Source organism: Rutidosis leptorrhynchoides, chromosome 4 (assembly GCF_046630445.1).
Source record: "Rutidosis leptorrhynchoides isolate AG116_Rl617_1_P2 chromosome 4, CSIRO_AGI_Rlap_v1, whole genome shotgun sequence".
NCBI lineage: Eukaryota > Viridiplantae > Streptophyta > Magnoliopsida > Asterales > Asteraceae > Rutidosis > Rutidosis leptorrhynchoides.
This window is the reverse complement of record NC_092336.1, coordinates 14,743,495-14,808,981: the sequence shown is the minus strand read 5'-3', so window position 1 is coordinate 14,808,981 and position 65,487 is coordinate 14,743,495. Positions and strand designations below refer to the sequence as shown.

Sequence of the window (65,487 nt, the reverse complement as noted above, 5' to 3'; positions counted from 1 at the left end):
AGAACATGCATATTTTTAGAACAATGTTCGACATCTTTTATGGAGTTATATATTTAATTGTTAAAATACATGTTTATCTCATTAATTTATAGAGTAATTATAATTTTATATAGTGATTTATATAAATGAATACAATCGTTTAAACTATCGATCCGTTAATTCGTTACATCGCTGGCTCCCAAAATTGTGTAAACTAAATTCCATGTTATTGGAGACTCGTCAACTAGAGGTTTTACTCGCTAGTTGGAGTCTAATGCGGCTATCGTCACGGAGGTAGGGGTGTTCATCGGTTTGGTTTTCGATTTTTCGGATTATTCGGTTTGGTTTTTTCGGTTTTCAAACTGTTAAAATCAAAACCGAAAACCAAACCAAATCCGAATTCAAATATCAAAACCGAAACCAAAACCAAACCGAATTCAAATTCGGTTTTAGGTTTGGTTTCGGTTAAAACCAAAGTCAACTTTCAATATCAATTTTTTAATTTTTCCCTGCGAGATGAACAAAAATATATCATAATAAACTAATATATATAATCGAACGTATATATACAAATTTACAATATACAATAAGTTTATATTAACTTATAAAATATCATAATACAATGAATCGATGATCATGGATAGTAAATAGGACTGAATTTAATTTCGTTTATTTATAGATATATTCGTTATAATCCTGTTGTAACTTCATGTAGCATCCCCTTTTTCTTAAAGGAAGATGCAGAGGTGATCTTTTGGTTTTAATGAAAATGATTTATTTTCAAAAAAAAAAAAAAAAAAAAAAAACTAGAAACAAACTCAATAACCTAGAGAAAATCAATTTGAATTACTTACATGTATAAGAATGTTGTGATGACCCGGAAAATTTCGACTAATTTAAACCAATTCTCTATATGATTTAATATTATGCAAATATATATATATATATATATATATATATATATATATATATATATATATATATATATATATATATATATATATATTATAAGATGTACAAGTAAAACACTAATTGCTACTGTAAAAATGAATTTGCTACAGTAAACACTATTTACTACAGTAAACACTATTTGATGTCGACGAACTAGCAAACAAAAACGGAAAAGGCGGCCATGCGATCGCATGGAAAAAACACTGAAAACTCATGCGATCGCATGAGCTACAGTAAATGGAAAAGTATTATAAATACACCAGTTTGCTCGACGAATTTTTTCACAACACCTTATTCTGTAATTTATTTATATTATAATTATAATTTTAAATTTAAGTTTAACAATAATAAGGTATATACGAGGGTGTTTTTAATTCGGGTTTCAAACCGCTTTAAGCTAAGGAAATATTGGGTATTGTTCGGGGTATTGTTCTTGAATCCAAGGCCAACCATACAGTCGTCTACCATCATTACGTCTACGCAATTTGCCTACAATATTGAGTCTCAATATTGAAATGTGAGTTTATAGATCCCTTTTTAAATGCTTTAAATATTTTGGGCTGAGAATACATGCAAGTTATTTTAAACGCAATGGATACAAGTACATGCTTAATTCTACACTGAGTTAAACTGAAAATCCCTTAACTTTGGTAACTAGTAGCTGCCAGTACATAGGATGTGGACTGGTGGGCGCGAATAATAGTATATGGATCCATAGGGCTTGACATCCTCGTCCGAGCTAGAGCGCTAGCCTTTTAACGGACGTATGTTATTTGAGTTTAAGACACGTTGGTTTGCGTGTATTAAAACGAATGGAGTAATTATCACTATAGCGTTAAGTTTAGTTACCAGGGTGCTCTGTTACGTAGAATCTATTGATAAACTTTTGATGAAATCTTGTGGTCTATCTTTAAATATGTTTATGACTCGAGTAATTAAACATATAACTCACCAACATTCGTGTTGACTTTTTAGCATGTTTTATTCTAAGGTCCTTAGACTGCTTCCGCTGTGATGTGCTTGTTGCCTGCATGGAGTCTCTCATGCTTTGTACAAAGTTTATTGCATTCAAAATAAAATTGCGTTGTGTAATAGATAATTGGACTGTGATGTCAACCTGTAAATTAAAGACTTGTGTATTTTGGGGGTTTTGCTTATACCTAAGCACTCGCCCACATATTTATAACTTTCTATGTTTAGAAAGTCACTTATTTTAATGAATGCAATATTTTATCAAAACGTATCATATAGAGGTCAAAACCTCACTGTAGAATCAATAATTAACGTGCCGCGTCAATAGCGATTTTGACGGGTCGTTACAGTTACACTATTTGCTACAGTAAACACTATTTGATATCGACGAACTAGCAAACAAAAACGGAAAAGGCGGCCATGCAATCGCATGGCAAAAACACTGAAAACTCATGCGATCGCATGAGCTACAGTAAATGGAAAAGTATTATAAATACACCAGTTTGCTCGATGAATTTTTTCACAACACCTTATTCTGTAATTTATTTATATTTATATTATAATTATAATTTTAAATTTAAGTTTAATAATAATAAGGTATATACGAGGGTGTTTTTAATTCGGGTTTCAAACCGCTTTAAGCTAAGAAAATATTGGGTATTGTTCGGGGTATTGTTCTTGAATCCATGGCCAACTATACAGTCGTCTACCATCATTACGTCTACGCAATTTGCCTACAATATTGAGTCTCAATATTGAACTGTGAGTTTATAGATCTCTTTTTAAATGCTTTAAATATTTTGGGCTGAGAATACATGCAATTTATTTTAAACGCAATGGATACAAGTACATGCTTAATTCTACACCGAGTTAAACCGAAAATCCATTAACTTTGGTAACTAGTAGCTGCCGGTACATAGGATGTGGACTGGTGGGCACGAATAATAGTATATGGATCCATAGGGCTTGACATCCCCGTCCGAGCTAGAGCGCTAGCCTTTTAACGGACGTATGTTATTTGAGTTTAAGACACGTTGGTTTGCGTGTATTAAAACGAATGGGGTAATTATCACTATATCGTTAAGTTTAGTTACCAGGGTGCTCTGTTATGTAGAATCTATTGATAAACTTTTGATGAAATCTTGTGGTCTATCTTTAAATATGTTTATGACTCGAGCAATTAAACCTATAACTCACCAACATTCGTGTTGACTTTTTAGCATGTTTTATTCTCAGGTCCTTAGACTGCTTCCGCTGTGATGTGCTTGTTGCCTGTATGGAGTCTCTCATGCTTTGTACAAAGTTTATTGCATTCAAAATAAAACTGCGTTTTGTGTAATAAATAATTGGACTGTGATGTCAACCTGTAAATTAAAGACTTATGTATTTTGGGGGTTTTGCTTATACCTAAGCACTCGCCCACATATTTATAACTTTCTATGTTTAGAAAGTCACTTATTTTAATGAATGCAATATTTTATCAAAACGTATCATATAGAGGTCAAAACCTCACTGTGGAATCAATGATTAACGTGTCGCGTCAATAGCGATTTTGACGGGTCGTTACAGTTGGTATCCGAGCTTGAGGTCACAGGGAACCAGAAATTACATTAGTGTGTTTAACTGGTAATTGTTAGGATGCATTAGTGAGTCTGGACTATGAACATATCTGTTTTTACTGATTTTTGCTTATCATTTGGTCAAAAACATTATATGTGATATATTTATATGCTAACGTAATTGTTGTTTCAATTATGTGATAGATGACTTCTTCTAATCCTATCATTTTGTACGACTCGGAATCGGACACTGAATCTATTATATCCACAACTGAAAAGGGCGTTACAATACCTATTAAAGAAGAAATTGTGTTAGCCGGGGAATCTCAACTCCCGGTAAACCCAGAGGAGGTTCCAGCTCCACCCAGCTCTAGTTTTCCGGAGCCACAGTATCGTTGGCATGGACCCATGATCCCTGGAGTAAACGAGGATCGTCCATTTCTAAACGAACATGGACATTGGGCCAGATACACCGCCGACGGGCGGGTTGTGAATATTACGCCTGGCAGATTTCGGTTCATGACCACCGGTACATATTCTCGTACACATGATGCAGATAGTTCGTCATCATATTCTCCTACACATGACTCAGACAGTTCGTCATCAGACGAGATCAGTGAGGAAGAGGATTTCGCTAATAAAATAAAAGAAGTCACTAAGGAGAAATTCCAACTTGCTATAGATAATAAAGACAACCACAATAATAAAATGTCCTTAATTATTAAAAAGGAACAGGACCATTCGATCCGTAACCACCCTTATTGTATTAAACCCACTGAGGCAACGGGTACCTCAAAACTCCAACCAAAAATTAAATACACTGCCAGAATGTCTGTCGGACCATGTGCACACAAACAATTGGCAGAGAGAACTAAATGGGAAGAAGTTTCTGATAAGTCTGAATAAACGACCTCGCAACCATAAATCTTCCATGCGCTATTCTATTGCTTATGTGTGCTACTCTATCTTGTTATGTATAATAAGCATATGTAAAATATCGGTATTGTATGGTATTGTATTATTTTGGTTTATTAAAATAAATGCATGGAATGATTATTTGTATTATTACTACTTCTTATTATTATTATTACATGATAACGTAGTAACTAGCTATAATTTTTCATAGTGGAATATTATTAGGATTTTAGTAGTTAATTCCTTGTACTAGCTATTATGTATGAACTTAACGGGTTGGTAATACCCTAGAAATAATTAAAAAATGCTAATAAGAAGAAAAAGCTTTTATAATAATTGGTTCATATTATTAATATGCTACGATTAACTATTGACAACTCATTTTACCTATAATATTCTATATGATTAAATTATCTCTGTTGTGTTTATTGAAGAAACATGTCTCAAATATCGGATGCTGAGTTTGAGGAACTACTCGAGAAACGTGTGAATGAAAGAATTGATGCAGGTGAGGCAGCAAAAGCAACAGCCGAAGCAGCAGCCAAAGCAGCAGCCGTAAACACAAACTCATGAAACGGATGCTCATACAAAACTTTTCAAGGATGCAAACCACAGACGTTTAGTGGAACCGAGGGACCAGTAGGTCTAACCCGATGGTTTGAAAAGATGGAGTCCGTTTTCAAAATCAGTAATTGTACGAACGGAGACAAGTCAAAGTATGCTTCGTGCACGTTGCAAGACGGTGCACTTACTTGGTGGAACAATTATGCTAAAGCAGAAGGAGTAGATACGGCATATGATATCTCTTGGGAAGAACTGAAAAAGATGCTAATCGAGGAGTACTGTCCTCGAAACGAGATCAGAAAAATGGAATATGAGTTATGTAATCTGAAGGTTTTCGGCGCGAATCTCAATAACTATGAAAAGCGTTTCATGGAACTAGCCTTGTTGTGTCCCGAATTGGTGCCAAACGAGAAACGGAAGATAGAAATGTATATTGACGATTTATCGATCAATATCAAAGGAAATGTTACATCGTCCAAACCGAATACGATGCAGGAAGCCATGAAAATTTCACACTGACTCATGGACCAGATCACAGAGAGTTCGATTAAAGCACCAATTACCGAAGTCAAAACAACTGAAGGAAAGAGGAAATGGGAAGACTATAAGGGCAAAAGTACTCACCTGAAGAAACATGAAACTTTTAAAGGTAAACAAGATGGGGCAACTGCAAGTCCAAACTATAAGGGACCCCATCCGTTCTGTAAAAGATGTTACACACATCATGCAGGTTATTGCCAAGTGGTCTGTGATAAGTGCAACAAGAAAGGACATGTGGCGAAAGATTGTTATGCCACCGTTTCTGAAGTAAAGACAAAACCGACCGATGTCAAGAAATGTTTTGGATGCGGGAAGTCTGGTCACTTTATAAATCAATGTGTAACATCCCGTTTTTCCCGTACATATTGAAAGGTACATACTTAATCATTGTACGTTTGTAACTTGCTAGACTATGCGTAAATGTCTAGATATTTATATATATATACTTGATAATGTGTGCGAATACAAGTTTATACATGGGCTTTGTTAGCGTTAAGTCTTATGAGACTATTGTTGAAGGTTAGGCGAATATAGGAAGCGAGATTTAAGTGTACGAATTAAATAAAATCAAATTTTGTTTAAGGTTGTCGAAGTGTCCAGGTGACGGCCAATGTCGCGGCGTATATCCAGATCAGCAATTGGATTAAGAAGGGTCGATTTTCCCCTTATGTGTCGCGCCGTGACAAAGGGGTCCGCGCCGCGGCATTTCAAGCGAACCAGGTTCAGAAATTGGGTTAAGAGAGGTTGTTTTTCCTTCGTAATGTCGTGCCGCGACATATATCGCCGCGCCGCGACAACTCTGCAGTTCTGACTCCGATTTTAGCTCAAATTGAATGACTTCAAGGGGCAAATTGGTAATTTCGCGTATAAATCAGATGGGAGCATTAAATCCCAACCACTCATCCATTTCATTTATTTCTTTTCCCTTTTCTTTCCAATTTCTCTCTCAAAACTTAAAACCCAATTGAATTAAAAGCAAGATTTGAGAGTGAAGGATAGAGGGTTGATCTTTGGAGCAAGAATTAAAGTTGTTCCTTGTGTCTCTAGCTACGCGTTGATAGTCTCGGTAAGTTCTAACTCTAAGTTTTGAGTTTTAATTAGTTTATGCTAGGGTTTTGTTCATTTGGAACTTATGTGACCCATTTGGGGTTAAAATGGGCGAACTTGGGTTGTGTTGAGGAAAGAAAACCCAAATGGCCATAACCTAGGGTTTGGTCTTATGATTCGGGGTTATAAATGTTAAATGGCGTTTTTAGTCACTAACACGCTTGTTAAAGTTGAAAGAGATGTTATTTGGGTCATGTTTGACAAGTTTGGTAGTGAAAGTGTTAAATGGATCCAAAATGGACTAGTTGACCTAGTTTGGGTGAAATGGGTATGAATTAACCTAAGTTTGTGTTAGTTGATGTTAGTAGACTTAATTTACTAGCTTTAGTGATTAAAGTCGGGTCTTGGCCATTTAAGGGCGGTTTTGGTATGGTTGAGTCATTTAATGCGAATTGGGTCATTAAATGCTCAAGTAAGTGTAATGTGGTTAATTCCACTAGTTGTGTAATCGAATGTGTACTTATGTAATTAGGTACTTTGCTTTGAAGCCTTCGGAAGCATTTAAATCACCACCGAAGTGTTAAGGTGAGTGGAATAATTATATGCGTAGATATATAATATATTTATTTGTGGTAGCGTGAGATGTGAAGTGTCGAGGTGTTAAGACACCACATTTCACGTGACGAGTGAAGCATCGAGGTGTTAAGATGCCACTCGAGGTGAAGCACCGAGGTGTTAAGATGCCACCTAGGAGTGAAGTGTCGAGGTGTTAAGACGCCACTCCATGTTAAAGGGTGAAGTGTCGAGGTGTTAAGATGCCACCCGGGGGTTAGTGATACGAGGTGCTAAGTACACTAATGGATGTTATGAACACCAATGGGAAATTCGAGTACCATCCCTTGTACGATTGGTTAACCATGGTTATTGTGTTGTAGTGTAAGCATATTATATTGTACGGTTTGTATATATGCTATTGCATTGCTAGCTTGTGATATTGGAAGTTTATAGTTTATAATTGAGATGATAAGCTAATTGTGTTGTTAGCATGTATGCGGTATGTGTTTAAGTGTTTGCAAGTAAGTATATTATATATGTACGTGTATAATTATTGCATTCACTAAGCGTTAGCTTACCCCTCTCGTTGTTTATCTTTTTAGTCGCAGGTACGGATAAGGGCAAGGGGGTTATCGGGCATTAAGTGGCCCTTGATGATGTTTTGTTGAAGCTTGGAAGTTGGCCTAATGTTTTGGGTAGTTTAGTCCCAAACCATGCTCGAGTGTCGTTTGGATTATAAACTATCAATTGTAGTGGGTCAAACTTGTATTGAATTTGATTAATGGCCTTCGTGCCTTTTGTAAACATTTAAATTGTTGTACATTTAAGTGGATCTTGTGGAATGGTTTACATATTTAATTGGCGCGTAAATGTGTTGTATAAAAAAAAAAAAAATTATCGTATGGAATACGGGTTGGGTTGTTTCAAGTGGTATCAGAGCATGGTCTAAGGGATTTAGGCGACTTGAGATAGGCGCCTAGACTTAGACTTTATTGTGTATGCGCGTTATGCGGGACTTGTAGGAGACGGGTCGGACCGGGAGTTGATTAGTGCTTAGGTTTATGTGAATTAACCTTGTGCTAATTGTTTTGTGTTGTGTTTAGCAATCATCAAGCAAGACGGATGTTGTACTAGCAAGTGAATGCGACGTGCTCGCGTAACAACGAGTAGCTACCGTTGTTACGGGTGCAAATCGTGTTAAACAAGCAATGTACGACGATTGTTGAGCGAGATGGAGTAGTGTGGCGTATATGTATATACATATGTAATTTGTCCTTTCGTTTTTGTGGTTTAATCTATTCCGTCTTATAGAATGAAGATGAGAAACGGGCATGATATCAACGGCGGAGGTACTAGTGAAGAAGTCGAGTTTACGGCCAAGGTTGAGGCCATTTTGAAAGGCATCATGAGGCTTTTCTCGAGGACGTTAAGAAGATGTTCCTAGATACGATTGACGAGCAATTAGTCAATGTGGTAAAGGAGCAAGTTAAGGCCGTTCTTCGCGAAGATAATGTGGGAAGACGGGACTTTTTCTATAAGAATTTCAAGGACTCTCAACCTCCCTCTTTTGATGGTGAAAGAGATCCTCTTAAGAGCGCCCGTTGGATCTCCAATATGGAGGGGGCCTTCCGTACTTGTGAATGTCCTCTCGATAAGAGGACAAGGTACGGGTGTAGTATGTTGAGGGGCGATGCCAAGTTGTGGTGGGACGCAAAGCTCCAAGTTTATGGTGAAGACCCCAAGTGGGGGAGAATTAATTATTCATGGCGATAAGCGAAGGAGACTTGTACCGATATGCACTTTTGCATGGGCACGTCGTTTCCTTGTTAGTGGTGGCATGGCTTTTCTTGCTCATGTTGTTGATACTCGCAATGAGCCACCACCTAGTCGTGAAATTCCGGTTGTTAGTGAATTCGAAGACGTTTTTCCGGATGAATTACCGGGTGTTCCGGCGGAAAGACAAGTTGAGTTTCGTATTGAGTTGGTTCCGGGAGCTACTCCCATTGCTAAAACTCCTTATCGTTTAGCACCAACGGAAATGCAAGAGTTGTTAAATCAAACCCAAGAGTTGCTCGAGAAGGGTTTTATTCGACCGAGTGCTTCGCCATGGGGCGCTCCGGTGTTATTTGTGAAGAAGAAAGATGGTAGTATGCGTATGTGCATTGATTACCGTGAGTTGAATAAAGTGACGATCAAGAATCGTTATCCATTACCTAGGATTGACGATTTATTTGATCAACTTCAAGGTGCAACGTATTTCTCTAAGATCGACCTACGGTCCGGCTATCACCAAATACGGGTCCGTGAGGAAGACATAGAGAAAACGGCTTTTCGAACGCGTTACGGGCATTATGAGTTTGTGGTTATGCCTTTTGGTCTCACGAATGCACCGGCGGCATTCATGGATCTAATGAACCGAGTGTGCCAACCTATGTTGGACAAGTCGGTAATTGTGTTCATTGACGACATACTCGTTTATTCCAAGAGTATGAAGGAACATGAACACCATCTACGTGAAGTGTTGAAGACGTTGCGAAGGGAGAAATTGTATGCTAAGTTCTCCAAATGTGAATTTTGGCTAAGGGAAGTTCAATTCCTTGGTCATATTATGAATCAAGAAGGTATTATGGTAGACCCGGGGAAGATCGAAACGGTGAAAAGTTGGAGTCGACCGACTACGCCTACGGAAATCCGAAGTTTTCTCGGATTGGCCGGGTATTATCGTCGGTTTATCCAAGACTTTTCTAAGATTGCTTCTCCATTGACGAAGTTGACGAGAAAGAACACGAGATTTAATTGGGAGAACGAGCAAGAAATTGCTTTTCAATTGTTAAAAGAGAAGTTGTGTCAAGCTCCGGTGTTAGTGTTGCCGGAAGGTGTAGAAGACATGACGGTCTATTGTGATGCGTCTTTAAAAGGACTCGGGTGTGTTCTAATGCAAAGAGGTAAAGTCATCGCTTATGCCTCTCGACAATTAAAGGAACATGAAACGAGGTATCCGACTCATGATCTTGAGTTGGCGGCGGTAGTACATGCATTGAAAATTTGGCGCCATTACTTGTATGGCGTCAAGTGTACGATTTATTCGGATCATAAGAGTTTGAAACATCTCTTTAATCAACGAGATTTTAATTATCGCCAACGTAGGTGGATGGATGTGGTGAAAGACTACGATTGTGAAATACTTTATCATCCGGGTAAGGCGAATGTGGTCGCGGATGCGTTGAGTCGAAAAAGTCAACATCCGGCGATAAAAGTGGGGTCGTTACGTTTGATTATTACCAACGACTTTCTTGAAAAGCTTGGTGAGATTCAAATAGAGGCTTATGTCCACAACAAGCATACGGAGCGAATCGTGGGCCAATCGGAGTTTATTACTATGGGTCCGCGTGGTTTGTTGTCCTTCTAAGGAAGGGTGTGGGTGCCTAAGATGGGTGATTACCGACGAGTGCTACTTGATGAAGCACATAAGTCAAAATACTCCATTCATCCGGGCGCGACGAAAATGTATCTTGACTTGAAGAAAGATTATTGGTGGCCGGGCATGAAACTTGATGTTGTGAAGTATGTTGAGCAATGTGTCACGTGTTTACAAGTAAAAGCCGAACACCAAAATCCGTATGGTAAGTTGCAACCGTTAGAAATCCCGAAATGGAAATGGGAGCACATTACCATGGATTTCATAACAAAGTTACCTAAGACGGCGAGAACCCAATTTGATACGATTTGGGTGATAGTTGACCGGTTGACGAAAAGTGCTTTGTTTCTTCCCATTAAAGAAGCGATATCGTCGGAGACCTTGGCTAAGTTGTTTATCAAGGAAGTGGTCGCTCGACATGGGGTTCCTATATCTATTATATCGGATCGAGATACCCGTTTTACATCTCGGTTTTGGGAAAAGTTTCATGAAGATATGGGTACACAATTGAAATTGAGCACGGCGTACCATCCTCAAACGGACGGTCAAACCGAACGTACGAATCAAACATTGGAGGATATGTTACGTGCGTGTATTATTGATTTTGGTGGTAGTTGGGACGAGCACTTACCTTTGGTGGAATTCTCGTACAATAATAGTTATCATACTAGTATCGGGATGCCACCGTATGAGATGCTTTATGGGCGAAGGTGTCGAACCCCGATTTGTTGGGGTGAAGTGGGTCAAAGGGAAATCGGGAGTACCGATTTGGTCTTAGAAACGAATAGCAAGATTGATATGATTCGAGAGCATTTGAAAAAGGCTCAAGATAGACAAAAGTCGTATGCCGACAAATGTAGATGAATGATCGAATTTCAAGAAGGTGACATGGTGATGCTTAAGGTTTCGCCATGGAAAGGTGTTATTCGGTTTCGAAAACGAGGAAAGTTAGCTCCTCGGTTTATCGGTCCGTTTAAGATTTTAGCTCGTGTTGGCGAAGTTGCATATCGTTTGGAATTACCCGAAGAGCTTGCGGGGATCCATAATACATTTCATGTTTCCCATCTCCGTAAGTGTCTTGCGGATGACTCTTCATGGGTGCCTTTAGACGAGATCGAGCTAAACAATAAGTTAGAGTATATTGAGAAGCCGATTGCTATACTCGATGAGAAGGTCAAAAGGTGGAGAAATAAAGAGGTTAGGACTTTTAAAGTTCAATGGCGTCGTAGTAAAGGTTCTGAGTTTACTTGGGAGCCCGAAGAATTTGTGTTGGTTTATCTTCCCTCTTGTCATGCGGCTTGGATCGCGAGGACGCGCTCCGATTCAAGTGGGGGAGAGTTGTAACATCCCGTTTTTCCCGTACATATTGAAAGGTACATACTTAATCATTGTACGTTTGTAACTTGCTAGACTATGCGTAAATGTCTAGATATTTATATATATATACTTGATAATGTGTGCGAATACAAGTTTATACATGGGCTTTGTTAGCGTTAAGTCTTATGAGACTATTGTTGAAGGTTAGGCGAATATAGGAAGCGAGATTTAAGTGTACGAATTAAATAAAATCAAATTTTGTTTAAGGTTGTCGAAGTGTCCAGGTGACGGCCAATGCCGCGCCGCGACACATTGGGCCGCGCCGCGGCATATAAAGCAAATCCAGATCAGCAATTGGATTAAGAAGGGTCGATTTTCCCCTTATGTGTCGCGCCGCGACAAAGGGGTCCGCGCCGCGGCATTTCAAGCGAACCAGGTTCAGAAAGTGGGTTAAGAGAGGTTGTTTTTCCTTCGTAATGTCGCGCTGCGACATATATCGCCGCGCCGCGACAACTCTGCAGTTCTGACTCCGATTTTAGCTCAAATTGAATGACTTCAAGGGGCAAATTGGTAATTTCGCGTATAAATCAGATGGGAGCATTAAATCCCAACTACTCATCCATTTCATTTATTTCTTTTCCCTTTTCTTTCCAATTTCTCTCTCAAAACTTAAAACCCAATTGAATTAAAAGCAAGATTTGAGAGTGAAGGATAGAGGGTTGATCTTTGGAGCAAGAATTAAAGTTGTTCCTTGTGTCTCTAGCTACGCGTTGATAGTCTCGGTAAGTTCTAACTCTAAGTTTTGAGTTTTAATTAGTTTATGCTAGGGTTTTGTTCATTTGGAACTTATGTGACCCATTTGGGGTTAAAATGGGCGAACTTGGGTTGTGTTGAGGAAAGAAAACCCAAATGGCCATAACCTAGGGTTTGGTCTTATGATTCGGGGTTATAAATGTTAAATGGCGTTTTTAGTCACTAACACGCTTGTTAAAGTTGAAAGAGATGTTATTTGGGTCATGTTTGACAAGTTTGGTAGTGAAAGTGTTAAATGGATCCAAAATGGACTAGTTGACCTAGTTTGGGTGAAATGGGTATGAATTAACCTAAGTTTGTGTTAGTTGATGTTAGTAGACTTAATTTACTAGCTTTAGTGATTAAAGTCGGGTCTTGGCCATTTAAGGGCGGTTTTGGTATGGTTGAGTCATTTAATGAGAATTGGGTCATTAAATGCTCAAGTAAGTGTAATGTGGTTAATTCCACTAGTTGTGTAATCGAATGTGTACTTATGTAATTAGGTACTTTGCTTTGAAGCCTTCGGAAGCATTTAAATCACCACCGAAGTGTTAAGGTGAGTGGAATAATTATATGCGTAGGTATATAATATATTTATTTGTGGTAGCGTGAGATGTGAAGTGTCGAGGTGTTAAGACACCACGTTTCACGTGACGATTGAAGCATCGAGGTGTTAAGATGCCACTCGAGGTGAAGCATCGAGGTGTTAAGATGCCACCTAGGAGTGAAGTGTCGAGGTGTTAAGATGCCACTCCATGTTAAAGGGTGAAGTGTCGAGGTGTTAAGATGCCACCCGGGGGTTAGTGATATGAGGTTCTAAGTATACTATTGGATGTTATGAACACCAATGGGAAATTCGAGTACCATCCCTTGTACGATTGGTTAACCATGGTTATTGTGTTGTAGTGTAAGCATATTATATTGTACGGTTTGTATATATGCTATTGCATTGCTAGCTTGTGATATTGGAAGTTTATAGTTTATAATTGAGATGATAAGCTAATTGTGTTGCTAGCATGTATGCGGTATGTGTTTAAGTGTTTGCAAGTAAGTATATTATATATGTACGTGTATAATTATTGCATTCACTAAGCGTTAACTTACCCCTCTCATTGTTTATCTTTTTAGTCGCAGGTACGGATAAGGGCAAGGGGGTTATCGGGCATTAAGTGGCCCTTGATGATGTTTTGTTGAAGCTTGGAAGTTGGCCTAATGTTTTGGGTAGTTTAGTCCCAAACCATGCTCGAGTGTCGTTTGGATTATAAACTTTCAATTGTAGTGGGTCAAACTTGTATTGAATTTGATTAATGGCCTTCGTGCCTTTTGCAAACATTTAAATTGTTGTACGTTTAAGTGGATCTTGTGGAATGGTTTACATATTTAATTGGCGCGTAAATGTGTTGTATATAAAAAAAAATTATCGTATGGAATACGGGTTGGGTTGTTTCACAATGCCCTGATAAGGAGAAGAACAAAGAACCCGCACGTGGGAGGGCATTTAATGTTAGTACAAGTAAAGCACGTGAGGATCCTAATCTTGTCACGGGTACGTTTATCGTTAATAATCAACTAGCTTCTATTATGTTTGATACGGGTGCTGATAGAAGTTATATGTGTAAAGACTTTAGTTCTAAACTAAAATGTGCATCACTACCTCTAGATGATAAATATACTATTGAATTAGCTAATGGTAAACTGATAAAAGCCGATAAAATTTGCCATGGTTGCGAAATAAATCTCGCTGGTGAAACCTTCAAAATCGATTTGATACACGTAGAATTAGGAAGTTTTGAAGTAATCGTTGGCATGGACTGGATGTCCAAAACAAGAGCGGAAGTTGTTTGCGCTGAAAAAGCAATCCGCATCCCTCGTAAGGATGAAACGTCATTAATGATTTATGGGGAGAAGAACAACTCGAAGCTGAACCTTATCAGCTGTATGAAGGCTCAGAAACTTATAAGAAAAGGTTGTTATGCTATTCTAGCACACGTAAAGAAGATCGATACTGAAGAAAGAAGCATTGATGACACGCCGGTTGTAAGAGAATATCTCGGAGTATTTCCAGAAGAATTGCCGGGGCTACCTCCACACAGATGTGTAGAATTCCAGATTGATCTCATACCAGGAGCCGCACCTGTAGCCCGATCCCCATATAGACTTGCACCTTCAGAAATGCAAGAATTACAAGACCAGTTGCAAGAATTATTGGACCGTGGATTTATTTCTCCCAGTTTTTCACCTTGGGGTGCTCCTATTCTGTTCGTCAAGAAGAAGGATGGATCTATGAGAATGTGCATAGATTACCGAGAATTAAACAAATTAACGATCAAGAATCGATACCCATTACCGAGGATTGATGATTTGTTTGATCAATTGCAAGGATCAAGTGTTTATTCTAAGATTGATCTACGCTCCAGATATCATCAGCTGAGAGTGAAGGAAGAAGATGTTCCTAAAACCGCGTTCAGAGACCGTTACGGTCACTATGAGTTTCTAGTCATGCCTTTTGGATTAACTAATGCTCCAGCAGTATTCATGGATCTAATGAATCGCATCTGTAGACCGTATTTAGGCAAATTTGTCATTGTTTTTATTGACGACATATTGATTTACTCGAAGAACAAGGAAGAACATGAGCAACACTTAAGACTGGTACTAGAGATACTCAAGAAAGAAGAATTGTACGCAAAATTTTCAAAATGTGATTTCTGGTTACAACAAGTACAATTTTTAGGCCATGTTGTCAGTAAACATGGAATTAAAGTTGACCCTTCCAAGATCGAAGCCATTAGTAAATGGGAAACACCGAAGACTCCAACACAAATCCGCCAATTCTTAGGTCTTGCTGGTTACTACCGAAGATTCATTCAAGATTTCTCTAGAATCGCCAAACCCTTAACTGCATTGACTCAAAAGGGAAAGAAGTATGATTGGTCCACGGAACAGGAATCCTCATTCCAGTTATTAAAGAAGAAGTTAACGTCTGCACCCATTTTGTCATTACCGGAAAGAAATGATGATTTCGTGATCTATTGTGACGCTTCGCGCCAAGGTTTAGGATGTGTATTAATGCAACGCACAAAATTTATCGCATATGCCTCACGACAACTAAAAATTCATGAAAAGAACTATACGACGCACGATTTGGAACTTGGAGCAGTAGTTTTTGCACTCAAAATATGGAGACACTATCTATATGGCACCAAGTGTACAGTGTACACCGATCATAAGAGTCTTCAACATATTTTTGATCAAAAACAACTCAATATGAGGCAACATCGCTGGATAGAGTTGTTGAACGATTACGATTGTGAAATCCGTTACCACCCCGGAAAGGCTAATGTTGTAGCTGATGCCCTAAGTCGGAAAGAAAGAGTAAAACCTCTTAGGGTCCGAGCTTTGAATATTACAATTTGTACTGATCTCACAAAGCAAATTCAAGCAGCACAGTTAGAGGCTTTAAAAGAAGAAAATGAAAAAGGCGAAATGAGCATAGGGTTAGAAAAACAGCTTGAAGTAAAAGCCGATGGAACCCTGTATTTTGCTGGTAGGATATGGGTACCAAGACATGGTAACCTAAGGCAACTAGTACTAGATGAAGCACACAAAACGAGGTACTCAATTCACCCAGGAAATGGGAAAATGTACCACGATCTCAAGAAGTTCTATTGGTGGCCTAATATGAAGACAGAAATTGCTACTTATGTAAGCAAATGTTTGACGTGTGCAAAGGTCAAAGCTGAGCACCAAAAGTCGTCAGGATTACTGCAACAACCGAAAATTCCGCAGTGGAAATGGGAAAGAATAACCATGGATTTCATTACGAAATTTTCAAGGACTGCAAGTAGTCATGATACTATTTGGGTGATAGTTGATCGTCTAACTAAATCAGCTCACTTTCTACCAATAAAGGAGACAGACAGTATGGAGAAATTAGCACGGCTATATTTGAAGGAAGTAGTTTCCAGGCATGGTGTACCTATCTCCATCATATCTGATCGCGACACCCGATTCACATCACGTTTCTGGCAGTCATTACAAAAAGCATTGGGAACTCGATTAGATATGAGCACCGCTTATCACCCACAGACAGATGGTCAAAGTGAAAGAACAATACAAACATTGAAAGACATGTTACGGGCATGCGTGATTGACTTTGGAACCAGTTGGGATCGACACTTACCATTGGCAGAATTTTCATACAATAACAGCTATCATACGAGCATCAACGCAGCGCCATTTGAAGCACTTTATGGTAGAAAGTGCAGATCTCCTATCTGTTGGAGTGAAGTAGGAGAAAGACAACTTACTGGACCAGAAATTATTCATGAAACCACCGACAAGATCATTCAAATACAACAGCGATTGAAAACGGCCATGAGTCGCCAAAAGAGTTATGCTGATGTAAGAAGAAAACCGCTAGAATTTCAAGTGGGCGACAAAGTCATGTTGAAAGTGTCACCCTGGAAAGGCGTTGTACGATTCGGTAAACGAGGAAAGCTAAGTCCTAGGTACGTAGGACCCTTTGAAATCACCGAAAGAATTGGAGCAGTTGCTTATCGATTAAAGCTACCGCAAGAACTTAGTAGTGTTCATGACACATTTCACATGTCAAATTTAAAGAAATATTTAGCTGAAGAGGATGTTGTAATTCCTCTTGACGAAATACGAATCAATGATAAACTCCATTTTATCGAAGAACCTGTTGAAATCATGGACCGTGAGGTCAAACAATTAAAACAAAGCAAAATACCGATAGTTAGGGTTCGTTGGAAAGCTAGACGAGGACCCGAGTTTACTTGGGAACGTGAGGATCAAATGAAGGAAAAGTATCCACATTTGTTCACTGATATCACTCATAAAACAGGTACTAGTCAAAATTTCGGGACGGAATTTTCTTTAACGGGGAGGTTATGTGATGACCCGGAAAATTTCGACAAATCTAAACCAATTATCTATATGATTTAATATTATGTAAATATATATATATATATATATATATATATATATATATATATATATATATATATATATATATATATATATATATATATACATATATATGTATATGTATATATATATGTATATGTATATATATATGTATATGTATATATACATATATATATACATATATATATATATACATATATATATATATATTATAAGATGTACAAGTAAAACACTAATTGCTACTGTAAAAACGAAATTGCTACAGTAAACACTATTTACTAAAGTAACACTATTTGCTACAGTAAACACTATTTGATGTCGACGAACTAGCAAACAAAAACGAAAAAGGCGGTCATGCGATCGCATGGCAAAAACATTGAAAACTCATGCGATCGCTTGAGCTACAGTAAATGGAAAAGTTGTGACGATCGCTCCAAATCCATATGGACGAACACGTCATTCATTGATTTCATTGCGAGGTATTTGACCTCTATATTATACGTTTTGTAAACATTGCATTCTTTTGAAAAGGCACACCATAAATAAATATTTAAATCAAAGGTTTTCGACATCTGATGATTTCTACATATAGACAATCACCATAAATAATAGTTTACAACAGTACTTCCGTTGACAATACAGTCAAAATAAGATACATGGTGATGATTTGGTGAATGCAACGTTTCCTTGAAAAATATGTCATGTAAGACTCCATGCACATAGCTTGTCTAACATCTAAGCAAACAGCGGAAGACTTCTAGGAAACCTGAGAATAAACATGCTAACAAGTGTCAACACAAAGGTTGGTGAGTTCATAGTTTTAATGTTTCGTATAATCTGTATATAAAGGTGGATCACAAGATTTCAGTTGTTTCATCCGAAACGTTTATCAAAATATTCTATGAAATTGAGCACCCTGGTAACTAAACTTAACGTATATATATTTTATACCCTTTGTATAATCATCTTAATAATACACGCAAACCAACGTGTACGCTTCTCAAATAGCATACGTCCGTTAAAAGGCTAGTGCTCTAGCTCGGACGGGGATATCAAGCCCTATGGATCCATATACTACTACTCGCGCCCACCAGTTCTTATAACTGGCAGTTACTAGTTACCAAAGCTAAGGGATTTTCGGTTCAAACTTAGTGTAGAATTTAGTATGTACTTGTGTCCATTGTTTTTAAAATAAAGTGCATGTATTCTCAGCCCAAAAATATAGATTTCAAAAGCAATTAAAAAGGGAGCAAATGAAACTCACTGTTTAATATTGATATACAATATTGTAGGAAAGCACGTAGACGCATCGGAGATGATAAACACGAGGTTTGATTCACAAAAATACCCTCGAACATTACCCATAATTTCCTTGGCAATAACCCATATTTTCCTTAGCTCTAGCTCGCTCGAAAACTTGTTTTGAAAATTACTTGGATAGCACTCCGTCGTAATATTTTATGTACATTATTATTTTTGTATCGCAAAAATAATAATACTAATAATAAAAATAATAAGATTAATAATAATCTTATTAATAATAATAATAATAATAAATAAATAAATAAATAAATAAATAAAATAAATACGGAGTAATATGTATATTTGTGTATGTGTGTGTGATTAACTGGCCAAAACTCGAGAATTTATAGCACCTGACCTATTTTTACACCCCATGCGATCGCATGGGGTTTGTACTGGATAGCCATGCGATCGCATGGCTAAGATTTCCAGCTCAGAACCTTTTGTCAATTAGCTTGTCGACATGATTTTATATTAATATAAAATATATAATATATTTAATTTAAATAATTAATTATATATTATATTAAATTCACATGCATAGTTGACTTGTAATTTTTGTTCCGATAAGTCGTACGTCGTCACTTGACTTATGTCCCGGTTCCGGTTTTTCGAATGTCCTTTCGTACATTTAGAAAACTTGCATTTTACGTTTCGTGTCACGTACCTTTGTCAAAATATAGCCTTAAATTATCCATGAACTATACCACTCATAGTATATCTTAAACTTTCGAATGTTTTGGTCATTTACTTCTATCAATCATCGTCTCGTTATTTGTTAAAATATATTTTAAAATAGTGTTTACTGTAGCAAAGTTACTGTAGCAAAGTCAATTTCACTGTAACAAATAGTGATTTTCGAAAACACTGTAGCATTCTGGGTAATGTAGCAATTTGAAAATACTGTAGCAAATTAGTGTTTTACTGGTTCATCTTAAACGCTTTAGTTAACTTATCTGAATATCAATTGAATCAATAAACGAATGTTACTATCGTTTACTAAATAACTTTAAATCATATATATTCAATTAGATATATAAACCAATAAGTTTAATGTACGGTATCATGCAATTAAAACATTGTTACCTTTTCAAGTTATAGTATATATGTATCTATTTACATATAATTGTTCGCGAATCGTCGAAAACAATCGAAGGGTATTTAAATATATAAAAGTAGTTCAAAAATTTTGAGATTCAGTTTTACAGACTTTGCTTATCGTGTCGGAAATTTTAATCATACAAAGATTAAGTTTAAATTTAGTCGAAATTTCTGGGTCATCACAAAAGTATTATAAATACACCAGTTTGCTCGACGAATTTTTTCACAACACCTTATTCTGTAATTTATTTATATTTATATTTATATTATAATTATAATTTTAAATTTAAGTTTAATAATAATAAGGTATATACGAGGGTGTTTTTAATTCGGGTTTCAAACCGCTTTAAGCTAAGAAAATATTGGGTATTGTTCGGGGTATTGTTCTTGAATCCAAGGCCAACCATACAGTCGTCTACCATCATTACGTCTACGCAATTTGCCTACAATATTGAGTCTCAATATTGAACTGTGAGTTTATAGATCCCTTTTTAAATGCTTTAAATATTTTGGGCTGAGAATACATGCAATTTATTTTAAACGCAATGGATACAAGTACATGCTTAATTCTACACTGAGTTAAACCGAAAATTCCTTAACTTTGGTAACTAGTAGCTGCCAGTTCATAGGATGTGGACTGGTGGGCGCGAATAATAGTATATGGATCCATAGGGCTTGACATCCCCGTCCGAGCTAGAGCGCTAGCCTTTTAACGGACGTATGTTATTTGAGTTTAAGACACGTTGGTTTGCGTGTATTAAAACGAATGGGGGTAATTATCACTATAGCGTTAAGTTTAGTTATCAGGGTGCTCTGTTACGTAGAATCTATTGATAAACTTTTGATGAAATCTTGTGGTCTATCTTTAAATATGTTTATGACTCGAGCAATTAAACCTATAACTCACCAACATTCGTGTTGACTTTTTAGCATTTTTTATTCTCAGGTCCTTAGACTGCTTCCGCTGTGATGTGCTTGTTGCGTGCACGGAGTCTCTCATGCTTTGTACAAAGTTTATTGCATTCAAAATAAAACTGCGTTGTGTAATAAATAATTGGACTGTGATGTCAACCTGTAAATTAAAGACTTATGTATTTTGGGGGTTTTGCTTATACCTAAGCACACGCCCACATATTTATAACTTTCTATGTTTAGAAAGTCACTTATTTTAATGAATGCAATATTTTATCAAAACGTATCATATAGAGGTCAAAACCTCACTGTGGAATCAATGATTAACGTGCCGCGTCAATAGCGATTTTGACGGGTCGTTACAAATGTGGAGATAAAGAAATTAAAAAAAATATATGATTTAATAATATAAATATGATTTCAAATTCGAGTAAACAAACTTTGACTTGAAAAGGTAAATTATCTACTTAAATTATATATCTAACACATATATACAATAATATTAATAACTAAATATATTTATTCAATAATATCGAAGTTGAATTCGGTTTTTTATTCGGTTTTCGGTTAACCAAATTCAGAAATTTCAAAACCAAAATCCGAACCGAAAAACCATATTTTAATTTGGTTTTCGGTTTCGCTCGATCCGAAAACCATTTTATAAATTCGGTTTGATTTTTTTTGGATTGGTTTCGATTTGGTTTTCGGTTTAAACGGTTTTGACCAAACCGATGAACACCCCTACACGGAGGTTTCTGACCTCTTTATTGTATTCTATATGAATCAAAGTTCTTCATCTCTTTATTCTATTCTATATGAATAAAGTAATAAAATAATTATTACATTATTTTGAGATAGTGGAGTATTTAACTTAGGGTGCGTTTGTTTACCTCTTAATAGAATGGTTCAGCGCTGAATGCTGAACCATTCAGCATTCAGCGCGTTTGTTTCTGACCTCTGAATGACTGATGGTGCTGAATGGTTCAGCATTCAGTGCTCAACCATTCAGAGCTGTAATCCTCTCTTAACCATTCAGCACATACTTTTTATTAAATATTCTCTTTAATTTATATCATTAACACTCATTAATAAACTATATTGTAATTTTTATTCGTGTCAATGATTAATAAGGTAATTTTACATCATTCACATCATTCGTTAAAAATGATTATCAAACAGCTTATTGTCATTCAGAAGCAACATCATTCAGAACCTTTGACTCATTCAGATTCTGAACCATTCAGCGCTAAATCATTCATCATTCATTTTTATTAAAAGCCACCGTTAAAACTCATCGGATCAAAATAACCCGACCCGCCGGAGTTGCCATTTGTTCTACTTCTCCTAATCTACCCCTGAACTGAAATCTAACAATTTGACGTTTTGATTATCGTCCAAACAATTGGCTCGATGAAGTCACCATCAAACCCTAACCCTAATAAACGAAACTCGAAGAAGAATAACGAATTTGAGTTTTGTAAAGTATGTAAGCTGAATCACAATCTAGGTCGTCGTCATAATTACTTACCGAATCACGTTAAATCCTTATCAGCATTTCTATCTCGATTTCAATCTAAGATATCTGACGTACGGTTTTTTATTAAGAACCCTAGCTTACTTCGTCCGGAGCTTGCTTCTCAAAATAGGTTTTGGTGCGTGTTTTGCGATTCAGATGTTACGGAACCCGGTAGTTCGTTTGCTTGGTGAGCTAATTTAGACCTAACTTGTGCAGATTTATTAATAAGGCTCTATGCGTCTGTGAATAATCATATTAGATAAAATGTATATTCTGCCTATTGTGAATTTGTGATTGCTTATATTCAAATGCTTATTTGCATAATTATGTGCCAAATTCTTTATTTTAAGTGTTTCTATAAGTTGAAACACTCTTGTTGCCAAACAATTAAAAAGTATGTGTTTTAAAAACATAATAAGCTATATGCACCTAAAATTCTTAGTTGATTAGTTGCACGACTAAGATTCTGATTCCAAGTAATGTGTATGATAAACGAATATGTATTTGATTAAGAAGATGTTTTGTATGAACAAATTAGTATTTCAATGATTTTTTTTTTTCCATGTTGTTTTGCCAGTGAGAGAGCAATCAACCATCTTGCGAGTGCGGATCACTTGAAAAATTTCAAAAGTTTTATGTGGAAATACGGTGGTAAAATGGACCGCGTTGACATTTTCCGGGTTTCCGATACAGATCTTGCTAAGGTAGCTTGTTTTATGTGACTCCTTTAAGCAATATTATCTTGTCACAAAATTATATTCTACTTCATAAATGGGAACATACTTTTTTTGTTTTTCAAATTGTTGCAATTCCTTCATTTTGAAGTCCCTAAATTTAGCATTAATGCTGTTAGCGGTCTATAATTAGTTCTGTTAAGATACTTATGACCTCTACCTCTTATTGCAGTATCAAAAGAAGTGCATATCAATGAAGAGTGAAGATGGTAATGAACAACCTGGTGGAGCTTTAATCGGCCCTTCAAATGATATCCACAATGAACTGAAATTTGATTATGTAGATAGCTTTGACAGACGTCATAACTTTAATTTTCCAAATGGTGTTTTACCTTTACAAAATCATACAAATGAGAAATATCAGGTATCCCATTCAGATATGTCTAGAGGTGCAGCATCTAGCAGTTCTTCGTTTGATAGGAAATCGTTGCTGCTGGCTTCGGACACAAAGCGTTTAAATAATCTAGGAGGTGATTATCTGCCCAATATACATAGTTTTATACTTTCATGGCATATGCAACTTTTCATTAGAACAAATCTTGATGCTCGTGTTACTATTCAGGTAATGCAGGCATGAATGGGCTAACTGGAGGTTATCATCACAAAGGACTGGTATGTTTCTAATCAGCATTATGTTATCTTAGTGATTCATACGTGATTTAGTTAGATGTTGACATTCATTAATTCTGTGAAGGTTCCTTATGTTTGACTACTATAGAAGTGAACACCTAAATTTTTGCTGGTTTTGCTTTATGAATAAGTTATCATTATTTTGACTAAATTGATCTATTTCGTCTTGGTCTTTGTTCACGTTTATTGCAATGGCATTTTTTTGGTTAATCCTAATATTACAGGGGAACACATGCCAGGTATATTCAGAGAAAAGTGAATTTGATATGGAGGGTAGTTCAGCAGGTATCATTTACGATTTCACTAGTAATATGAAATTTTTAGAAATGCTCTTTTAAACAAGCAATAAAATAATAGTTATATTATAATAATGATAATATGGTATCTAAAATAAAGAAACAAATTCAATCAATAATTGGCAATTCAATTAAGATATTGTGGTCGACTCACACTGTTAAATGCATCTCTTGTGTCTTTATAAGTAATGTTACTGTTTAAGCATTTCACATAAAAAAGACAACGCAAAAATGTGATTGCTCATTTTGAAATTGACCTGTTACCCAACTTGTAATGGTGTGCCACATGAAATTAGAGTATTATACCTACGAGAGTCTTAATAACTTGGCATTATTCTAATACATTTTTTGGTTTCTCGAGCTTTTCCATACAGGTTTGCAGAAGCTGACACAAATTTCTTCCAAAGTATCGGATACAGGAAACGTGCATTCTGGAGCTCCCCCTCCTTGGTTTGATGCAACCAATGGAGTTCATTTTGACCCGGTTGTTAAAACCGTGAAGTCAAAATTAAACCCTAATAGGGTTGGGGCTGCATGGGCAGAAAAAAGAAAATTAGAGATGGAGTTGGAGAGTAAAGGGAAGTTGCCTGTTAAAAGTTTTGATGCCAACTGGCTTCCCAACTTTGGTAGAGTGTGGCAATCAGGAACCAGGAAGGACTCCAGGAAACAATTTGAGGAGGAAGTTAAGAAACTTCCGGAAGAAATCCAATCTGATTCTTCATTGCAGTTGCAGCCTTATATAAGCAAGAGAATGGTAAGCTCACACATCTATTATTCTATTATCTTTTGAAAAGAGTGTTTTATTACCAATTTATAGGTAGATGGGTCTATTTGTGTTATATTTTTTCTCTAATGGGTCAAATGGGTTAAGAAGCAGAACCTTTATAGCTGAAATGAAAACGGGTTAAAAGTTGTGCAAGGTTCATTTACAATCCATTAAAACTTCGAAGTAGTTTTACTTGGAAGATTAGAATACTATAGTAGCGATATGTTAATAATAATAATAATAATAATAATAATAATAACAACAACAACAACAACAACATGATGATGATGATGATGATGTTATTTATTTATAAAATTGTAACGTAAATATTAAAATGTTTGTGGGTTATTCAATTATAAAATTGTAACGTAAATATTAAAATGTTTGTGGGTTATTCAACCTAACTCGTCATGTACGAAAGTTACCTGTTTGATAACTGTGAAACAGGTTTACTAAAAAGGTATGTGTGTGTGTAATCTCGTAAATCATTTTGTTTCCAGAAATTAAATTATAATTGAAATAGTATATAATTGTTGTAAATGTAAATGAAATAAATAATTAATTATATCCATATGGTTTTCTTGGATTAGAAATGTTTCATGTCAGCCTTAACTAACATATTTCGAACTGTACTTAAAAAGTTTTAGTTTTGACCAGTTACTCAAGTCTCTGACCCATCCTTGTTAGGTTTACTAGGTTGTTTCAAATATTAATCTTGATAGCAAGTTCATGGTGCTTCTTTTATGTCGTGAATGACGCTCATTAACTTTCATGTTTTTCTTCTTCCTTTGGGCGTTTTAATTGCAGCGTCGGGAAGATAATGGATGATGTATCTGCTCACAGCAAGAAAAGAGTCCTGCTAATAACGTCAAAGCGTATGTTATCATGGTGTCTCTGTATTTCCACCATACAGTCGCATATGGATTGTAAGATGCAAAATCCGAAGAATTTAGAATTTTGACACTACCATTTGCTCGGACCATTTGCTACTGAGAACTGAAAAGGAACACTACTGCATTTAATGAAGTAAATATGCCATGCTTTCCTTGTTTGATTTGGTTATTAAGTACTGGTCCTTATTATGATTTCTAACTCGAAAAATAATTTTGAAAATAATATATTAACATCTGGTCTGGTTAATGCTACTTGGCATAGAGTTTTAGTAAAGAATGTAATTCATTTGATTTTGTTATTTTTTTTCTTCTCACTCTCAATGCTTCAAATAGTAGCTCTTTTACCTGAAAAAAAAATCCATTACACTCTCAATGCTTCAAGTGGATAATTTAGTGTGTGGGTTTTGAATACTCATGCAAATACAAGAAGTTTCAAATTTTAACTTCACTAACATTACATCTTGAGTGGGTGAGGGAACAGGTCTGAACAAGCATGGAAGTATCTAGTTAAGTCGTGTAATACTCGTCCTTTTCGAGTAACTTGAACATGAAAAACTTTATCCGGTTACATTACAAAGTTATATTTTTGTTCCATGTATATGAGTGATGATATGTTTACCGTATTACCATGTATTATGATAAATTCGTCATGATTAATTATGCATTATCAGCTTGTAATATAGATTCATACATTATATAGTGTTAGATTTATTAAATTTCATACTCCGTAGTAAATTATATCGACACTATATAATTATAGATTAGATAGTAATGAATAGGGAGATGATAATTCCACAATCAATTTTACTTGTTCCACCATGATTTCATGATTTTTCCCAAAATACCCTTCGAAATATTATAACAAAAAACTTTAAGAATTTTTTTCAAACTTATCATTAAGGGCATTTTAGTAAATTTTGATAGAACAAGTAAAAGTGAAGTTGGAAAAATCAATCCCCGAATAATTATGATGCTTGTATCAACCAACAACCAGATGACATCTGTAAATAGAAAACCGGCCAACTACAAATAAAAAAAAAAGAAAAAGAGTACTGTCAATAATTCTATTCTATTCTAATATAAATTCAAATACTTATAAAGTCTTCATTATCTGCCGGCCAGTGTAGGTTTTCATAGTGATTTAGTTCCTTGCGCAATACCAACATTTGGTCAAATGCAGTCTGAAATGACAATTTACATTTCTGAGTTCATTTCAGGAAACACAACATTTGTAGAGAAAACTCTTAAAGTGTCTTAGTGGTAACACGTCCTCATTTCATTTCTTTACAAGAAGTTCAAACTTAATTAGCATTATCTAATCAGATTATATTAAACATAAAGTATGATGTTTCAACTTTATGTTTCTTCGTAGTAGTTTCGTTACAAGTTTCTAGGCTTAAAACACACACACTTCATCATGCCTAAAGAATACATATTTGCTGCTTAAATTCTATATTGAGAAAAAAACTACGTATCCTTTTCTGAAACCTCAATCTTGTCAAAATCTAAGAGCCTGCATGGAAAGGATATCGGAAGAATTTACAATCGAAACCGTACTCGAGGTAAGGTTCTTAGCTGGAAATTTTGTTATAGTAATATGATACAGGATATAGCAAGATGGTTAGCTAGAAAATAATTTTCATGAATCTACAGGCAACCACAGAAGAACAGGTGGAAGTCATCTTTAAGTCAGCCCAAAAGTCAACTAAAAATGGCAAATCAACCAGCTTGATCCTTGGGGTATGTTTATTATCATTATCATATATGAATCTTCCTTACGAAAATTAGTAGCATGTTACTATTTCTTATAATATAATATTACCATCACTGCTTATTCAAGAATATTACATATGTTAAGATGAGATATAACTTGTATGAATTGACAGAGAGCACGAACGATGATGCCTGCTCATGTAATAGCAGAAGCTATATCGACATATCGGCTTATCGCAACATAGGCCTCAGATGGTCAAGGCCAAATGCAATACGTCGAACAATATGTTCTTGCAAAGTACCCAGAATATTACAATACACTAGCCGGAGGAAAATATAAACTTGATCTTAACGATCTCTGCATCAAAGAAGAACCTGTAACATTTTCACATAATGAAAAGCGAAAAAGACCAAAAGGGGTCTCTAGTGACACACTAAAATGCAACTTTGACTATATAGAAACAATCCTATTAGATCGATCAAGATTAGGAGACATTCTTGCTAAAAAAACCTCGTACGAGGGAGGTTTTGTCTCAATCCCTGAAATGCAAGCGCGAATAAAGATTCTCGAGCATTGCGGACTGCCCGATGAGGAGTATATTGTTCTCTTTACTATATTGTTCTCTTTACTTCGAATTACAAAGAAACAATGAGGTTAGTTGGAGAGAGTTACCCGTTTCTCATGGGTAATTTTTACATGACGTTTATCGGTCAAGAAAATGACTACATAAGAGAATTTGGTAATAATAAGGGCTCAAAGGTGATAGTAGCACCGGCGACTTGGTTGGATTTGAAGATCAAAGGCTCACAACTTAGCCAATACTTGAGAAGGAAGTGTAAAAGTAGCCCGAAAGGTTTATTTTCGTACCCTGTGAATGTTGATGGGATTGGTTTTTCAAACTATTGGGTGTCGGAAGCCCATAAGAATTCATGGCACGTGTTACTTGATGCAACGGCGTTGGTTATGGGAGAACGTAAGTTGGACATCGCTCTACACAGGCCAGACTTTGTGGTGTGCAATCCAGAAAACGCAAGATATGACATTGCGAAAATCACTTGTCTTCTCGTTAGAAAGAAATCGTTTGAAGCCTCAATCGTTGATATTTGTTAGCAATAATCAACAAATAAATATTACTGTAACTATCACATGTTTGAATTATATAGACAATATTATCTTGAAACAATGAACATGTTTTTTTTTTTTTTTTTTTTTTTTTTTTTTTTTTTTGTTTGTAAATATACATTTATTTAAAGTGATATACTAATCCATGGCACTGAAACTAGGGGCATCCCAGCCTAATTGGTCCACAACCTTTTTTATTCTTTCTTCTTGACCCTTTGAATCGCCTAAGGCTGTGGTGAAAGGGTATACATATGTAACCTTTGCCGCCATGCACCGATAAGAGACAACATCTCCTTTCACCATGAACTCTAGAACGTCACGACCAAACCCTCCATCAACCGTTGCTTGCAAATATTGGCCTGACCAATAAAGTTTATGAAGATAGATGAATAACCAGTGCACCAGATAAGGTTATGAATATGCTCTCATATATAACACATCAACTAGTAACTTATCAGAATATATCATTATTACATTGAAATAGCTACGGAGTAGTAGGTAGGACTAGGAGTATACAGTAACCACTAAGACTCATAAAACTCAAGATTTTCGTTTCTTTGTCAGAACATAAAGGTTAAGAGAGACATATACCAAAATAGGAATAAATCTCAAAACTCTATTTAGTTTTGACTTTTGACAAGTTAAAGCTCTTAAAGAATAATAGTAGTCATTTTGTTTTGACGATATTAACTATTTTCAATCAGTTCTACGTGTATACAGTGGCGGATGTAGGAATCGTAGTCACCGGGTGTCACTATTTAAAAGCTCAAAAAATTAACACTATCCAATGGTGTCACACAAAAAAATTTACATTATCCAGTGGTGTCACTAGTTAAAAGACCAAAAAAAATTTCCACTAGATTGCGTACATCAGTGGTAGCTCACTGCTATTAATATACATCCGCCCCTGCGTGTATACACACATAAACTTGTCACCGAACAAACTTTATGTGCTTTTAATCATGAATTCATTGACTCAAATTTATCTCGAAAACATTGTCTCAAATGGGACTCGAAACCAGCATTTAAGTGAATAGGTCACCCTCATAAACATCCATATATCTAATTCAAAACATGCATCATATCATCTTAAGATAGTAAATATGAAATAACTAGAAGAAAAAAAATAATTCATATCTACAAGTCAATGCATTATATTTAAAGACTGAGACTGATAAATTACCATCAGGAGTGTTCTCTACAACTTCAATCTTGGGATTTTTCTGTGTTTCAAGAATTGCTTCCTGCAATTGCTGCAATAACCAAACAATTCACAAATATCAAAACTTTAACATTATATCTCACTTCTTCAATACATCAATAGTCAGGGCCGTCTCAACCATTTGAAGGCCCTAGGCGAAAATAAAAGTGGGTCCTTATACACGTTTAATTTTTTAATACATATAAAAAGATAATACTTAGATTTATTTATTTATTTACTTACAATGTATTTAACTATTTAAAGTTACAGTATTACAACTTTAATTGACAATTCTTTAATTAATTAAAGAGAATATTTTGAGAAAAGTATATAAATATTCAAAATTTTGTGCCTTTTACAAATTTTTGGGCCCTAAGCGGCTGACTATCTTGCCTATGCTCAAAGACGACTCTGATCAATACATACATACACTAAAAAAGAAAAAAAAACAGGAAAAAGAAAAAACAAGTGGCATTATATCAAACACCTGTACTGCATTATCTAATGCCTTCTCCGGAATCCTCCAAGGAAACGCAAATGACGATGATTTCGGATTACTCGAAACGCACCCAGGATTGTTTGATGGACAAGGTCTAATTTTCCTGCAAAACCCAATTAAAAAAATTAACTTTTTTAGAACTTAAAATGTAGAATTGAAAGAGACAATACCCATTATCTAATCCGACGATTAAGTTTTTTGATTGAGAAAATGGGGTGGTGGGCGATGGTAAATTGGGAGGTGGAATTGGGTTGTTAATTGAAGGGATTGCAAGTGAGGGTGGTGGTGAAGTGAATGTGATGATGGCAATGACTAATGAAAGCAAATGATTTGATAAAAAATATGAGGTTTTTAGATTAGGGTTTTGTGGAATTGAAAGTGATAATGGTGGAGATTGAATTGGGGTTAATTGTTTGATTGTTGTGTTCTTGAGTGGAAATTGAGGGAGAAGATGAGTAGCAGTTAAATTGAAACTCATGGTTACCATTCATTTTGGCCTCATTTGTGGCTTGCATGTTTATATTGCTCCTAAGAATATAAATATCGACATGAATTTTCAATGGCGAGTTTAGCTTTTTATTGTATATACACAAGGAAGTAGAAACATAAAAATGTAGCCTTTTGTTAAATAAAGTTATACAATCTTCTGTTTTAATTAAATAATTGGTATTTAGATTTAAGATTAAGATGTGTTTGGTAGACAAAATTATAACATTATTTGGTAGAAAGAATCTTTAGAGGAGTCGTGACAATGATAACGGTGTCTAATTTTATTTTCAATGTCTTTTAATTTAACATTGATGACAAAAGTAAGGAAATCGCTTGATGTCTAATTTTCAGTGTCTAATTCGCTTTTTATTTAATTTAATACTTTTTACAATAACAAAAAAATTAACAAAAAAAACTATCCAACCTTTTTTTCACCGTCGATCAGCTAACGCTTAAATCAAATGTTGAAATTTAACACTAGTTTAACAATGAGGGGGAGTTGAAGACACTGAGAAACATAGTGTCGGATTGCTTTAACGCCGAAAATTTTGAGCGACTCCGTATTCTCTAATAGCTTATTGAAAAAAAAAAGAACTTTAGAAACAAAAGCTAATTAAAGTTAACTTTAAAGAAAGTTACGAGTTTGTGAAATGAGAACGGTCTATTTAATAATGATATAAATGCTATGTTTTTAATTCTTGGACAGTTTTAATTGCACACTTAAAAAAATTGTTACTTTTAGTAGAAGATCCAGCTAATAATTCTGATAAGCTTGCAGCTACAAGTATAAATTATTCCCTTCATATGTTATCTGAGCTTCCAAACACACCCTTGATGTGTTATTTATATAAAAAAATGAAAGTATATTTGATCTATATTGGATTTAAAAATCTTCATCTAGTAAAGAATCAAAAGTCAATATGTCTGAGTGGTTAAGGAGACAGACTTGAAATCTGTTGGGCTTCGCCCGCGCAGGTTCGAACCCTGCTGTTGACGATTTTTTTTTTTTTTTTGTGTTTTAAGATTTTAACCCTTGTCAATTTTGACACTTACATTGCTAACCTTATTAACTTTTACCTTTGTCCGACCTTATAATCCAACCTATAGAATTTGGCTTTCAAAAGTTACAACAATTGTACAAATTAATAATAATATATTACGGAGTATGACTTATGAATCATTTAACTCTTCAATTAAATATGATATAAACATAACTATTTTTTACTATGAACAGTTTGTAAAAATGTTCTAGCTCCATCTCTGATTACTTCTACAAGATTGATCTAGCTTTGATAAAGGTCTGCTTGTGAGCGTATTCGAAACAAGTTTCAGTTGCCAGATCTTCTTAAAAAAGCAACCATGCCTAAACCAGCTACTAAAGCGGCTCCAGCTGCAACCGAACTGTACGCTGTGGTCCATGCATCTCGCTGAACGAAGTCCAGACTAGATTTTTCTGTTGAGCCTATTCGACGTTTAGGTGTTCCCGAATAATCTAGATGTAACTTTAAACCCTGTATATATTCGACAATAAAAACATAGTAAAAACATATCGAATCCGATTTTCAAATTGCGATAATCACTTTCAAAACGCACCTTCCATCCAGATAATCTTGCATGTTCAACAGCTGCAGAAAGATCACTATCTGTTGCAAGTACCACCATGTCATGATCTTCATCTTCATACTACACGATGCAAATCTTTTGTAAGCATAAACATTAAACATAAATCTGAAAACAGATTAATAAATTTAGCAGAAACAGATACATCAAGTGTACCAGAATATGTGGGAGGTTTCTGCGGTCAATTTCATCACCTAATCTCTGAAGTATTGCGGTTATAAGATCTGCCAGACTTCGAGTATCTAACCAACCAATGCAGTAAATCAAAGCTTATAACTTAGAGCATACACATACACCTAAATTGACTGAATCATAAAGAGGTGGCAATATCGACCCAATTACTAGAACCGGGTCCAGTGGTTTATTATTTTAAATTTTTAATTTAATGTATGTCATATGAGAGAAATAAAAAAAAAAAGGTTTGGGTCAAACTTGTTAAAAGTCATCCAAACTGTATTTTTAGTGCATAGAACCTCCTACGTCATTTTGTTTTGTGAAGCATTAGATAACTTAATGAAGCTATATTTTTTTGACGTGTTAAATATTTACATGATAGGAGCTTATAAATTTGATAATAAATGTCTTTGGTACCAAAATAATTCATGTTTAGGCCAACCCGCCCAGTTTGACACCTTTACGGAATACTAAAAATAAATGAAAAACAAAAAACATACCGCAAATGAATCTATGCATCCGACCATGTTTATCTTGAATCTTAAAACCGAATGTATTAGGTAGCATTGATGAAGGATGAGGAAAAGACTTTAAAGAATCTGCTTCCGACATTAATCTGAAAGAACTCACACTGCATCATCAAAATTGTAACTTTAGACCAAACAAAAGTAATTTAAAATTTAAACTTATAATAGTGTAACAATAGAGCAATCATTACCTTCTTATTTCATCATCTTCTTCTACCGGAGTTATTGCCATTGCAGAATCCCAAAACTTCTGCATCATTGAACTTGCAGCTTCATTATCTATGCCTGCCGTGTTTCCCACCTATTCCATATCAATTTTACATCAAATTCAAAGCAATAATAAATCAATTAATCTTGAAAAAAACATAAATTAGAGGTATATGAATTTCTTATTTACTGTGGTTATTGCAGCATGAGTTATCTGAAGTACATCAACAATGGCAATAACAGCTCCCTCTGCATCAAATAGTTTGCTAGTTATTATATAATTAATATAAATTGTATAAAATCTATAACAGATTTTAATTTAATTGAACACAAGTTGATATAAATTTGTTAAACAGCTAAAGGTCTTAATTAATATTAATATATACTTAAAAATGAACGGTTATATACCTCTATCAACTACGGGAAGATGCAAATACTTTCCATCATGCATGTTATGCAGGGCATTAACGATAGGCGTATCGAGCGTTGCACATTCTGGATTAGGAGTCATCACCTACATAATACAAAAATAACGATTAAACTCGTAAATCAAACGCATGTATGTATGATACATGTACGAATAGAAAGTAATAACTTACCTTCTCAACTAAAATCAATTCAGGCCGTAGATCTTGTGCTATCACTCTCATTAAAATATCCTTCGATCTAAATATAAAGTACATATAACACTATGTTATGGATTTTTTTTTTTTACTTTTAAATGCATGATTTTTTATAAATTTAAAGACTCACGTTAAAATCCCGACGGGCTTGTTATCTACAGTTGCAACAACAGAACTCATACGAAACTCAAGCATCCTTTTTGTCGCCGTTACAACTGTGTCACTCGGTGAAACTGTAACAACCCTGGTATATGCTCAATTGAATAAATAAAGCAAAATTTATATTATTTTTTTTGAATTACAAATATATGAATAAAACAAAACATGATTAAATTAACAATGATATAAAGTAAAGATAGTACCAACTTTGGATTCTCAGATATTATGGTAGATAAAGATGGCCTGAACATTCGCTCACGAAGCGATTCAACAAACGCATTCGAACCTGCAGTACGATTTCACTCATATTGTTAAATCAAACGCAACCTATAAATTGCGCAAGTGAAAAACAACTAATAAACTTCAACAAACCTGAAACTGATGATCCCCAGTGTTTTTCGACGCCCTCAACCGCAGCTGCAATAGCTTTTCCTTTTTCAGCTGCACGTTCCATACGTGCAATCGCGTCATATAAACATTTTTCTATGTCAAGCAACGCAATTACCTGTCCGTGTTCTACAACTGGCAAGTGTTTAAACATTCCTGCAAATATTAAACATTTTGATTAATTGCTCTTTTTTTCTTCAAATTTTCATTTTCTTTGAAGCTTTTAAACATATATGATAACTAACCTTGGACCATTTTTTGCAGGGCTTCAACAGCAAGAGAATCAGCTAGTACAAAAACCGGGTTCCTTGTCATCACTTTTGAGACAGGCGTGGTCTCGAAATCAATCTCACGAGCAATAACTCTTGTTGCAATATCCTTCATTATCATTATATCTACTTAGTAAACAAATAATAGTAATATAATATGCTTGATTAAAAGATAATTTATGTTAAAGTGAAAGATCAATTAAAACCTTGTCTGTCAATATTCCACATAGTAAAGATCTTGAATCGGTAACCAAAAGAGCATCAACTTTTCTAGCAGCCATTCGACGGCATGCTTCATAGATGCTTGTCGTTTCAGGTGCTGTCAAAGCTTTCGAGAGACGTAATCTTTTGACTGTACGCTCTCCCGTTAACCCCCTACATGCCGACATATACTCATTTTTGTAAGACAATTAAATGAATAAATAAAAGAATATAATTGTTTGATAAGTGTTCTGAATATAATTTTAGAAGGATATTGAAAAAATGGAGGCACTAAATTGTTAAGAGACTATTTCAACTTTGGATGGTTTAACTCAGATTGGTGAACAGTTCAACATGTTCAAATCTCGCTAACAAACGCACTAAATGTTGAACAGTTCAACATTCAGTCATGAACCATTCAATTAAGACGAAATCAAACACATCCTAAGTTATAAAGATGAATCTTGTTGCATTGCAGCTACTATTTTTTTTCTTTTCAAACACTCATTCTATCACCCTTACAAAAAAAGGCATTAATAAAGATGAAACAGAATATGTAGAGCTAATTAGTCCACATACATGAATGAGGAATTAATAATATTAAGTATCAACATAACAATGAAATGAAAAAAGATACGCAGTGTAATCAAAGAACATACATTGAACGTGTAGAACTAATCGATGATCTACGATGATCAGGTGCTCCATTTTCAGGAACTTTTTTCTTGTGTGAAGACGAAGATGTTAACGCCATGCTTCTTCGTGATGAAGAACCTGCATGACTAGCCGGCATCTTCACGTACAAATTAACTCGATCTCCTTAATTGACAACCTACATCATGTTGCCATGAATTCAATGGACAATATCATAATCTGTTGTTTGTGGCATAACATATAAATAAACATTTTCATGATTAATTACCCTGAATTTTAGCAATTGAATCTGCAGTGGATCATAAATCGTTCATAATGGAATATAATTGTTGATGAATTCCGTTCAGATTAATGTTTTTTTGAAATTGTAGAGGAGAAAATGAAGCCAGTTTTTTTCTTTTTTTCTTATCTCCAGAAGAACAATAAATAATATAAATAATTCTATTGAACGACAATAAAACAAGAGTCAGTTTCCTTGAGTTTGATTTTTTTGTTTATTTGCTACACTATATTGTTGTTATATGATTTATGTTAGAAGGTATGGTAGACTTCACATTTTCATACAGGAATTAATTTTATTTCTTAATTTAAATTAGTTATTTCTCATTAAACTTTTTTTTTTTTTTTTTTTTTTTTTTTTTTTTTTTTTTTTATGAAAACTGTCTAAATTAAACTTAGTTTTAGCTTGAGAGTACCTATATGGCTATATATTTGTGAAATATGTATATTAACTCTGAACCTTTAACTTTGGACAACAATTGGTTCAAATCCAGTTATCTAAACCAAGTTGAAATAACATCTTGTTCAAATTTAGTTGTTTGAACTGAGTTTGAACACAATTGGTTCAAACCTAGTGTTGGAGGTTGACAAACATTTTTATTGATCATCTAAGAATAAAAACCTATTATTATAACATAGTCCGTTTGAATAAACATGGGTTCGAACCTATGGTTTATTTTGGCAAGTTTTTAAAAATAATGCATATGTTTGATAAAAACTTAAAAATAAAGTTTTTTTTTGGGCTAATATTCATTTATTAGTTCGTCCGAGGAGCTCGACCTTTGGACCCAAGACTAGCCCATAACAACTTTAAAAGCGCCAAATCTGGGCCCATTTCACTACGTGGCTCGAGGGCCACACACCAACACATGCACCGTCCACACGTGAAAACATCACACACAAATCCATACAATCCCACGTCCCAATTAATATTTAACTCGAAATAGTCTCAAATCCCATGTACCCTTGTTAATTTAAAACACTTTTAACTCACAAATCTCATACTACATTTGTAATAAATCACTCAAAACAAATATTCCCTTTCATCTTCTTTAAATTAGTTCAAAATCAGTAGCTGAAATGGCGGATTGGGGCCCGGTTCTAGTAGCAGTGGTGTTGTTTGTGCTGTTAACACCTGGATTATTGTTTCAGTTGCCTGGTCACAATAGGCTGGTTGAGTTTGGTAGCATGAGGACCAGCTGCCCTGCTGTTATCGTTCATGCCATTATCTTTTTCGGCATGCTTACACTCTTTCTTATAACCGTCGGCGTACACATTTATGCTGGCTAGTAATTTATGAAGTTGTTTGGGATCGTAGAAGAAAACGCAGATAATCATTTATCTGTATGGTATGTGAAGTACTATTATCTAGTTATTCGCGTTCTGCAAACATTATTATTTGATAATCGTTTATAAATCGCGATCCCAAACATGTATCCATAAACCATATTTCATTGTGTTTACATTTGAACCCATGTTTGTTTAGACAATATGTATATGTATAGTTTATTCATTTTGTTATGGTCTTGGCCAAAATTGAACCTGTTGCATTTCAAATACAAGTGGATAGCTTGAATTTAGATTCGATGAAGATAGATAAAAGTCACAATTAAACATAAACATATTAATCAAAGATTAGCTAGAACAAATGTCTGCAAGAACACAACAATAGAACTAGATTAATCGGGAAAAAAGATCCAATCTTGTTTCAGGCAGGCCACCCCTGCATTTGATTGTTCATGCTTGTAGAGGTCACTGCTGACATTTGTTCAGTTTGATACCTAAATTTTCAGAAATAAACCATAAAGTTGTTACCTTTTTTGTCAATTTTGAGAGATGATAGTATAAAGTTAGAGTAAACAGAAGGTGCTTTTCATACCCAATTTGCAAAGTGGTTTCACAACCAGTTGGATCGTAGAAGACGTTACGTAACGGTTGAGATACTTGGTGATGCCCATACACCATTCCATTTGCGTGTGGGTCCCATTGAAGCGCGTCTACTTGGCTAACTTCATCCAACTGTGAGCATCACAGAAATGGGTCAAATGGGTTGAGAGTCATCTGAAGCATTTTTCTATCTCTACTTTATGTAACAAAAAGCTAGAAACAAAAGATTAACATGTGCATACTCTGAGTTGAAGAGTCTTGCAGGACTCGTAAAGATGTTGTTCCTAAAAAACAAGAGAAATTAGAGGTGGTCCAAGTGAAAATAAAGTTATGTTACATAATCAAAATGCAAAAAAAACGTTCATACCGTTCTCTGTTGTTCGTGGAGCTTACCGAGCATAGATTGAGTCTGTGTCAACAATATCATACCAATTACAAACTACACATAAAGTAATAGCGAAACAGGGCACAAATGCATATTGGGGTTGATGTCTTCAAAGGTCAAAGGTGTTAACTTTCAAGAGTCAAATTGTACCATTTGAGATAATAACCGGTTACACTCTTACAGACAACACAAAGAGCCAAAAAAAGGCGACATTTGTATGCTATTTGTTGGATAAAGAAACATGGGTTATATCCAAGATTACAATTTGTATACAGTTTTTTTCCTTTCTGTCAGATAAGTTCAAATGTTATAAGCTTCAAGACTTAAAATGGTGACATTTGAAATAGTCAGTTACAAAAAAAACCTAAAAAGTTTACATCTTTATGCTCCTTTTAAGATAAAGAACTATGGGATACGTCCACGATTAGAATACGTATTTCCTTTTACTCGTAAAAGGTCGAAAGCGTTAGCTTTAAAGAGTCGATATATGAATTATAGCTTGCAGATTTACCCTTATTGTTCTAATCTGTCTCAATGAACAATGAAGCTGTCTCTCAAGTGATTCGAGTTCATTAGTGGTCAAAGAGTCAATCTCCTCACCATTGTAATTCCTGTAATTTACAGCAGTAAAAAACAAATTAGCAACGGATTAGAAACGGACTGTAATCATGAACAATACGACTACTCTTGCCTTTCGAGTTGTTTCAGGGCGTCATAGCGTTCTTTGAGCCGCATGTATTCTTGGTAGCTGCTTTGTTCCTACTCACAAGAAAAACAGTTAATAATATTCAGATCAGACAATTGCATTAAAATATATCTTGACTCTCATGAGTCATGACCCAACAGAGTAACAAGTTTGACTTTTGAAAATAAAAGGTCAAACATGTCTCTGAGAGAATTCTTCTAAGCCTACATCTCCAAATCTTGTCAATTTATGATTTAAAAATAATCTTGTCAATCATCACTTAATAAAATACTAATTGCAAAAATAATTAGATTCACAAGGACATGAATTAATTATTATTTGTATACATATAGTTGTAATTAGTAAAGTTATATACAATTTGGTTTCAAAGCTAATAATAATAATCAGTCATACCTGAAGATCCTCCTTTGCTGGTTTTCGTTGCTCCGGCGGCCCAAAACTACATTTCTCATACCTCTCAAGTGTTCTCATCATGCTTTTAAATCAGAGGTAAAAAAGTAGATAAATTTCATTAGAATCTTAAAATATGCATCAATCTTCTAATTATTTTGTTTTAAACCTTTAAATCTTACATGAAGAAAGTAATTTCATTTTTAAAAGGTTGAAACATTGCATTATAAGATCTTGAATATACTCAATGAACTCACAAATATGCATCAATATTCAAGACTAATCCTTCATATTTCAGGCCTAAAAGGATATGTTTATCTTGTTTCATAAATATATAATCTTTCCTAGGAAAAAAGTGAAATTTTACAAAAAGTTCAAAACTTTTCATTAGATTTTTGAACATACCCAAGAAACTAAGATATATGCATCATGTCAATTTTATATTAATTCATTATCATCACCTTAAAGGTTTTTTAGGGCATTTAAAAAATATTATAAAAAAGTAATATTTAAAAGGTTGAAACTTTGCATTATAATTAAGATCTTGAACATACCCAATGAACTCACAAATATCATCAATATTCAAGACTAATCCTTCATATTTCAGGCCTAAAAGGATATGTTTATCTTGTTTCATAAAAATATAATCTTTCATAAGAAAAAAATGAAATTATACAAAAAGTTCAAAACTTTTCATTAGATTCTTGAACAAACCCAAGAAACTAAGATATATGCATCATGTCAATTTTATATTAATTCTTTATCATCATGTTTAAGGTTTTAAAGGGAACTTAAAAAAAATTATTAAAAAGTAATATTTAAAAGGTTGAAACTTTGCATTATACTTGATCTTGAACATACCCAATGAACTCACAAATATGCATCAATATTCAAGACTAATCCTTCATATTTAAGGCCTAAAAGGATATGTTTATCTTGTTTCATAAAAATATAATCTTTCATAAGAAAAAGGTGAAATTATATACAAAAAGTTCAAAACTTTTCATTAGATTCTTGAACATACCCAAGAAACTAAGATATATGCATCAAAGTCAATTTTATATTAATTCTTTATCATCATGTTTAAGGTTTTAAAGGGCATTTTAAAAAATATATATAAAAAGGTAATATTTTTTGTCGAAAAAAAAGTAAATTATATGGAAGTTTGGAACTTTCAAAGAGCAAAATATATTTAAGAAAATTTTGAAAGGGAAAAGATTAGGAGGGTTTAGTATAATATAATAAATAAATAAAAAATAAATGTTACATACCTAGAGGTACTTGAGAACTCATAGAGCTTGCCTCTAGTAGAGAAGATGATGAGAGCAACTTCAGCATCACAAAGAACAGAAAGTTCATAAGCTTTCTTGAGAAGACCATTTCTTCTCTTTGCAAAGGTAACTTGCCTGTTTATTTTGTTCTCTATTCTCTTTAACTCTAACCTTCCTTTTCCCATTTCTTTTTCTTTGTTACTACTATCACTTATTCAATCTCTTCTCTTCTGTTCTCTTTCCTTTTATAACCCTAGCTAAAGTTTGTCTCTTGACCTTTTAAAGTCAAACTCATTCCAACTTAAATTATTTCTTGTGTCTATTTGCTTTTAAAATGTAGTCATGTCATGTTATACTACAGTATAATTTATACTGGGTAACTTTTTAAGTCTTATAAAATGGGTTAAACATTGTTTTTATAAGTTTTTTTTTTTCTACTTTTTGGCAAAAGTATATATATATATATATATATATATATATATATATATATATATATATATATATATATATATATATATATATATATATATGGCAGACCCGAAGATTCGGTGGTAAAGCAATGAGCATATCGTGACGATCTGTACGTAACTGATCACAAAAGACCAAAACACATTGACCCTCACTCTGTTCGTTCTAAACAATATGAACGACAACAATAACTACAGAGCGAGTCTAATTGAATTACAATTACATTACAATGAGAGTACATAAAATCAAAACCACCATGCCTAAGCCTACACACATACACATAAACCCGACCTCGTAACCAACCCCGCTTCATCACCCCGCAGAAACCACAAATTCAACCCAATCACCGGGCAACCCAAGAACAACTAACCTAAGGCCTATTTACAAAAGTCAACTAAGTCAACAACGCCGACAACAACCGTATAATTACAATGCATAATCATTTGATCATAAAGTTACAAATGTATCAACAAAACTATGAAATTAGTGTGGAAAAAGGAGACATTATGATTATAATATATCTATCAACAATGAGTGGAGACTTTCAAATAATCAAATCGAATTTTAATTTGGTTTTCGGTTCAATTTGGAACGGTTTTCAAATTTAAACCATAAATAGCGAAGGCGGATCAACTGGAGATTCCTGACGTTCTATATTTGATTATCGATTTTGTTTTCATATTTTCTTTTTAGAATTCGGTTTAACCGAAACCGAAGTCAACTACTAATATATCAAATTATTACTCGTAATATTTGTATACACGAAAAACGATTTTAAAATCAAAAGTCGAATTTAAACCGATTTTTAATTACTTGTTTGGGTTATATTATGATTTTTTTTTTGTTTCTCGGTTGTAATCGAATTCAAATCGAAATTATTTTTTGGTTCGGTTTCGATTTTGAAATTGAATTCGATTTTAGATTTTGTCTCCAAAAATTTCAAAACAAAACATAACAAACTGAATAAATCGAGGAAATAGAAAATGTAATCGATCTCCAAAGCTCTATAACAATTTGTTACATTTTTTATCTAGAAACATCAAATTATAATAGAGTATCTGTTAACCTCAAGATTAATAGATTATGATCTACAGAGTACCTTATTTTTTTAAAAAGTGTGTTTCTTATGTAAATAAAAAGAAAAAAAGATGTCAGTATAAAAAAAAAGGTTGAATAATGATGGGAAGTGGGATGGGGTGAATGGCATTAAATCTAAAGAAAGATAGTGAAAAGCAGGAAAGATGTAAAAGGTGAAGGAAAGTGAGATGATACCTTAACACTTTGGTGTACATTTTGATGAAATGTAGTGGGCCCACGTGTTTACGTGTCATCATCTAAACCCATGGGTCTGATTGCTTCTGGGTTGATCCTCCACTCACGGTACTTACTTATCAAGGGGTCCACCATACTCGAACAAAATGCCAATTGGGTTCTTAGTTTTGCAGACTGTACAACTTGCTGATGCAGGCTCTATTTATGGTATGTGTGTGAAGGTGTAGAAGCAACTTATTTGGGATATTATTGGCAATTACTTGTTGGCAAAATTGTCAAGTGAAAATGGCAAACTCCCACTATAATTCACTTTTCGTATACATCCTTTTTAAAATACTAGGAGTAATATAGTTATTACTTTTTATAAAAAGTATAAAAAATATTAGCATTGCAGATCTCAGAATGTAAAATAAACAAATTGTAACTATACAAATGAAAGATATTCTCATTTAAGTGGAAAAAGTATAGTGAACTTCTTGCAAATTGGAAGAGTAAAATGTTTATGTTACTAATCTTAGTGTTGTAATTTATGTGGTAGTGACATGTCTCTAGGTGCAGCACTGCACACAAGATTGCCCGTTAACCCTTCAATTCTACCCAAGGGTGTCTTTCGCACATCGCGTTGCGGGGCAGTGGGGGAGGGGGTTTTACCGCTCATGCTCTCGGATTGGGCCGAGTTTTCTCCTGGCCAGCAGTTGGGGCCGGGTTATGCAACTGCGGAAGGTGAACGCCTGAGTGGTTTAGTCCTTCCCCTGAGTGATCTCAAACTGCTGTTAAAAAATGTTTATGTTACTATAAAGTATTATTATTTATATATATACTCTAATTTGCATGATGATTGATAATACAATCCTATTGGCATATATGGGCGGTGCTATGTTTAAACCGAATTGTTCCCAAACCCGACTCACAACCTTTTTTTTTTTTTTTTTTTTTTTTTTTGATGTTATCTTTTATTTGATCTAAATTCGAGTTCACGTTCTCGTTCATGACTATTATACGTAATTAGGGGGTAGAATTATATTAAAAATTATGTTACTCTTGAAAGATTATCTTTATTCAACCACACGGGATTGCATTAGTGGTCACCGAGTTGTCAAATGAAATACATTACCCGAATTCGATTCCTGACTATGCTAAATCATTCAGAAATAAAGTGTGACTAGAGGGTGCGTACAATATGCAATTTATCTAGCACCAGGCATCGCGCTAGGAGGTTTAATTAGCCGAGTTTTACCTTATTTGGGGGATAGGGGGTTTACTGCTAATAAAAAAAAAAATCTTTATTTTCAAAAACATAAATAATTATTTTGAAATGTTTTTTAATTTACTTTTTTTATTATTTAAAAAAACGAAACCCTATAAAAGGGGCCCTTTTTTGGTAGCAATCAAGTGACGCGTTTTTAGTCCAAATTTAAGCCTATCTTGAGTTCACATAAATAGGCGTCTGTCCTTGATTCGTATGCTTTTCTCAATTGAAATTAAAATTTTATTATATTTGTTAGTACAAGGTGTACTCGACCCGGTGTGACTTCTTCACAATTTAATGCTAAGTCTTTTTATATTCCAAAAAAAACTTATGTTTTGATTTTTGGAGATTCAACTTTTGTTGTTCCATGATTAGATTTCACATACGGTCTCTCTTTCTTCTTTTAACAATTTCATGTGATACATGTTGATGGTTTCTTTTAGCTGTGTGGCTCGGGGATGTCTACCGTAAAGGTGTATGAGTGGTGCTTTGATTTGTTACGGGTGGTTGGCTCTTTGCTGGCGCAACAACTTCCACCTTGGCATGCCTTTCGAGTTGTTGTCCATAAGGTCTTTTGGCTTTACTTTTTGAGAAAACAACAAGCGTCGATTTAGTGGCGAATTGACTACCACTTAGAGCCTAAATTGATTTCCAGACAGGCTTTAAAACCCATGAAAATTTGATTCTACCATTTCCATGTCGTCTCATTTTTATTTATTTATTTATTTTATTTTATTTTTCTAAAAACCTTTTTTTTTTCGGGAAGTCCTCACAGAAGCAATATCTCTGTCCTGGAGTAGAGAGGGGATGCCTTTCTCTTCTTGTGGTCTGTGGGTGGAGAATCCCTTTTCTCGACTCGTGGGTAGAGAAACGACTTGAAATGTCCCGTTCTTATTGATTAAAAACGTTCCATATTAATTGATTTCGTTGCGAGGTTTTGACCTCTATATGAGACGTTTTTCAAAGACTACATTCATTTTTAAAACAAACCATAACCTTTATTTCATAAATAAAGGTTTAAAAAGCTTTACGTAGATTATCAAATAATGATAATCTAAAATATCCTGTTTACACACGACCATTACATAATGGTTTACAATACAAATATGTTACATCGAAATCAGTTTCTTGAATGCAGTTTTTACACAATATCATACAAACATGGACTCCAAATCTTGTCCTTATTTTAGTATGCAACAGCGGAAGCTCTTAATATTCACCTGAGAATAAACATGCTTTAAACGTCAACAAAAATGTTGGTGAGTTATAGGTTTAACCTATATATATCAAATCTTAACAATAGACCACAAGATTTCATATTTCAATACACATCCCATACATAGAGATAAAAATCATTCATATGGTGAACACCTGGTAACCGACATTAACAAGATGCATATATAAGAATATCCCATCATTCCGGGACACCCTTCGGATATGATATAAATTTCGAAGTACTAAAGCATCCGGTACTTTGGATGGGGTTTGTTAGGCCCAATAGATCTATCTTTAGGATTCGCGTCAATTAGGGTGTCTGTTCCCTAATTCTTAGATTACCAGACTTAATAAAAAGGGGCATATTCGATTTCTATAATTCAACCATATAATGTAGTTTCACGTACTTGTGTCTATTTTGTAAATCATTTATAAAACCTGCATGTATTCTCATCCCAAAAATATTAGATTTTAAAAGTGGGACTATAACTCACTTTCACAGATTTTTACTTCGTCGAGAAGTAAGACTTGGCCACTGTTGATTCACGAACCTATAACAATATATACATATATATTAAAGTATGTTCAAAATATATTTACAACACTTTTAATATATTTTGATGTTTTAAGTTTATTAAGTCAGCTGTCCTCGTTAGTAACCTACAACTAGTTGTCCACAGTTAGATGTACAGAAATAAATCGATAAATATTAACTTGAATCAATCCACGACCCAGTGTATACGTATCTCAGTATTGATCACAACTCAAACTATATATATTTTGGAATCAACCTCAACCCTGTATAGCTAACTCCAACATTCACATATAGAGTGTCTATGGTTGTTCCGAAATATATATAGATGTGTCGACATGATAGGTCGAAACATTGTATACGTGTCTATGGTATCTCAAGATTACATAATATACAATACAAGTTGATTAAGTTATGGTTGGAATAGATTTGTTACCAATTTTCACGTAGCTAAAATGAGAAAAATTATCCAATCTTGTTTTACCCATAACTTCTTCATTTTAAATCCGTTTTGAGTGAATCAAATTGCTATGGTTTCATATTGAACTCTATTTTATGAATCTAAACAGAAAAAGTATAGGTTTATAGTCGGAAAAATAAGTTACAAGTCGTTTTTGTAAAGGTAGTCATTTCAGTCGAAAGAACGACGTCTAGATGACCATTTTAGAAAACATACTTCCACTTTGAGTTTAACCATAATTTTTGGATATAGTTTCATGTTCATAATAAAAATCATTTTCTCAGAATAACAACTTTTAAATCAAAGTTTATCATAGTTTTTAATTAACTAACCCAAAACAGCCAGTGGTGTTACTACGACGGCGTAAATCCGGTTTTACGGTGTTTTTCGTGTTTCCAGGTTTTAAATTATTAAGTTAGCATATCATATAGATATTGAACATGTGTTTAGTTAATTTTAAAAGTCAAGTTAGAAGGATTAACTTTTGTTTGCGAACAAGTTTAGAATTAACTAAACTATGTTCTAGTGATTACGAGTTTAAACCTTCGAATAAGATAGTTTTATATATATGAATCGAATGATGTTATGAACATCATTACTACCTCAAGTTTAGTAGGTAAACCTACTGGAAGTGACAAGAAATGATCTAGCTTCAAAGGATCTTGGATGGCTTGAAAGTTCTTGAAGTAGGATCATGACACAAAAACAAGTTCAAGTAAGATTTTTACTCGAATTAAGATAGTTTATAGTTATAGAAATTGAATCAAAGTTTGAATATGAATATTACCTTGAATAAGAAAGATAACCTACTGTATATAACAAAGGTTTCTTGATCTTAGATGATTACTTGGAATGGATTAGAAAGCTTGGAAGTAAATTAGTAAACTTGAAGGGATTTTTGAAGTGTTCTTGAAGTGTTCTTCCTATGATGATTATAGCTTGATTCTTGAAGTGATTTTTGATGAAGATGATGATTAACTACTGGAAAAATACGTTCATAATAGTGTGGGTGTGTTGAGAGAGAATTAGAAAGAGAATTGGAAGTGAAATGGAGTGAATGATGAGTGGTAATTGGTGAGTGGTGAGTGGGGTTAAAAGGAGTTCTAGTTAGTTGACTAGCTCATGGTAGAAGTTAAAATTGATTAGTCATACATGACATAATCAAGAGTGGAATCCCATGCTAGTTCCTATTGGTATATACCCATAGTAAGTACGTTTTGAAGCTGTGTATAATACGGGTAAGAATACGACTAGAATTCTTGATGAAAGAAAAGAATGGGAAAGTAACTGTAACCATTTTCGTTAAGTATGAGTGTTTTGATATATGTCTTGAAGTCTTCCAAAAGTATTTTAATACATCTAAATACACTACATGTATATACATTTTAACTGAGTCGTTAAGTCATCGTTAGTCGTTACATGTAAGTGTTGTTTTGAAACCTTTAAGTTAACGATCTCAATTAATGTTGTTAACCCATTGTTTATTATATCTAATGAGATGTTAAATTATTATATTATCAAGATATTATGATATATTAATATATCTTAATATGATATATATACATTTAAATGTCGTTACAACGATAATCGTTACATATATGTCTCGTTTCGAAATCCTTAAGTTAGTAGTCTTGTTTATATGTATATAACTCATTGTTAATATACTTATGGAGATACTTACTTATCATAATCTCATGTTAACCATATGTATATCCATATATATATCGTCATGTCGTTTTTACAAGTTTTAACGTTCGTGAATCGCCGGTCAACTTGGGTGGTCAATTGTCTATATGAAACATATTTCAATTAATCAAGTCTTAACAAGTTTGATTGCTTAACATGTTGGAAACATTTAATCATGTAAATATCAATCTCAATTAATATATATAAACATGGAAAAGTTCGGGTCACTACAGTACCTACCCGTTAAATAAATTTCGTCCTGAAATTTTAAGCTGTTGAAGATGTTGACGAATCTTCTGGAAATAGATGTGGGTATTTCTTCTTCATCTGATCTTCACACTCCCAGGTGAACTCGGGTCCTCTACGAGCATTCCATCGAACCTTAACAATTGGTATCTTGTTTTGCTTAAGTCTTTTAACCTCACGATCCATTATTTCGACAGGTTCTTCGATGAATTGGAGTTTTTCGTTGATTTGGATTTCATCTAACGGAATAGTGAGATCTTCTTTAGCAAAACATTTCTTCAAATTCGAGACGTGGAAAGTGTTATGTACAGCCGCGAGTTGTTGAGGTAACTCAAGTCGGTAAGCTACTGGTCCGACACGATCAATAATCTTGAATGGTCCAATATACCTTGGATTTAATTTCCCTCGTTTACCAAATCGAACAACGCCTTTCCAAGGTGCAACTTTAAGCATGACCATCTCTCCAATTTCAAATTCTATATCTTTTCTTTTAATGTCAGCGTAGCTCTTTTGTCAACTTTGGGAGGTTTTCAACCGTTGTTGAATTTGGATGATCTTCTCAGTAGTTTCTTGGATAATCTCCGGACCCGTAATCTGTCTATCCCCCACTTCACTCCAACAAATCGGAGACCTGCACTTTCTACCATAAAGTGCTTCAAACGGCGCCATCTTAATGCTTGAATGGTAGCTGTTGTTGTAGGAAAATTCTGCTAACGGTAGATGTCGATCCCAACTGTTTCCGAAATCAATAACACATGCTCGTAGCATGTCTTCAAGCATTTGTATCGTCCTTTCGCTCTGCCCATCAGTTTGTGGATGATAGGCAGTACTCATGTCTAGACGAGTTCCTAATGCTTGCTGTAATGTCTGCCAGAATCTTGAAATAAATCTGCCATCCCTATCAGAGATACTAGAGATTGGTATTCCATGTCTGGAGACGACTTCCTTCAAATACAGTCGTGCTAACTTCTCCATCTTGTCATCTTCTCTTATTGGCAGGAAGTGTGCTGATTTGGTGAGACGATCAACTATTACCCAAATAGTATCAAAACCACTTGCAGTCCTTGGCAATTTAGTGATGAAATCCATGGTAATGTTTTCCCATTTCCATTCTGGGATTTCGGGTTGTTGAAGTAGACCTGATGGTTTCTGATGCTCAGCTTTGACCTTAGAACACGTCAAACATTCTCCTACGTATTTAGCAACATCGGCTTTCATACCCGGCCACCAAAAATGTTTCTTGAGATCCTTGTACATCTTCCCCGTTCCAGGATGTATTGAGTATCTGGTTTTATGAGCTTCTCTTAGTACCATTTCTCTCATATCTCCAAATTTTGGTACCCAAATCCTTTCAGCCCTATACCGGGTTCCGTCTTCCCGAATATTAAGATGCTTCTCCGATCCTTTGGGTATTTCATCCTTTAAATTTCCCTCTTTTAAAACTCCTTGTTGCGCCTCCTTTATTTGAGTAGTAAGGTTATTATGAATCATTATATTCATAGATTTTACTCGAATGGGTTCTCTGTCCTTCCTGCTCAAAGCATCGGCTACCACATTTGCCTTCCCCGGGTGGTAACGAATCTCAAAGTCGTAATCATTCAATAATTCAATCCACCTACGCTGCCTCATATTCAGTTGTTTCTGATTAAATATGTGTTGAAGACTTTTGTGGTCGGTATATATAATACTTTTGACCCCATATAAGTAGTGCCTCCAAGTCTTTAATGCAAAAACAACCGCGCCTAATTCCAAATCATGCGTCGTATAATTTTGTTCGTGAATCTTCAATTGTCTAGACGCATAAGCAATCACCTTCGTTCGTTGCATTAATACACAACCGAGACCTTGCTTTGATGCATCACAATAAATCACAAAATCATCATTCCCTTCAGGCAATGACAATATAGGTGCCGTAGTTAGCTTTTTCTTCAATAACTGAAACGCTTTCTCTTGTTCATCATTCCATTCAAATTTCTTCCCTTTATGCGTTAATGCAGTCAAGGGTTTTGCTATTCTGGAAAAGTCTTGGATGAACCTTCTGTAGTAACCAGCTAGTCCTAAAAACTGGCGTATGTGTTTCGGAGTTTTCGGGGTTTCCCACTTTTCAACAGTTTCTATCTTTGCCGGATCCACCTTAATACCTTTTTTGTTCACTATGTGACCGAGGAATTGAACTTCTTCCAACCAAAATGCACACTTTGAAAATTTAGCATACAATTCTTCCTTCCTCAATACTTCTAACACCTTTCTCAAATGTTCACCGTGTTCTTGGTCATTCTTTGAGTAAATAAGTATGTCATCAATGAAAACAATGACAAACTTGTCAAGGTATGGTCCACACACTCGGTTCATAAGGTCCATGAACACAGCTGGTGCATTAGTTAAACCAAATGGCATGACCATAAACTCGTAATGACCGTAACGTATTCTGAAACCTGTCTTTGGAATATCATCTTCTTTCACCCGCATTTGATGATACCCGGAACGTAAGTCAATCTTTGAATAAACAGACGAGCCTTGTAGTTGATCAAATAAGTCGTCGATTCTCGGTAGTGGGTAGCGGTTCTTGATGGTAAGTTTGTTCAACTCTCGGTAGTCGATACACAACCTGAATGTACCATCTTTCTTCTTGACGAACAAAACAGGAGCTCCCCACGGTGATGTGCTTGGTCGAATGAAACCATGCTCTAAAAGTTCTTGTAATTGGCTTTGCAGTTCTTTCATCTCGCTGGGTGCGAGTCTGTAAGGAGCACGAGCTATTGGTGCAGCTCCTGGTACAAGATCTATTTGAAATTCAACGGATCGATGTGGGGGTAATCCCGGTAATTCTTTCAGAAATACATCGGGAAATTCTTTTGCAATGGGAACATCATTGATGCTCTTTTCTTCAGTTTGTACTTTCTCGACGTGTGCTAGAACAGCATAGCAACCTTTTCTTATTAGTTTTTGTGCCTTCAAATTACTAATAAGATGTAGCTTCGTGTTGCCCTTTTCTCCGTACACCATTAAGGGTTTTCCTTTTTCTCGTATAATGCGAATTGCATTTTTGTAACAAACAATCTCTGCTTTCACTTCTTTCAACCAGTCCATACCGATTATCACATCAAAACTCCCTAACTCTACTGGTATCAAATCAATCTTAAATGTTTCGCTAACCAGTTTAACTTCTCGATTCCGACATATATTATCTGCTGAAATTAATTTACCATTTGCTAATTCGAGTAAAAATTTACTATCCAAAGGCGTCAATGGACAACTTAATTTAGCACAAAAATCTCTACTCATATAGCTTTTATCCGCACCCGAATCAAATAAAACGTAAGCAAATTTATTGTCAATAAGAAACGTACCCGTAACAAGCTCCGGGTCTTCCTGTGCCTCTGCCGCATTAATATTGAAAACTCTTCCGCGGCCTTGTCCATTCGTGTTCTCCTGGTTCGGGCAATTTCTAATAATGTGGCCCGGTTTTCCACATTTATAACAAACTACATTGGCATAACTTGCTCCGACACTACTTGCTCCGCCATTACTCGTTCCGACACCATTTGTTCCTTTCGTTCTATTAACCCCTGGTCCGTAGACCTCACACTTCGCCGCGCTATGACCATTTCTTTTACACTTGTTGCAAAATTTGGTGCAGAACCCCGAGTGATACTTTTCACACCTTTGGCATAGCTGCTTCTGATTGTTGTTGTTGTTGCGGTTATTATTGTTGTTGGGATGATTGTTGTAGTTGCTGTTGTTGTTGTTGTTGGGCCGTTTGTTATAGTTGCGATTGATGTTGCGATTGTTGGGATAATTGTTGCGATTATTGTTGTAATTGCTGTTGTTGTTGTATTGGTGATTCTTATCACCGTTTTCCTCCCACTTTCTTTTGACTTGCTTCACATTGGCCTCTTCAGCAGTCTGTTCTTTAATTCTTTCTTCAATCTGGTTCACTAGTTTGTGAGCCATTCTACATGCCTGTTGTATGCAGGCGGGCTCGTGTGAACTTATATCTTCTTGGATTCTTTCCGGTAATCCTTTCACAAACGCGTCGATCTTCTCTTCCTCATCTTCGAATGCTCCCGGACACAATAGGCACAATTCTGTTAATCGTCTTTCGTACGTGGTAATATCAAATCCTTGGGTTCGTAACCCTCTAAGTTCTGTCTTGAGCTTATTGACCTCGGTTCTGGGACGGTACTTCTCGTTCATCAAGTGCTTGAATACTGACCACGGTAGTGCGTACGCATTGTCTTGTCCCACTTGCTCTAGATAGGTATTCCACCATGTTAACGCAGAACCTGTGAAGGTATGCGTAGCGTACTTCACTTTGTCCTCTTCAGTACACTTACTTATGGCAAACACCGATTCGACCTTCTCGGTCCACCGTTTCAATCCGATCGGTCCTTCGGTTCCATCAAATTCCAAAGGTTTGCAGGCAGTGAATTCGTTGTAGGTGCATCCTACACGATTTCCTGTACTGCTAGATCCAAGGTTATTGTTGGTATGTAGCGCAGCCTGTACTGCGGCTATGTTTGAAGCTAGAAAAGTACGGAATTCCTCTTCATTCATATTCACGGTGTGTCGAGTAGTCGGTGCCATTTCCTTCAAAATAGTCAAATGGAACAAGTTAATCATACAGAATATTAAGAGTAGTTAATAGTATTTCGTAGCATAATATGAACTCATTTATAAAAGCTTTTTCTTCATATTAGCGTTTTATAAGTTTAATTCGGGTAGTACCTACCCGTTAAGTTCATACTTAGTAGCTAATATACAATTCAACTACTACAATTCTATATGAAAAACTGATTATAATAATATTTCGCGTTCAAACTTTTACACAATATTTTACAAACTTACAATACCGCTTATTTTACATAAAGCATGAAATATAGCACACAATAACTTTGATACAAGATAGTTGTGAAGATAATTCTAGCTAGTACACAAGTCGTTCAGCAAAGGCAATAAAGACACGTAATTCATACGTCTAGAAACAAGTCATGCATTCTGGTTTTACTAGGACTACTTCCCATCCTTGGTCTTGTGGAATATAACCGTTATGGCTGTTGATAAGACAGCGTGTTGTAACGTCGTCAAAGGGACGAGGGTTACGTAATGTCCAACAGTCCCGTAACAATCTAAAAACCTCATTTCTTACCCCAATTACCGACTCCGTCACTTGTGGGAACGTTTTGTTTAATAGTTGTAGCCCGATGTTCTTGTTCTCACTTTGGTGAGAAGCGAACATTACTAATCCGTAAGCATAACATGCTTCTTTATGTTGCATGTTAGCCGCTTTTTCTAAATCACGAAGTCCAATATTCGGATATATTGAGTCAAAATAATTTCTTAACCCATTGCGTAAAATAGCATTTGGGTTCCCCGCAATATATGCGTCAAAGTAAACACATCGTAACTTATGGATTTCCCAATGTGATATCCCCCATCTTTCGAACGAAAGCCTTTTATAAACCAAAGCATTCTTGGAACGTTCTTCGAATGTCTTACAAACTGATCTCGCCTTAAATAGTTGTGCCGAAGAATTCTGACCGACTCTAGACAAGATTTCATCAATCATATCTCCGGGTAGGTCTCTTAAAATATTGGGTTGTCTATCCATTTTGTGTTTTTATACTGTAAAATAGACAAGAGTTAGATTCATAAAAAAAACACTTATTAATACAAGCAATTTTTACATATATCATAAAGCATAAGCACACTATATTACTTATATTACACCACACGAATACAACTATCTTATTCCGACTCGCTTGTTTCTTCTTCTTCGGTTTTGGTTCGTTTTGCCCAGTTTCTAGGGATATATGATGTTCCCCTAATACGAGCCGTCGTTATCCACATTGGTTTAGAAAAACCTGGTGGTTTAGAGGTTCCCGGGTCATTGTTACAACTTAAGGACTTCGGGGGTTGACGATACATATAAAGTTCATCGGGGTTGGAACTAGATTTCTCTATTTTTATGCCCTTTCCCTTATTATTTTCTTTTGCCTTTTTAAATTCAGTTGGGGTAATTTCTATAACATCATCGGAATTCTCGTCGGAATCCGATTCATCGGAGAATTGGTAATCCTCCCAAAATTTTGCTTCCTTGGCGGAAACACCATTGACCATAATTAACCTTGGTCGGTTGGTTGAGGATTTTCTTTTACTTAACCGTTTTATTATTTCCCCCACCGGTTCTATTTCTTCATCCGGTTCCGATTCTTCTTCCGGTTCCGACTCTTCTTCCGGTTCCGACTCTTCTTCCGGTTCCGACTCTTCTTCCGGTTCCTCTTCGGGAACTTGTGAATCAGTCCACGAATCATTCCAATTTACATTTGACTCTTCATTATTATTAGGTGAGTCAATGGGACTTGTTCTAGAGGTAGACATCTATCACATAATATCAAACGCGTTAAGAGATTAATATATCACATAATATTCATATGTTAAAAATATATAGTTTCCAAAAAAATTTGTTAAGCAATCATTTTTCAAGTAAACATGGTCGAAGTCCAGACTCACTAATGCATTCTAACAAACTCGATAAGACACACTAATGCAAATTTTCTGGTTCTCTAAGACCAACGCTCTGATACCAACTGAAATGTCCCGTTCTTATTGATTAAAAACGTTCCATATTAATTGATTTCGTTGCGAGGTTTTGACCTCTATATGAGACGTTTTTCAAAGACTGCATTCATTTTTAAAACAAACCATAACCTTTATTTCATAAATAAAGGTTTAAAAAGCTTTACGTAGATTATCAAATAATGATAATCTAAAATATCCTGTTTACACACGACCATTACATAATGGTTTACAATACAAATATGTTACATCGAAATCAGTTTCTTGAATGCAGTTTTTACACAATATCATACAAACATGGACTCCAAATCTTGTCCTTATTTTAGTATGCAACAGCGGAAGCTCTTAATATTCACCTGAGAATAAACATGCTTTAAACGTCAACAAAAATGTTGGTGAGTTATAGGTTTAACCTATATATATCAAATCGTAACAATAGACCACAAGATTTCATATTTCAATACACATCCCATACATAGAGATAAAAATCATTCATATGGTGAACACCTGGTAACCGACATTAACAAGATGCATATATAAGAATATCCCCATCATTCCGGGACACCCTTCGGATATGATATAAATTTCAAAGTACTAAAGCATCCGGTACTTTGGATGGGGTTTGTTAGGCCCAATAGATCTATCTTTAGGATTCGCGTCAATTAGGGTGTCTGTTCCCTAATTCTTAGATTACCAGACTTAATAAAAAGGGGCATATTCGATTTCGATAATTCAACCATAGAATGTAGTTTCACGTACTTGTGTCTATTTTGTAAATCATTTATAAAACCTGCATGTATTCTCATCCCAAAAATATTAGATTTTAAAAGTGGGACTATAACTCACTTTCACAGATTTTTACTTCGTCGAGAAGTAAGACTTGGCCACTGTTGATTCACGAACCTATAACAATATATACATATATATTAAAGTATGTTCAAAATATATTTACAACACTTTTAATATATTTTGATGTTTTAAGTTTATTAAGTCAGCTGTCCTCGTTAGTAACCTACAACTAGTTGTCCACAGTTAGATGTACAGAAATAAATCGATAAATATTATCTTGAATCAATCCACGACCCAGTGTATACGTATCTCAGTATTGATCACAACTCAAACTATATATATTTTGGAATCAACCTCAACCCTGTATAGCTAACTCCAACATTCACATATAGAGTGTCTATGGTTGTTCCGAAATATATATAGATGTGTCGACATGATAGGTCGAAACATTGTATACGTGTCTATGGTATCTCAAGATTACATAATATACAATACAAGTTGATTAAGTTATGGTTGGAATAGATTTGTTACCAATTTTCACGTAGCTAAAATGAGAAAAATTATCCAATCTTGTTTTACCCATAACTTCTTCATTTTAAATCCGTTTTGAGTGAATCAAATTGCTATGGTTTCATATTGAACTCTATTTTATGAATCTAAACAGAAAAAGTATAGGTTTATAGTCGGAAAAATAAGTTACAAGTCATTTTTGTAAAGGTAGTCATTTCAGTCGAAAGAACGACGTCTAGATGACCATTTTAGAAAACATACTTCCACTTTGAGTTTAACCATAATTTTTGGATATAGTTTCATGTTCATAATAAAAATCATTTTCTCAGAATAACAACTTTTAAATCAAAGTTTATCATAGTTTTTAATTAACTAACCCAAAACAGCCCGCGGTGTTACTACGACGGCGTAAATCCGGTTTTACGGTGTTTTTCGTGTTTCCAGGTTTTAAATCATTAAGTTAGCATATCATATCGATATAGAACATGTGTTTAGTTAATTTTAAAAGTCAAGTTAGAAGGATTAACTTTTGTTTGCGAACAAGTTTAGAATTAACTAAACTATGTTCTAGTGATTACGAGTTTAAACCTTCGAATAAGATAGTTTTATAAATATGAATCGAATGATGTTATGAACATCATTACTACCTCAAGTTTAGTAGGTAAACCTACTGGAAGTGACAAGAAATGATCTAGCTTCAAAGGATCTTGGATGGCTTGAAAGTTCTTGAAGTAGGATCATGACACAAAAACAAGTTCAAGTAAGATTTTTACTCGAATTAAGATAGTTTATAGTTATAGAAATTGAATCAAAGTTTGAATATGAATATTACCTTGAATAAGAAAGATAACCTACTGTATATAACAAAGGTTTCTTGATCTTAGATGATTACTTGGAATGGATTAGAAAGCTTGGAAGTAAATTAGTAAACTTGAAGGGATTTTTGAAGTGTTCTTGAAGTGTTCTTCCTATGATGATTATAGCTTGATTCTTGAAGTGATTTTTGATGAAGATGATGATTAACTACTGGAAAAATACGTTCATAATAGTGTGGGTGTGTTGAGAGAGAATTAGAAAGAGAATTGGAAGTGAAATGGAGTGAATGATGAGTGGGGTTAAAAGGAGTTCTAGTTAGTTGACTAGCTCATGGTAGAAGTTAAAATTGATTAGTCATACATGACATAATCAAGAGTGGAATCCCATGCTAGTTCCTATTGGTATATACCCATAGTAAGTACGTTTTGAAGCTGTGTATAATACGGGTAAGAATACGACTAGAATTCTTGATGAAAGAAAAGAATGGGAAAGTAACTGTAACCATTTTCGTTAAGTATGAGTGTTTTGATATATGTCTTGAAGTCTTCCAAAATTATTTTAATACATCTAAATACACTACATGTATATACATTTTAACTGAGTCATTAAGTCATCGTTAGTCGTTACATGTAAGTGTTGTTTTGAAACCTTAAAGTTAACGATCTCAATTAATGTTGTTAACCCATTGTTTATTATATCTAATGAGATGTTAAATTATTATATTATCATGATATTATGATATATTAATATATCTTAATATGATATACATACATTTAAATGTCGTTACAACGATAATCGTTACATATATGTGTCGTTTCGAAATCCTTAAGTTAGTAGTCTTGTTTATATGTATATAACTCATTGTTAATATACTTATGGAGATACTTACTTATCATAATCTCATGTTAACCATATGTATATCCATATATATATATCGTCATGTCATTTTTACAAGTTTTAACGTTCGTGAATCGCCGGTCAACTTGGGTGGTCAATTGTCTATATGAAACATATTTTAATTAATCAAGTCTTAACAAGTTTGATTGCTTAACATGTTGGAAACATTTAATCATGTAAATATCAATCTCAATTAATATATATAAACATGGAAAAGTTCGGGTCACTACACGACTTCTCTTCTATTACTAGGATAGGGGAAGGATTGTCTACGTCTCACATCCTCATACCTCGCAGGTGCGGGATTGAGTATTCTTGTTGTTGATGTGATACATGTTGAATATCTATTTAATCATCACAAGATAACATAGTAACTTACTCAAACTTCAATACCAACACATTTTACGGTGCTTGGGGAAAAAATCAAAAACGTGTATAAGATAACATGGTTAACGAAATGCAATGTTACATGCTCCAATGATTCTAGTAACAGTAGTGGAGGATGAACCCACTATATGTTCTAATATAGGCAGCGATCAGCTGATCATGGCCACCCTGTTAACTTTACAGGTCTTGACGTCTTATTCAATAAGCAAAAAGAGACCCTTTGTATATGAAATTTATTATACATATAAAACTAAGTTCAATAATAATGCAAAAATGTAAGTAGTATTTTTGAAAACTTATAATTAAATGGACGATACAATATATTATTGAGTTATATTTTTGGACACATTTCGGTTTAGGGCCCTTTTAGATTTTAGATCATGTACAATTGCACCTTGCACGCCCTAAAATTTGGCTATGGGTCGGTGATACATCTAAGAGGAGCTATCAACTAGAAAGATATTGAGGCTATATTTTTCATGACCCGTCCTAATCCATCTGAACGAAATCCATATCGATTATAAACGATTCACAATAGTTGATTACATCGTGAGGTACTTGACCTCTATATGATACATTTTACAAACATTGCATTCGTTTTTAAAAGACAAACTTTCATTACATCGAAAGTTGACAGACATGCATTTCATTTCATAATATATCAAACTATCAACGACTTAATAATAATCTTGATAAACTCAACGACTCGAATGCAACGTCTTTTGAAATATGTCATGAATGACTCCAAGTAATATCTCCAGAATGAGCTAATGCACAGTAGAAGATTTCTTTCATACTTGAGAATAAACATGCTTTAAAGTGTCAACCAAAAGGTTGGTGAGTTCATTACTTTATCATAAACGATCATTTTCATCATTTTAATAGACAACAAGATTTTTATTTCTCATAAATACACATCTCATATCAGGCATTTCGCAAACTGCATAGAGATAAAAATCATTCATATGTTGAACACCTGGTAACCGACCTTAACAAGATGCATATAGAATATCCCCCAGTATACAACGCGCATATAATATACTAAATAATACCTCGAAGTACTAAAGCATCCATACCCTGGATGGGACTCGTTGGGCCCGATAGATCTACCTTTAGGATTCGCGTCAATTAGGGGCCATTTCCCTAATTCTTAGGTTACCAGACTTGAAGGGGCGATATTCTGTTTAATAATCCAACCATAGAATGTAGTTTTAAGTACTTGTGTCTATTTCGTAAAACAGATATAAAACATCACATGTATTCTCAGTCCCAAAAATATATATTGCAAAAGCATTTAAAAAGGGAGCAAATGAAACTCACAATACTGTATTTTGTAGCAAAAATACATATGACGATATTGAACAACTGAACAATGCAGGGTTGGCCTCAGATTCACGAACCTATATTATTTGGATATTTATTAATACAAATAATCGTAATCGAATAATATTATATATATATGATTTACTAATCATATCATTTTTATATTAATAATATATATACGTCTCATATATTCATTTTGTATATAAAACTGGAAATTTTGTTATGTTATATGTTTTAAATATATTTTTATAAGTATATATATATATCATTGTTTGTTAAAAAAAATATTGATAGTAATACTAAAATTATATTAATATTGGTCAAAATGATAATAATTATAGTTCTTAGTTTTACTAATTAAGGTATTATTGTTAATAATTATATTATTGATAAAAATAATGATATTTATAATAATAACTATAAAAATATAAATTTTTCGGTTAATGATACTTAGGATAATGATTATATTAGTAGTACTCGTTATTTATAAATAATCATACTTCTGATAATAATGATAACATTAGTAATAATACGTATGTTAATAATAAATACTAATTCTAGTAGTTATAAAATGGTTCTAATACTAGTTTTAATGAAATAATAATAACTTTTATTATGTTCATAGTGATAATAATTATATTTATAATAATAATACTAATGATAATTATAATATTTTTAGATATAATACAAATGATAATAATTATAACCTTAATAATAGTAACAATAATAATAATATATTATCATAAATCTTGTATTAGTAATAATAACAATAATAATACTTACATTACTAATAATAATAACAATAACAATAATAATAATAATCATGATAATAATAATAATAATAATAATAATAATAATAATAATAATAATAATAATAATAATAATAATAATAATAATAATAATGATAATAATAATAATAATAATAATAATAATAATAATAAACATAATGATAAATATAATAAATAAAGACTACCTTTGAAGTTTTTCACAAAAAGATTTGCACCAGACCAGGATTGAACCCATGACCACTCGCTAAACCGCAAACGCCCTAAACCACTCCTTCAGTTTCTGTTTTTTCTGTTTTAATATCTCGTTTATTTTTATATAACCCATCTCTTCCTGTTTACTCTATTTCTTCTTCCCTTTCACGAATTAAATCAACCACAGATCGATACTTTTTCAGTTCTTTTATTAAATTTATTTTGAATAAGATTATAAATAATCAAAATTATTTGTTTGCATTTATAAAAGGCGAGAAACAAATATATATATATATATATATATATATATATATATATATATATATATATATATATACAACCGAACTGGTCTGTTGTTCGTGGTTGAAGAACATAAAAAAAAATGTGATTCTGATTTTCGTAATGTTTTAGCTAAAGTTCACAAGACAAATTTTGTTGCAAACATCATTAAGAAACTTTATAAACCCCCAATTTATCTAAATACAACACACAGAAATCAAATTTTTAAGATGAACAAACGTTTGACTTTTTGTAAAATCAACTTTGACTCCAAAATTCGAGCTCGATGGATAAAATTGGAACTTATGATTTTCCAGATAGTTTAAGTAAAAGATTTATATGTGACGATCCGGAAATTTCCAACCAAATTTAAACTTAATCTTTATATGTTTCCGATATGATAAGCAAAGTCTGTAATGTTGAATCTCAAAAATTTTGAACTATTTTCATATATTCAATTGACCTTCGACGGCTCTCGACGATTCACAAAAAATTAATTATAAATAGATATGTGTGTATGTATATATAAATAATAATTCAAAATATAATTTGAAGTATTATATGTTGTTGTTATTAAAAATTAATAAAATAAAAATAGGATATTATAATAATTATTATTTAAAATATATCTCTATATATAAATAAGGTATATTAAAAATAAATATTAAATAATTGTAATACTCGTTTGATGATCTGATTGATATTAAGTAAGTTAAATTCAAACTTATATGATTTTAAAATAAACGGTGATTCGAAAATGAGTTATATAAGTTATACGCTTATTAAAATTATATTTAGGATCTAATTATTTAATTTTAACACTTTTTATATTTTACCCATAAATGAGAGGGACAGTTGAGGTAATTTTTATTTATTAAATTAATGACTGAATTTTATACCATAATGACCAAAATAAATAAATATAGTTAATTTAAAATTTTGGGATTTTTTCGAAGACTTTTTATCCGCCACTGATTCACAACGGGATACGAAATAATAGTCCGTGAAAACTGTCAGCAGATAAATTTAAAAGGGATGGTTGTTGAACTGTGTTTCTGCACGTTTCACTTCATATGATTTATTTATATTATTATATTATAATTATTATCCGTAAATTCAGGAGTTAACATTTAATTTACTGTATATGTATTTGTTTGCTTCACAAACCCACAGCTAGTCACCTTAACTACCATCTCTCTCTCTCTCTCTCTCTATATATATATATATATATATATATATATATATATATATATATATATATATATATACACATCATCTTGTATATTCACCATCTTCCACCATAGCCGTTATGAGCTACACTACAATTGTCCAAACCATCGAAACCCAACTCAAACATGTTTCCGTTTCCTACTTATTCGATCACAAAAACATCACTCAAATGTCACCAATCACCTCTGGCCAATACCATTATAACCGTTAACAACCACGTCTTCGTTTTATGTCACCGCCACCCTAAACCCATTTGCTCACCACCTTCGTGAACCCCTTTTAACAACCGGCAATCAACATCATCGACTATCATTTCCACACCCATTATACCTCAAACCCACTACAAAATTGCCCATGTAAACCACCATAAACCCTCATATGCGACTGCTGCGACACCTTCCCGTCTTTCTGGTTCGAAGCTGTGACCACAACAATCACCTTCAAAGAACACCCTCAAACAACCACTTCTATTCTTCATTAATCAAACCGTCTTCTCCTTCACCATCTTCAAACTCCATTCTCTTCAATCACCACCATCATCACGTTGTTTTTCGAGCCACACCACAGCCTTAAAACAATTACCACTTCATCTCCTTGTTTGATCACCACCATCTTTCGAAACCTTCACCACTTTCACCCTACTTGAACACCACGAAACCACCTTCACCACCCCGCAACTAACAACACCACCCATCATTGAATCACCATCTCTTCCTCTCTCTCTCTTTCATATTTCTGTCAGACCAACACCACGATTTAACCTGCAACCACCACTGTTACAGCCTGCTTGAAATTTCTGCTTCGCTATCATTTTTTTTGCTGCTACTATCTTTGACGACATCCTGATATTATTTCCTTCTATCGTTGCAATTCGAAAACAACTTGTTTTATTTAATTAGTCGACTAGTACTTTCTGTTACCAATAAAAAGGGAAAAGATGGTGTACCACATAATTGGTTGGAGGTGTGTCAACTTGGAAATAAATATCGCTGCACTTTATCAATTTACATGTGGAACAAGTATATATATATATATATATATATATATATATATATATATATATATATATATATATATATATATATATATATATATATATAGTGGCCGACAAGCTTATGATAAACCCCACTCAAAAACCGCTATTATGTTATGGAGTATTTGGCATCCTTTTATTTTCAACGGGCCATCAAATTTATAACAGGCCAGCTTATTTGTTTGATGTAAATTGGGCCGTAAACTTATTTACTATATTGGCCCGTATACTATTAGTGGTGATTGGGCCATGACTCTTGAACTCGTAGACACATGCTAGTAGGCTTACAAAATATTTGTTATTGTTGAAGATACGAGTGAGACTTGGGCCTGTTAGACCGAGTGATGTATAGACTAAAACATAGGATTGTTATATAAATGATGTACGTGACCATAAGGATATGCAAAGATTATTGATGATGATATAATTATGTGATGATGTCGTTATGTTGATGATTAGGAAGACGTGATGGTGATAGTTTAAAATGATTATGATAATACATGAAAATGGATGGTGACATGATTATGGTAACCGGAGATAAATAGTAGTGATAATGATGAATCACACTGATGATAATGAAATGATTAAGTTATAATCATGATAGGTATTAAGATGATGAGAAGTTGTTATTGATCATATGAGTTATGAATGGTGATCAATATGATCTCGATGAAGATGACGGTTAGGTTAAGTCAATGAAGAAGAAATAGAAACATATATAACGGGTTATATATAATTGGGTTACGATTTAATTCAGAAGAATATGAATGGACGAAGGGTTTAAGTTGTTATCGGGTTAGCGGGAGGTCGCGGGTTCAAACCCAGACTTGGGCATTTTTTTAAGGGCTACTCCTTTGAGGTAGTTTACTTATTACTCATTATTATTATTATTATTATTATTATTATTATTATTATTATTATTATTATTATTATTATTATTATTATTATTATTATTATTATTATTATTATTATTATTATTATTATTATTATTATTATTATTATTTAATGTTATTATTATTAGTTAGTGTTATAATAATATTATTATTATTACTATCATTAATATAATTGATATTATTATCATTATAGTTATTACTAAGTATGATCATTAAGTATTATTAGTATATTTACGTAAATTGTTATTATTGTCATTAATATCATTATGTATCATTATCATTAATATTAGTATTAGAAGTACCATTTAACATTAATGTTAGTATTATTAATTATATAATCATAAAAATTTCTATTAAAACGATAGTTAATATTAAACTTACCATTACTATTAAAAATATTATTTTTGCTAAAACTATTATTTTACCTTATCATTATTAGTAAAATTACCATTTTTATTAAAAAATACTATTATTAGTATTATTATTATTCTTAATCTAGTATTACTACAATTAATAATTTTACAAAATAAAAGATATATATATATATATATATATATATATATATATATATATATATATATATATATATATATATATATATATATATATATATATATATATATATATATATATATAATATATTTATTATATAAAGTATGCTAATACTACATAAAAATTTAGTTTTAACTAATATCATTAATTAAATATCAAATAAGAATTATAATGTAATATAAGTATTAATAAAATTATATATATAAGAATATTAATCTTAATACATATAATATATGTAAACACTTGTTTGATTATGATTATTTGTTTTTAACATATATATACAAATGATATAGGTTCGTGAATCCGAGGCCAACCCTGCATTGTTCAGTTTCGTCGTATGAATATTTTTACTACAAAATATTGGATAGTGAGTTCATTTGATTCCCTTTTACTCTTTACATTTTTGGGACTGAGAATACATGCGCTGTTTTTACAACTGCTTTATTAAATGCTTTTGAAATATATTTTAAACTGCGAATACATGAAAGGCTTTTATAAATGTTTGACGAGATAGACACAAGCAAAACATTCCTCGAATGAATTATTATGCAGACATAAGTTCTGCGGATTATTATTGAATTATGTGGACATGATAATTGCCACCGTTGAATTATGTGGACATGATAATTGCCACCATTGAATTATGTGGAGATGATAATTGCCACCATTGAATTATATGGACATGATAATTGCCACCATTAAATTATGTGGACATGATAATTGCCACCAATTAATGTGAATGTTATGTATCGAGAGAATAATTTTTGTACACAGGTTATGTGTATTATATTTTGTACACGAGATATGTGTATGGTTACTAAGATTTATGAAAAAGGATTTCGTACACGAGAAAGGTGTACTGTATTTAAAAGATATCGCATGTACATTACAGGTGGGTATAGGATTCGGGCCCATTTGTACCATGCAGCATTTAAATCTTGTGGTTAATCAAAATGATGAATTTTATTGTTTATGATAAACCTATAAACTCACCAACCTTTTGGTTGACACTTGAAAGCATGTTTATTCTCAGGTATGAAAAAATCTTCCGCTGTGCATTTGCTCATTTTAGAGATATTACTTGGAGTCATTCATGACATATTTCAAAAGACGTTGCATTCGAGTCGTTGAGTTCATCAAGAATATTATTAAGTCAATTATAGTTGGATATATTATGAAATGGTATGCATGCTGTCAACTTTCGATGTAATGAAAGTTTATCTTTCAAAAGCAAATGCAATATTTGTAAAATGTATCATATAGAGGTCAAGTACCTATCGATGTAACCAAATGTAATGTATTCGTCCAGATGGATTAGGACGGGTCGTTATTGGTGGTATCAAAGTGGTGGTCTTAGCGAACCAGGTCTTGCATTAGTGTGTCTAACTGATAGTCGTTAGGATGCATTAGTGGGTCTGGACTTCGACCGTGTCTGCATGTCAAAAGTTTTGCTTATCATTTAGTGTCGAAAATTACTTGCTTATCATCCTTAAAGTCTAGACACGTCTTACTGCCTCTATTGCATAGACAGTGTATAGATAAATTCATATCTTAGCGTATCTATTATTGTTACCTTTGCCTGACAGCTTCCGTAGATTCCTCCGTAACTTATGGGATT

At 33.9% G+C, this 65,487-nt stretch overlaps 5 protein-coding genes, 1 non-coding gene and 1 pseudogene across 7 annotated transcripts; 4 read left to right on the top strand and 3 right to left on the bottom strand.

Moving 5' to 3' along the window:
• The first annotated feature begins 22,207 nt into the window (after window positions 1-22,207).
• LOC139840230 (TITAN-like protein) lies at window positions 22,208-26,060 on the top strand. 2 transcript variants are annotated; one of them, XM_071830475.1, is made up of 7 exons: window positions 22,208-22,577; window positions 22,968-23,094; window positions 23,297-23,594; window positions 23,687-23,736; window positions 23,994-24,039; window positions 24,425-24,804; window positions 25,624-26,060. In XM_071830475.1, exons 1-7 carry the CDS (start codon window positions 22,285-22,287, stop codon window positions 25,642-25,644), a joined length of 1,215 nt encoding a protein of 404 aa, XP_071686576.1. In that variant the 5' UTR covers window positions 22,208-22,284; the 3' UTR covers window positions 25,645-26,060. The 2 variants fall into 2 exon arrangements, with proteins under 2 accessions (XP_071686576.1, XP_071686575.1); XM_071830474.1 differs by having other exon boundaries at window positions 23,979-24,039.
• Window positions 26,061-27,688: 1,628 nt separating this feature from the next.
• LOC139840421 (uncharacterized) lies at window positions 27,689-28,533 on the top strand (annotated as a pseudogene).
• Window positions 28,534-28,641: 108 nt separating this feature from the next.
• On the bottom strand, window positions 28,642-30,746 carry LOC139904495 (thylakoid lumenal 17.9 kDa protein, chloroplastic). The gene is made up of 4 exons (XM_071886414.1): window positions 30,416-30,746; window positions 30,234-30,348; window positions 29,729-29,798; window positions 28,642-28,904 (listed from the first exon to the last, which is right to left on the bottom strand). Exons 1-4 carry the CDS (start codon window positions 30,730-30,732, stop codon window positions 28,684-28,686), a joined length of 723 nt encoding a protein of 240 aa, XP_071742515.1. The 5' UTR covers window positions 30,733-30,746; the 3' UTR covers window positions 28,642-28,683.
• Window positions 30,747-31,648: 902 nt separating this feature from the next.
• TRNAS-UGA (transfer RNA serine (anticodon UGA)) lies at window positions 31,649-31,730 on the top strand. The gene has a single exon. It is a non-coding gene; the product is annotated as a tRNA-Ser (tRNA).
• Window positions 31,731-31,836: 106 nt separating this feature from the next.
• LOC139904497 (CBS domain-containing protein CBSCBSPB1-like) lies at window positions 31,837-35,951 on the bottom strand. The gene is made up of 15 exons (XM_071886416.1): window positions 35,824-35,951; window positions 35,561-35,733; window positions 34,907-35,075; window positions 34,677-34,809; window positions 34,417-34,587; window positions 34,252-34,330; window positions 34,016-34,129; window positions 33,862-33,928; window positions 33,671-33,776; window positions 33,453-33,511; window positions 33,247-33,356; window positions 33,029-33,159; window positions 32,511-32,596; window positions 32,328-32,417; window positions 31,837-32,245 (listed from the first exon to the last, which is right to left on the bottom strand). The coding sequence occupies exons 2-15, from the start codon at window positions 35,692-35,694 to the stop codon at window positions 32,063-32,065; spliced, it is 1,632 nt and encodes a 543-aa protein (XP_071742517.1). The 5' UTR covers window positions 35,695-35,733; window positions 35,824-35,951; the 3' UTR covers window positions 31,837-32,062.
• Window positions 35,952-36,914: 963 nt separating this feature from the next.
• Window positions 36,915-37,124, top strand: LOC139904496 (uncharacterized). Its single transcript, XM_071886415.1, has one exon. The coding sequence runs from the start codon at window positions 36,915-36,917 to the stop codon at window positions 37,122-37,124; it is 210 nt and encodes a 69-aa protein (XP_071742516.1).
• A 245-nt stretch (window positions 37,125-37,369) lies between these two features.
• On the bottom strand, window positions 37,370-40,699 carry LOC139904494 (agamous-like MADS-box protein MADS4). Its single transcript, XM_071886413.1, has 8 exons — window positions 40,474-40,699; window positions 39,206-39,287; window positions 38,798-38,865; window positions 38,618-38,717; window positions 38,089-38,130; window positions 37,964-38,005; window positions 37,714-37,853; window positions 37,370-37,615 (listed from the first exon to the last, which is right to left on the bottom strand). Exons 1-8 carry the CDS (start codon window positions 40,656-40,658, stop codon window positions 37,543-37,545), a joined length of 732 nt encoding a protein of 243 aa, XP_071742514.1. The 5' UTR covers window positions 40,659-40,699; the 3' UTR covers window positions 37,370-37,542.
• Window positions 40,700-65,487: the final 24,788 nt, after the last annotated feature.

Excerpts from the sequence above, each read along its gene's own strand:
- LOC139840230 (XM_071830474.1), top strand. The coding sequence starts at position 22,285 with ATGAAGTCACCATCAAACCCTAACCCTAATAAACGAAACTCGAAGAAG. Across the intron at positions 23,095-23,296 it reads CCGATACAGATCTTGCTAAG|TATCAAAAGAAGTGCATATC; the intron begins GTAGCTTGTTTT and ends CTCTTATTGCAG. Across the intron at positions 23,595-23,686 it reads GCGTTTAAATAATCTAGGAG|GTAATGCAGGCATGAATGGG; the intron begins GTGATTATCTGC and ends GTTACTATTCAG.
- LOC139904495 (XM_071886414.1), bottom strand. The coding sequence starts at position 30,732 with ATGGTAACCATGAGTTTCAATTTAACTGCTACTCATCTTCTCCCTCAA. Across the intron at positions 30,349-30,415 it reads ATCGTCGGATTAGATAATGG|GAAAATTAGACCTTGTCCAT; the intron begins GTATTGTCTCTT and ends TGGGTTTTGCAG. Across the intron at positions 29,799-30,233 it reads CATTAGATAATGCAGTACAG|CAATTGCAGGAAGCAATTCT; the intron begins GTGTTTGATATA and ends TGGTTATTGCAG.
- LOC139904497 (XM_071886416.1), bottom strand. The coding sequence starts at position 35,694 with ATGCCGGCTAGTCATGCAGGTTCTTCATCACGAAGAAGCATGGCGTTA. Across the intron at positions 34,130-34,251 it reads ATAATATCTGAGAATCCAAA|GGTTGTTACAGTTTCACCGA; the intron begins GTTGGTACTATC and ends AGCATATACCAG. Across the intron at positions 33,357-33,452 it reads CTCATGCTGCAATAACCACA|GTGGGAAACACGGCAGGCAT; the intron begins GTAAATAAGAAA and ends GATATGGAATAG.
- LOC139904496 (XM_071886415.1), top strand. The coding sequence starts at position 36,915 with ATGGCGGATTGGGGCCCGGTTCTAGTAGCAGTGGTGTTGTTTGTGCTG.
- LOC139904494 (XM_071886413.1), bottom strand. The coding sequence starts at position 40,658 with ATGGGAAAAGGAAGGTTAGAGTTAAAGAGAATAGAGAACAAAATAAAC. Across the intron at positions 39,288-40,473 it reads GAGTTCTCAAGTACCTCTAG|CATGATGAGAACACTTGAGA; the intron begins GTATGTAACATT and ends CTGATTTAAAAG. Across the intron at positions 37,854-37,963 it reads GCAAGACTCTTCAACTCAGA|TTGGATGAAGTTAGCCAAGT; the intron begins GTATGCACATGT and ends TGATGCTCACAG.